Genomic DNA, 60948 nt, shown 5'->3' on the forward strand with positions numbered 1-60948 from the left:
TGGGGATTGAGCCCACAACTCAAGCATGTGCCTTGACCAGAATTGAACCATGACCTCCTGGATCATAGGTTGACGCTCAACCACTGAGCCACATCAGCTGGGCACACATTTTATTTGAATTGAGAAACAAGTCCAGACTTTTTAAAACAGAGTAGGAATGACTCTGCCAATTAGATTATATGGTGGGCATTTTCCATAAATTAAATAAACTTAAACCAGGAAGGTGGGGCCACTAGAAGCCCAGTTGGTGGGGCTAGTGGATCGCCTATGAGGGTGCAGTACTGGTCAGGTTCACAGGAAAGTGGGGGAAATGAACCCTGACCCTAAGCCACACAACTTAGTCACCAGTCACTGACACCTCACTGAGCCTGCCACCTGGGCCCAGGCAGCTGATTCCTAAGCAGGGTGGGATCTCCACAGTGTAAGGTGACAGGTATTCCAGAGGGTAGGACTATTGCATTCCTCCAGGATGATGCCTTAAGGAGGGGAGTTCTCCACCCAAGAAAGATGGCATCTGCGGTATGGGAGAAGTACTCAGCACAGGGATCCTGGTGATTGTCCCTTCAGCTCTCTTCCCAGAGCCACAAACCCCAGTCTCTCCTTACAGGTCTCTAGTCTGCTCCTCCCTCCCCCTGCCAGAGCCCGGGATGAATGGCTGTGAATGAAATTTTATGCATTGGCCTTTGAAGAGGGCTCATGTTTATCTTGCAGACTCTTGTCTCTCCCTGGTGGACAGAATCCCTGCTGGATCTGATGCTCTGAGCTGGGCAGCCCAGCATGGAGTTGACACCTCATGCTACTCAGGGGGAACCTTTGCAGCTGAGATATCCCACCAGAATCTCAGCCACTGTCTGTGGCTGTGGGGTCAGCCCTTTTTGTGTCTCTGCCCTTCCTAGCAGTCTCCATGTGGCTTCTTTTGTAAATCCTTGGTTATAAGACATTGTTCAGCTGGTCTTCAGTTGGTTATTCAGGTTGATTGTTGTATATGTTAGTTGTAATTCCAGTTCTGTCCTGGGAGGTGGTGAGTGTACCCTCCACCTACTTTGCCACTATCTTGGATACCCTGTATTCTTCATTTCTAACTGTGTTTTCTTTATGGTTTAGTTGAAGTTCTCACTAAATTCCTTGAGCATCCTTATAACCATTGTTTTGAACTTCCACCTACTCTACCACTATCTGAGATCCTCTTGTCCTCAGTTTTCTTATTCCTGGGGTTGCAAATGATTAAATGTGATCATCTGTGAAATGCATTTAACACAGTACGAACATTAAAACACTACTGGCCCCATGCATGAATTCATGCACATTAAAAGGATATTAATTAGAAGAAATATTTTAATATCACTATTCGCCCTTTCTCTATAATAGAGTGTCAACCAAATTCATGATCAACAAGGACAGATCGAAACACACGCGTGCGATTGGCACCAATGAGAGCTTTATATGTATCGTGCATGCACTAGTCAACTTAGCCTTTTATATATAGAGGATAAACTTGCTTAATTAGACCTGCTTTCTGATTTAGCCAAACTTTTTCCAGCCCAGTGAAGCACCCCAACTTCTCTTTCAGGTAATTGTCAGCAACACAGCAGTAAACATCAACATGAAGCAGATTATTATTGTAGATCACACAGGGAGGACAAAGGGTAAAATATTTAACTGCAGCAGTGTTTGACTATATTCTGCGCAGTGAGAAAACCTGAAGTCATTTTCAAGGTCCACCATTTCTTACTTCTCTTCAGTTGGGTCAAGTTTCTAAACTTTCTAATTCTCTGTTTTCTGGCTAATGAAGAGAAAATAGGATTCTACTGAGTCTCCCTTGTACCTGCTCCAGGACTTCTGTGAAGATCAAATGAGATGAGGCACGGGAAAACGCTTCACAGACATTTGGTTAAAGTGTAAAATGATTGCACCTGGCTATAAAGCAAGTTGTGTTCCTGGGCTGAAGAAACTCCAAGGAGGCTAATCATTAGGAAGAGGAAGCCAGGGGTTGCTATGTGATGTCATTACCCGGCGCCCACAGCAACCATTTCTGGGCTGGACTAGACTTTGGGCGGCATTTTGCGCCATGGGATCTCAGAAGCGTCAGCTGTAATTTGGTGGACTGTTTCTCCACGGTGGTGGCAGGGCCTGTGTCCCACTTGGGGGAAGCCAAGTGTTGCTTTGTGGGCGCTAGGTCCACGGTGCCATTTCTTTGTAAATGGCCAGTGTGCATCACGGCAGCTCCTACATTGAGCATCTGCCCCCTGGTGGTCAGTGCATGTCATAGAAGCTGGTTAGTCAGTTGGACACTTAGCATATCAGCCTTTTATATATATAGATTCAATAAATGTTAGCAGCTACACTCAGCCATAAGGCATTAACTTCCATTCCTCAAATGCATGCTGTTTTCTTTCACTTCCATGAATTAGCACATGATGACATGTCTGGTTAGAATGCCTTGCTCCTACTGCAACCACTTGCTTGGTTGTCCTTTAAGACTGAAGTCCTGCCCTAGCCAGTTTGACACAGTGGATAGAGCATTGGCCTTCAGACTGAAGGGTCCCAGGTTCAATTCCAGTCAAGGGCACTTACCTCAGTTGCAGGCTCCTCCCTGGGCCCTGGTCAGGATGCATGCAGGAGGCAACCAATCAATGAGTTTCTCTCACATTGATGTTTCTCTTTGTCTTTCCCCCTCTCTTCCACTCTCTCTAAAAATCAATGGAAAAACATCCTCGGGTGAGGATTTAAAAAAAAAAAAAGACTTCAAAAAATTAATTATCTATGAATAAAAAGTTTTAAAAAAAGACTGAAGTCCTGGTGGAACTCATTCTAATCCACCCCCTCCCAGTGGAGCCCTCTTCTGAGCTCCCATAGCACCCTGTGCTTGCCTCCACAAAATAAGAAGCCATTGCAGGGTTAGATCTGGCTTGAATAACTACCATATGCCAGGCACCATTCTAGATTCTGAGTCAAGTTAAAAATAAAATGAACACTTAGCTCATAGGGTTACTGAGAGGATTGTGAGAGATAAAGTGCCAAGCACTTAAGACAGTACAGTGTCTGGCATAGGATAAACAGTCAGTAAATGCTAACTATTATCAATCTATATTTAAGGCACTTCCTCACATCATTGACATCTATGGCTTTTGGTTCAGTCTTCCTCTCTAAACACAAATCCCACTACCATCCTTGGGATTGACCCCTCCAATGCTAGCCTCTCTCCTGGACCTCAACTCCAGTAGCTTTCACCTCCACTCTACTCCAGACACGCCATGACAACATCCTGACTTGACATTGTTGTTGGAGAGCTGGATTTTTGCAGACTGAATAGATTGTGTATAACCATACGAATGGATTAGATATAGAAAGCCCAGGTGAAATTTTCCATTAGCTTGAGACAAAAGTGAGCTCTTCTGTCTCCACACCAAACAAAAAAAAGTCTCTTCTGTATGCCTGGGTCCCTGGAAGATAAAGGCAGAGATAGGAAAGGGAGGGGCGGCTGGAGGTGCTAGTTTTGCCAGCACAGAATAAAGTCAGGCAACTTTTTGACTGCTTAAAGAGAGGAAATATAGTTTCAGTCTTTCTGGCAGCAAGGAGGTAGTGAGAGTTAGCAATCAAGGCACCCAAGTAAAAGTCAGGAGAGGGAGGGGCACGTGTGCCAATACACACTATTCAACATTAATGATCACAAAGGTTGTGCTCTGATGATAAGTCAAGAGTAATCCTATGCAGGTGTGCACCCCTTCCTGCCAGAAGGTACATAAAACTAATGGCTCCAAGGGCAAGGTCTGGAAGTCACCCCACCTTCCTTCACTGAAAGCAACTCTGCTCTTTATTTTATTTACTAGAGGCCCGTTGCAGGAAGATTCCTGCAAGAATAGGGCTTCCTGTGGCCGTCTCCACTGCCCCGCCTGCTTCCCTCCCTTCTCCACTGCCCCACTTGCTTCTCCGCAGCTTCACTCCCTTCTGCAGCACTTGGGTTCCTTCTACGCTGTCTTCAGTCTTCGCTCTGCGCCTAGATATACAAATTAATCGCCATCTTGGCTGGGTTAATTTGCATACTCACTCCTGATTGGTTGCTGGGTGTGGCTGGTGGGCATAGCGGAGGTATGGTCAATTTGCATGTTTCTCTTTTATTAGTGTAGATTTGTGCTTTTACTTATCACTGCTTTTGTAAAAAGTGTTCTAATGCTAAAACTTTGCTGTCTCCTCAGCAGATAACTACACAGTTTACTTTCTAAAGAATCCAGTTGCCATTGAGGTGTGGTGACCACCCTCAAAATTTCTACTTATCTACATTGCATGCCCTTTGGCCTCTGAGCCTTTTTTTTCTGTTCAAGGCTTGATCTCATTTCTTTCTCATTTCCTCTGAGTCTTTTTCTTAAGTATATTTTTATTGATTTCAGAGAGGAGGGAGAGGGAGAGAGAGAGAGAAACATCACTAGTGAGAGAGAATCATCGATCAGCACCTCCTGCAAGCCCCTCACTGGGCACTGGGGATCGAGCCGCCAACCCAGGCATGTGCCCCTGACTCGAATCGAACCTGGACCCTTCAGTCCACAGGCCAACACTCTATCCACTGAGCCAAACCAGCCAGGGCCCTCTGAGTCTTTATGTCATCAATTTTCCTTTCTCCTATTAGGTTGACCCACAGTAAATTGCTGCTGGGGCCTTAGCCAGGTTGACTCAGTGGATAGAGCCTCAGCCCGGTATCCTGGGTTCATTCCTGGTACCTGCTGTACCTTGGTTGCAGGCTGGATCCTGCACCCTGGGGCATGTGCAGGAAGCAACCAATTAATCTGTCTCTCTCACATAGATCTCTCTCTCTTTCTCTCTCTCTCTCTCTCTCTCTCTCTCTCTCTCTCTCTCTCCCACTCTCCCCCTCCCTTCTACTCTCTCTAAAAATCAATGGAAAAATATCCTCGGATGAGGATTAACAAATTTTTTTTTAAATATATTTTATTGATTTCTTACAGAGAGGAAGGGAGAGGCACAGAGAGTTAGAAACATCAATGAGAGAGAAACATCAATCAGCCGCCTCCTGCACACCCCCTACTGGGGATGTGCCTGCAACCAAGGTACATGCCCTTGACCAGAATCGAACCTGGCACCCTTCAGTCCATAGGCCATTGCTTATCCACTGAGCCAAACCAGTTAGGGCCAAAAAAAATTTTTTTTAAATAAATTGCTGCTTGGGACATTTGGCAATGATGGAATATTGGTATTTTCATCCGGTTCAAGCTAACATATCTCCGTTCTTTCCCTCTCCAGATGTTTCTTCTCAACCAAAAATAATTACCCCCCCCCCAAAAAAAAACACAATAAATCCTGGTAAAGGTAAGAGTAACCTCTCCATAGATTGTGTTCTTCTAGCTTTATGCCTCTATGTATTTCTACATATAAAACCTAGACACCACAGCCCAAGCAGCTTTGGCTCAGTGGATAGAGCGTCGGCCTGTGGACTAAAGGGTCCCAGGTTTGATTCCTGTCAAGGGCATGTACCTCAGTTGCAGGCTCCTCCCTGCCTGGGCCCTGGTCTGACTCATGCAGATGGCAACCAATCAATGTGTTCCTCTCACATCAATATTTCTCTCTGTCTTTCCCTCTCTTTTCCACTCTCTCTAAAAATCAATGGAAAAATATCCTCGAGTGAAAAATACTGGGCACATAAAACCTAGACACCACATCTGAAGTATACATGCCTTTGCTGTCCACATCTCCCAACTGACAATATACCCAACAAGTATTTACTGAGGGTCTGGCATGTTTATGTAATTTTTATTCACTCATTCAATAAATATCTTTTGAGGGCCTGCACTGTGCCAAATACTATTCTAAGCAGTTAGACTAGATCATTGAATAAAACAAAGATCCCTGCCCTCTTGGAGCTTATACTAGTATTCTGGCAGATGCGAGAGGGAGGAGATACAACAATAAATAAACATAACAAACAAGAAAACCATACAGTGTTTTAGAAAATGATAGATGCTAAGAGAAGAATGACTGGGAGTGACAGGAGGAGAAGTTATAATTTTAAATATGGTGATCATTGGCAGGCCTTGTTTAGAAGGTGACAATTTAGCAAAGATTTGAAGGAGGTTAAGGAGATATCTGGAGGAAGTGTTCCAGTCAAAGTAAACAGCAAGTAAAAAGGTCCTGAAGCAGGGAAGCTAAAGGAAAGAGGGGAAGGAGTAGTAGGAAATGACGATATAAAGGTAAGAAGGGCTCTGGCTCAGTGGTTGGAGCATTGGCCCACGCACTGAAGGGTCAAAGGTTCAATTCTTGATCAAGGGCATGTACCTAGGTTGCAGGTTCGATCCCCAGTCCCAGTCAGGGTGCATGTGGGAGGCAACCAATTGATGTTCCTCTCTCTCTCTCTCTCTCTCTCTCTCTCTCTCTTCCCTTCCCTCCCTTCCACTCTCTCTAAAAATCAACGGAAAAAATATCCTCAGGTAGGATTACCAAATAAATAAATAAATAAATAAATAAATAAAATAAAGGTAAGAAGGATGCCTATTATGTAGGATCTTTGTATCAGTTACCTACTTCTAGGTAACAAATTGCCCTGAAATTTAAAACAACAATACATAGGATTTAAAAGTGGCTTGGCTGGTTGGTTCCAGCTCTGAATTTCCAGAGGTTGCAGTTGTCTGAAGTCTGGGTCTGAAGAATTCTCTTCCAAGGTGGCTCACTCACATGGTTGGCAAGTTGGTGTTTGTTGTGGTTGGGGGAGAAGGAGAGGTGGAGAAGGAGAGGACCCAGTTTTTCCCTGTGTGGTCCTCTTCACATGCTGTTTGAGTATACTCATGACATGACATCTGGCTTTCCCCAGAGCAACCAATCCAAGAGAGAGCAAGGCAAAACCCACAATGCCTTTTATGACCTAGCATTTTAAGTCACATGCCATCACTTCCACTGCATTCTATTAGTTACACAGGTCAGCTCTGGTTTATTGTAGAAGAGAACTACCCAAGAGTATGAAAAGCAAGGATAAAGATTACTGAAGATCATCTTGGTGGCTGGCTATAACAGCCTTTGTAGGTGGTTATAAATCTGAGGCCTTTGAGTGAAATGGGGAGTCATTGAAGGAATTTGAGCAGATAATTGACAATAATCTAACTTGGGATAACTCTGGCTTCTGTATGAATAGACTGGAGAGGGGCAAAGATGTAAGCTAGGAATCTGATAAGGAAACTTTTACAGTGCAAGAGAGGGTAAACTAGGGGCGTAGTGGTGTTGATGAGAATTGGTGATATTCTGTCTATATTTTGAAAATTGAGATGACAGTATTTGCTTATGGATTGGATATGGGATAGGAGAGAGTGCAATTAAAGATGATTCCAGCCCTAGCCAGTTTTGCTTAGTGGTTAGAGTGTTGGCCTGCAGACTGAAGGGTCATGGGTTTGATTCTGGTCAAGGGCATGTACCTCCGTTGCAGGCTTGATCCCCAGCCTCAGTCGGGGCATGTGTAGGAGGCAACCAATCAATGTGTCTCTCTCACACCAATGTTTCTCTCTCTGTGTCTCTCCCCCTCCCTTCTACTCTCTCTAAAAATCAATGGGAAAATATCTTTGGGTGAGGATTAATTAAAAAAAAAAAAGATGATTCCAAGGGTTTTGGAGGAATTACCAAATTGAGTAGATATAGATCTTGCTACAAATTAACTTACAACATAGGTGAGATAAGGCATGTACACAGTAGCAACCCTGTAAGGCAGAAAGCACTGTGCTCCATAACAAAGGTACAAATTCAAGTGCCAAGTAAGATGTAAAAGTTCTAGAGATGGATGGGAATGTGTATAATGCCACAGAACTCCACACTTAAAAATGGTTAAAATGGCAAATTTTATGTTATATACATTTAACCAATTCTTAAAAGATGCTAACAAAACCAAAAACAAAAATTCAACTGCCACGAGAGTTCAAGGAGAGAGTGAACATGAAGCCAAGTAGTTTTACCATTATCCTAGAGGCCATACTGAATGTTTTAACTCAGATGGCCTTGTGCAGACTGGATTGTGAGGTACCAGTCTAGGGATAGAGACACCAGTTAGGAGACAGGGTATTGATCAGACAGGCCTGTAATCAAAGAGAACTAGGTTTGAATCACTGTTTCAGCTCCTACACATACTAGCAGGGTGACTTTTGCAGCTACCAAACCTCTCTTAACCTCAGTATCTTCATCGGTAAAATGAGAATGATAGTTACATATTTTATAAAGTTTCTGTGAGAATTAAATGAGACAAATATTTGCTTGCAATTACTATTATTATATAAGTCAAAGTGAGATTCCCAGAGCTGTGACAGTGGGAGAGGATCAGAGGTGATACTATCTAAGCAAATGCCTACGAACCAAAAATAAGTCTTTACTCCCTTCAAGTTCCCTTTTCAATGAAGGGCAGCATCATTTGAGGATGCAGGTGATACTTATAATCTTCCCCTTGAAATGAAACCTTCTCATTGAAAACCTCTCATCTTACTACACTAGCCTGTAGGCAGCCCAAGTTTCTGAAACAAAATTTTTGTTTGGTCTGACAATCCTACAGCATATTTGAAATAAATCTAAGATAGAATCAATATTTAATGTACACAGATTTCTTGTTTCCCTTCTTTCTGTGTTCTGTGCTCTCTATTCATTTTCCACTTCATCTTCCAATCCCTTCCTGCCCTACTAATTGTTTTCCTTTTTCATTTCATCCTTCCCTCCTTGAACACAGGTCATATTGTAATCTCAGTTCCCTCGTTTATTAGCTGAGTCCTATTGGGGGAGTTATCCTCTCTGGGCTCAATTTCCTATGTAAACTGGGTTTAATAAGAGAGTGCCTATCTCATAGAGTTGTCAAAATTACAACGAAGTACACGTTATATGGCTACCACAGCGCCTGGTCTATAGTTAGAATTCAACATGTTCCCTCTCTTCTGTTTTTATCCTTTAATCTCTATTTTCCTATACCTCAACCCTAGAACCCTGCAGGCAAAAACCGTGGGAAAAAAACACCTCGAAGCTAAAAGAGGAAATACTTGAGCTGGGGGCGGGGACTGCGCGGTGCGCACAGCGCATGCGCGCCTGCTCCCTTGGGGTCTGGTTTCCAACTTGGGGGGTGGGGGGAAGGGCTTCGTTTGTACCAGCAGCCCCCTTCCCGCCCGGAGAAGTGGCGGGACCTCCGCGGCGCCCCGGGTGGGCTCCGCGCTCCGCGAGGGACGCCCGGACCCTAGGGGTAAGTTCGAAAATGGCGAAGGGGGAAGAAGGCGGGGCTTTTTTAGGGCGGGAAGCTGGCTTCCAGGCGGGGGTGGCGGGAAGGAAACTGCGGGGGCCCAGTGGCCGGGGCGGGGTGGTGAGACAGATGGACTTCGCTCGGTGCCTCTTAGACGTCCTTTGAGGCCCTCGGTAATCCTCCGTGGGTTGGGCGGTCTGGTGGGTGCTAGTGAGGGAGACGAAGGGACTTCCGTTTCCTTTTAGGCCGGGCCGGCCGCCGAGTAGAGTTGGCAATTCCAGATTGGGGCTTGGGCCACCCCTCCTCCAGGACCCACCCCTCGGGACCGCGCCGGGCACCGCGGGTGATCCGGGCTGGCTCTCCTGGCGCAGTAGGTACAGCCCGCGCGGGCTTTCTCCTCGTTCTCCTCCCCTTTCTTTTCTCCCTCCCCTCCCCCCGCTCGGGCCCTGAGTTACGGGGGAAGGCGGGAAGGCCGCCCTTGCCAGGCGAGGGTGGCCAGGCCAGGGTTCTTGGCCCAGGTTTCCGGATCTGTCGAAGGAGGGCGTGGGCGGGTGGGTGCCAACCTGAACCCCATGACCTCTAAGGTAAATCGAGTCAAGGAACTTTTTTAGTGATCAAAGGGACCCTCCCATCCCCCCATCTGATGCCTGTGGCACGTTAGGAACTGAATGGAATGTGTGCGGTGAGGGCGTGTGAAACAGAAAGAATGGGAGCCAAAGAGCTTCCGGGAGAGGAAATTAGCTAATAATTCTTTCCAATCTTTGCTGCCTTAGTCACCTCCCCAGCATATTCTGTAAGTAAAACGAAAATCAGTCTTTCAGTTTCATGATTTTAATTCCAAAATACACTTAGTTCTTTTCTTTTCGGGCGGAGGGGGTGGTTATTACTGAAACTAAGCCACAGCCCTCCTCCAAAAAAAGGGAAGACGTCAATCAAAGCTTTGTAAAAAACCTATCCGATTTTTAAAATTTGCTACTTTGCTTTCAAATATAATTATGTCACTAGTTCTATCACAACTATACCTTGATTGTTAATGACGCATAGAAATTTACTTTGGTAAGACCGGAGGTCGCTATAGTATTTCTTCTCTTTTTACTTAATATTTGTTTCAACCAGTTCCGGAGAACACCGTTACAGACGGCCATCTTAGAATTATAAAATTTTAGAGTTGGAAGGGATCTTAGTCCAGCCGTTTACAAAAGCTGTAATTAAGGCACAGAAAGATTTCATGGCTTGCCTAAGGGTATACTCGACTACTCACATTAGAACCCAGGTTGTCTGGCTTCTTGCTAAAAGCTCTTTCTGCGCAACTGCTCCAAGCAAGAAAATTAAATGTATTCGGTTCAACGCACATTTCTGAAGCAGATACCACTTTGATCCATACAACTCTGGTACTACTTTCAGTGTTTTTAACATGCTTATGAAGCCTGTGCTTGAGACATTTTCTTTCATCATTCAAGAAGTGGCAAAATTTTAGGTTAAAAAAGATTTATATACATAAACATATGTAGACTTGAATATGCTTAGGTAACTAATTGAAGGATACATAAAAATATTAACAGTAGTTACTTATGGAGGATGGAGAGAGGTGGGACACTTTTTACTTTGCACTTCACATGTGGCCTAATATACCGTTTGAATTTCTTACAATGAACAAGTATTGATTTTATAATTAAAACAAGTTTTAAAGTTCACATAATTATATGTATATCAATATAAAAAAGTATATATCAATGGTGTGTATACATATTTATATACATATATGTATTTATGTATCAGTGGTTTGGGGGTCTTTTTTTGTTTATTTCTTATCAGTGGGTTGTATTGTGAAATCCAGTGTGGTTTATGTCTGCCCAACTGGCAAAACATGCTCGCATTTCTTCTTTGGTTTTCTTCTACTGTTCCTAATGTAAGATTGTAAAAATTATGTTACTAGTCTTAAAATATTTTTACAAAATGTGCTAAGGTGTTTTTTTTTGCTTTTTTATTGGGTAACATTGGTTAATAAAATTATATGAAAACTAGAGGCCCAGTGCATGAAATTCATGCACTTGGCTGGGGGATCCCTCAGCCTGGCCTGAGCCTTCTCGTTCCGGGAGCCCTCGGGGGATGTCTGACTGATGGCTTAGGCCTAAGCTGCAGTCGGACATCCTTAGTGCTGCTGAGGAGGTGGGAGAGGCTCCAGCCACCACCGCTGCACTCACCAGCATGAGCCCGCTTCTGGCTGAGCGGTGCTCCCCCTGTGGGAGTGCACTGACCACCAGGGGGGAGCTCCTGTGTTGTGTCTTCCCCCTGGTGGTCACTGCATGTCACAGCGACCAGTCGTTCTGCTGGTCATGCCGCTGTTCAGTCGATTTGCATATTAGCCTTTTATTCTATAGGATATGCTAAGCTTTTGATTATCGAATAATGTATCAAACTAACATTCAATATATCAGATTTGACACAATGAAAAAAATATGAATATAGAATCTTTATGAATAAGAATCATTTAAAAATTTAAGACTGGAAAGGTCCCTTGTGATTAGTAGTTCAGCTCTTTTGTTTTTATGAATAGATTAATTAAGACTCAAAGAAGAAAAAGTGAATTTTCCAAGATTATATATTTGATTATTAGCAGAGCTTGGTCCTAGTCCAGTGCCCCTTGTACTATACCTGTAATTCTATTGCTTGCTAGTACATTAGATGACTCCATCTAGGCAAAGTAATGGTGACTAAAGGTTAGTCAGACCCATTTCAGTAGATAAGAATTACTGTAATTGCCTGGCCAGTGTGGTTCAGTGGTTAAGTGTCGATCCAGGTACCAAGAGGTCACCAGTTCGATTCTGGTGAGGACATGGACCCTGGTTGCAGGCTTGATCTCCAGTAGGGGATGTGCAGGAGGCTGCTGATGTTCCTCTCTCTCTCAAAATCAATAAAAACTTAAATATTTTTTAAAATATATTTTTATTGATTTCAGAGAGGAAGGGAGAGGGAGAGAGAGATAGAAACATCAATGATGAGAGAGTCATTGATCGGCTGCCTCCTGCATGCCCCCTACTGGGGATCGAGCACAGACTTGAAGGGTCCTGGGTTCGATTCCAGTCAAGGGCACGTGCCTGGGTTGGAGGCTCGATCCCCAGTAGGGGGTGTGCAGGAGGCAGCCCATCAATGACTCTCTCATCATTGATGTTTCTATCTCCCTCTCCCTTCCTCTCTGAAATTAATTTAAAAAAACTAAAAAAAATTACTGAAATTAATGTAGACATTACTTTGTTTAGTGAATCATTGTTTATATTATAAATGCTTATATATCCCCAAATATGAAATGATATATTTCACTGTTTTTGTTTGGTCTTGTGTTTATGGTAGCTAGTGCTAACAGGAAAAAAAGCTTTGGTTTCTGTAAAAAAAATATATATGTGTGTATTGAGCACCTACTATGTGCCATTCATTGTACTGTGTGGTAGAGTTCTAAAGGTGAATATGGCAACATAGATGCCTTTGTTATTTTGAGGCTGGAAGAGTATCATGAGCAGTCAATTCTTAAACTAAATCTCTGATCTAATCTGGTAATCTATACTAATAAAAGCCTAGATGGTCCTCGCGCAACGCCCTCAGGTTATCACAAGATGGCCGGCCTTGCGTCATCACAAGATGGCTGGCAGGGGGAGGGCAGTTGGGAGCGATCAGGCCGGCAGGGGAAGGCAGTTGGGGGCCATCTGGCCGGCAGGGGAAGGCAGTTGGGGGCCATCTGGCCAGCAGGGGAGGGCAGTTGGGGGCCATCAGGCCGGCAGGGGAGGGCATTTGGGGGCCATCAGGCCTGCAGGGGTGGGCAGTTGGGGTGATCGGGCTGGCAGGGGAGGGCAGTTGGGGGCGATTGGGCTGGCAGGGGAGCGGTTAGGCGTCGATCAGGCTGGCAGGGGAGTGGTTAGGGGGTTATCAGACTGGCAGGCAGAAGTGGTTAGGGGCAATCAGGCAGGCAGGCAGGCAGGCGAGGGGTTAGGAGCCAGCAGTCCCAGATTGTGAGAGGGATGTCTGACATCCCCCAAGGGGTCCTAGATTGGAGAGGGTGCAGGCGGTTGTCCAGCTGAAGGATGCCCCCTTCCCCATGCATGGATTTCATGCACTGGGCCTCTAGTCTATATAGATAAAAAGCCAGTGACTGGAACGCTCTAACCACCAGAACAACCGGTCACTATGACGCCCACTGCAGCCAGTGAACCGGCCAATTGTGGGTGGGGCCGGCAGCCAACCTCCCACAGCCCTCCCCCTGGCTGGCCTTGCCCCCGATCGGCCCCCACCACCCCAATAGGCCTGTGGCCCCTCCCCCAGCCAGCTCCACCCCTCCATCAGTCCTCCCCACTCCAATCAGGGGCAGGGCTGGCCAGACAACCGCCTGCAGCCCCTCCCCCTGGCTGGCCTCACCCCAATCAGTCCCCCAACACCAATCGGGGGCGTGGCCAACCATGCATGGCCCCTCCCCCCAGCCACTGGCCCACGATTGGCCCTCCCACCTCATTTGGGGGCGGGGCCTGTCGGCCAATCACCCACAGCCCCTCTCCCCTGGCCAGCCCAGCCCTGATTGGGCCCCAATCAGGGCAGGCCAGCTGGCCAACCTCCTGCCATCTCCTCCTCCCTACAGGCCTGGCCCCAATCCACCCCGATCAGGGCCAGGCCAGCTGGACCCCACCCGTGCACGAATTTGTGCACTGGGCCTCTAGTGGTATTATAAAATGTAATCTGTAGCACTTTTTAAGGTCATTGTGTGAGTAGATTTGAGGAGACAAAAACAGTGGTAAAACAAGAAGGTGATATGGAATTGAACAAATGTTAGATTTGTATCATAGAGGCCATGTGATACAGTGGAAAGATCCCTGATTTGGATGCCTGGGTTCTTGCCTTGGCTTTGTTTCCAGTTAGCTGTGTAATTGTGAGCAAATCACTAAATCTCAGTGCCTCCATATTTCTTTTAATTTACTCCATTTAATTAAAAACATAAAAAGTATTTTATATTATAAAGGAAATATGTTTATTATAGAAAACTTAGGAAATTAAGAATAGGCCCTAACTGGTTTGGCTCAGTGGATAGAGCGTTGGCCTGCAGACTGAAGGGTCCCAGTTTCAATTCCGGTCAAGGGCACATTGTCTGGATTGTGGGCTCGATCCCCAGTAGGGGGCATGCAGGAAGCAGCCAATCAATGATTCTCTCTCATCATTAGTATTTCTATCTCTCCCTTTCCCTTCCTCTCTGAAATCAATAAAGAAATATATTTTTAAAAACTTGTTGGAGGTGTATGTGTATCACCTCCAACATGTATCATTACTATGTTAGAAGCTGACCTATTTAGTTTAATTTTGTAGGATGGGAATATAATAGCTTGAAGAGGGAGAAAATGGGCTTCTGAGTTTGATATTCTGGGATTATCCTAGCACAGAGGAGAGAAAATTTGTAGAAGCTCAGAAGAGTTCAATAACTTGCCCAAGATCCAAATAGCTATTAAGTTGCAGCAGTAGGATTTGAATCCAGATTCCTCTGATTCCAGTCAGTACTCAGGCTTTTCTTTCATTGCATGCTGTATTTCAAAAGATGAAGATCTCTTAAACCAGTGGTTGGCAAACTGTGGCTCATGAGCCACATGCGACTCGCGAGCCACGGTTTGCCGCTCTGTTGACTAATGAGTTTGCCGACCACTGTCTTAAACATACTTTTCTTTTCTTTTCTTTTCTTTTCTTTTCTTTTCTTTTCTTTTCTTTTCTTTTCTTTTCTTTTCTCTTTTTCTTTTCTTTTCTTTTCTTTCTTTTTTTATCCTCACCCGAGGATATGTTTTATTGGTTTTAGAGTGAGGGGAAGGGAGAGAGAGAAACATCGATCAGTTGCTGCCCGCATGTGCCCCCACTGGGGATCAAACCCGTAATCTAGGTATGTGCCCTGACCGGGAATCAAACCAGCAACTCTTTGGTGCACAGGAGAACGCTCCAGCAACTGAACCACACTGGCTAGGTCTCTTAAACATATTTCTTGATGGTATTGTGTTAATCAAAATTAACCGATTTGGTAGTTTTGAGTAAATTGAGAAGCTAAGGTGAGAAATGTTGAGATAGCACTTGAGGAAAATAGTTTTTAGGCTGAGATTACCAAACTAACATACCTTGAGCTGTATTGACTGACAGTGGCTGATGTAGAAAGTAGGTGCCTGGTGAAAAATTGTTGACTGAATGCTCCTACTTGTTACAAAGAAATGTATTAAAGGAAAAAGGGGAATTGTAAACTTCCAAGGTCCTCCAGATAATCTAAAAGAAAGGCCTTTCTATTGTTGTTGATTAGTTATTGTATCTACCATAACAATTTGAGGCCTGCCGTGACCGGTTTGGCTCAGTGGATAGAGCGTTGACCTGCGGACTGAAGGGTCCTGGGTTCGATTCCAGTCAAGGGCATGTACCTTGGTTGCCGGCACATCCCCAGTAGTGGGTGTGCGGGAGGCAGCTGATCGATGTTTCTCTCTCATCGATGTTTTTAACTCTCTATTCCTCTCCCTTCCTCTCTGTAAAAAGCAATAAAATATATTTTTAAAAAAAAGAATTTGAGGCCAGCCCTGACCAGTGTGGCTCAGTTGGTTGAGTGTCCTATGCACTGAGAAGTTGCTACTTGATTCCCAGTCAGGAGGCTCGATCCCAGGTAGGGGGCCCGCAGGAGGCAGCCAATCTATGTTTCGCTCTCATCTCTCTCTCTCTCATCTCTCTCCCCCACCCCTTCCTTTCTCTTAAAAAAATCAAAAAAAAAAAAAGAAGAATTGAAGGTCAAACTTAACAGTTACATCTTTTATGCCCTGGCTGTTGTGGCTCAGCTGGTTGAGCATCGTCCCATGTCCTGAGAGGTCCCCAGTTTGATTCCTGGTCAGGGCACATGCCCAGGTTGGCAGCTTTGATCCCCATTAGGGGCATGCAGTTGGCAGCTAATCGATGTTTCTTTCTCTCTCTCTCTCTCTCTCTCTCTCTCTCTCTCTCTCTCTCCCTCCCTCTCCCTCTCCCTCTCCCTCTCCCTCTCCCTCTCCCTCTCCCTCTCCCTCTCCCTCTCCCTCTCCCTCTCCCTCTCCCTCTCCCTCTCCCTCTCTCCCTCTCCCTCTCTCCCCCCCACCCCCCTTCTCTGTCTCTGTCTCTCTAAAAAATCAATAAAAACAAACATTTTTTTTAAAGAATCGCATGTTTTATCTTCTCTGTGTATAACTTAATAGTAGGTTGTCCTTTTTGTGATAAAAGCATATTTATGTCCATTTTGTAGGACTTGTCATGGACTTTGATTATTTTTAATTCTGATATAGTTGTAACTCTGCTATTTGATACCTTTTGGGATTTTTTTTGGTTGTTGTTAATCCTCACCAGAGGATATTCTTTGCATTGATTTTTAGAGAGAGTGGAAGGGAGAGGAAGAGACACAGAGAGAGAAACATTGATGTGAGAGAGACACATCATTGGTTGCCTCCCGCACATGCCCCAACAGGGGCCAGGGATCAAACCTGTGGCCCTTCAGTCTGCAGGCCGATGCTTTATCTGCTGAGCCAAAGCGGCTAGGCCTGGAATTTGACGTTGGTGTGATTGGTACCCAATCTTTGTTAAGAATACATGTGAGTCACTTAGCATGATCTGCTTTTATAATGGTTTTCCAAGGATATGGGTCATGGTGAAAAGTGTGATGTACCTGTGTGGAGGAGGAAAAATAATTTTCCTCTACCCTTCTGAGTTCTTCCGACTGGTTTAATAATCAAATTGACATGAGACAGATTAACAAGAGAAAATAACCAGATTTATTACCTGTGTACATATGGGGGCTCTGTGAGAATATGGGACCACAGGACAAATTGGGCAATTGAGGCTTATATGCCATTCTGGACTAAGGAGATGGAGGCAGGGGTCTGAGACTTCAAAGGGAAAGGAGGCAATTCACAGGTAAATGGGAAAGAACAAACATATAATAAATTCTTGCCATGCCACCCAGAAACAATGGGAAGTCCCCAGACTTTCCAAGTTTCTCTCTGTCACACTTAGATTATATTTTTTTTTTATTTTTTTTAAATAAATCTTTATTCAGATTATTACAATTATTTCTCCTTTTTTCCCCCATAGCTCCCCTCCACCCATTTCCCACCCCACCTTCTGCCCTTACCTACCCTCCACTGTCCTCATCCATAGGTGTATGATTTTTGTCCAGTCTCTTTATGAACCCCCCCATACCCCTTTCCCCCTGAGAATTATCAGTCCACTCCCTTTCTATGCCCCTGATTCTATTATATTCACCAGATTATTCTGTTCCTCAGGTTTTTAATTCACTTGATCTTTAGGTTCACTTGTTGATAGATATGTATTTGTTGTTCATAATTTTTATCTTTCCTTTTTTCTTCTTCCTCTTCTTTAAGAATACCTTTCAGCATTTCATATAATACTGGTTTGGTGGTGATGAACTCCTTTAGCTTTTTCTTGTCTGTGAAACTCTTTATCTGCCCTTCAATTCTGAATGATAGCTTTGCTGGGTAGAGTAATCTTGGTTGTAGGTTCTTGCTATTCATCACATTGAAAATTTCTTGCCACTCCCGTCTGGCCTGCATAGTTTCTATTGAAAAGTCAGCTGACAGTCGTATGGGTGCTCCCTTGTAGGTAACTAACTGTTTTTCTCTTGCTGCTTTTAATATTCTCTCTTTGTCTTTTGCTCTTGGCATTTTAATTATGATGTGTCTTGGTGTAGACCTCTTTGGATTCCTTTTGTTTGGGGTTCTGTGGGCTTCCTGGACTTGTAAGTCTATTTCTTTCACCAGGTGGGGGAAGTTTTCGGTCATTATTTCTTCAAATAGGTTTTCAGTATCTTGCTCTCTCTCTTCTTCTGGCACCCCCATAATTCTGATGTTGGTACGCTTGAAGTTGTCCCAGAGTCTTCTTACATTATCTTCAACTTTTTGGATTTTTTTTTTTGCTTTTTGCTTTTTCGGTTGAGTGTTTTTTGCTTCTTTGTATTTCAATTCTTTGACTTGATTTTTGTGTTCCTCTTGTCTGTTTTTGGGTCTCTGTATAATATTTTTTATTTCAGTCAGTGTATGTTTAATTTCTAGTTGGTCCTTTTTCATCTCTTCGAGGGTCTCGTTATATTTATCGGCCTTTTCTAGGATATTCTTAAAAAGCCTTATAACCGTGGTTTTGAATTCTATATCCAGTCGTTTGTTTTCCTCCATTTCTTTTGTTTGTGATCTGATTCTTAGACGCCGCATTTTCACTGCTTCCCTGAGTTGGTAGGTTTGTGTGCTAGGTTTCCAATTTGGCCCAGTGGGTCTGCCTCCCCAGTTAACCTGAGGTGGACACTCTTGGTGCACACCTTTGTGGACTGTGTGTACAGCCTTGTTGTAATTAAGTCTTTATTGTTGTTGGTATCACTGGGAAGAATTGACCTCCAGGCCAGTTGGCTGTAAGGATCAGCTGTGTCTATGCTGGGAGAAGTCCGGTGCTGGAGACAGCCTTATAGGATTAGACTTGCCAAATTGCAATAGCCTCTGTGCTCAGCTTGGATGGGGTGGGGTCTCAGTCTTGGCTTCCCGTCAGCGTTGCCCTTGCGCGCACGTGTGTGCCTTCAGTCCTCTGCCTTCCCGGCTCCCGATTCTCCGCCCGAGAGTCCAGACTCCCCCCACAAGAGTGTGGGTCCCCAGGGGCTCGCCTGGAACTGGGGTTCACTGCAGTCAGAACTGGGGCTCACTTCAGTCAGAACTGAGGTTCAGTGCTGTCAGGAGCCTCTCACTCCCTTCCGCTAGGGAAAGCCTGTGGCAGCCTCCGCAGCCTTTGTGCGCACTGGCGCGAGCGGACTTTCAGTCCTCCGCCGTCCCCGGCTCCTGAGTCTCCGCCCGAGAGTCCAGACTCCCCCCACAAGAGCGTGGGTCCCCAGGGGCTTGCCTGGAACTGGGGTTCACTGCAGTCAGAACTGGGGCTCACTTCAGTCAGAACTGAGGTTCAGTGCCGTCAGGAGCCTCTCACTCCCTTCCGCTAGGGAAAGCCTGTGGCAGCCTCCGCAGCCTTTGTGCGCACTGGCGCGAGAGGACTTTCAGTCCTCCGCCTTCCCCGGCTCCCGAGTGTCCGCCTGAGAGTCCAGACTCCCCCCACAAGAGCGTGGGTCCCCAGGGGCTCGCCCGGAACAGGGGTTCAGTGCAGTCAGAACTGGGGTTCAGTGTGGTCGGGGGCTTCCTTCCCCCTTCCGCCAGAGAAAGTCAGCCAGGCTCTCAGCCGCCCTTCCTCTCCGCGCGCACAAAGACCCTTTGCCGTACCTCCAATTCTCTGTGAGCTTTTCTCTATCCTTCTAGTTGTAGAATTTTCACTCAGGCAGCTTTCCTGTGGTTCTGGATGGTGTCCGTTCTGTCTTTTAGTTGTAGTTTTGAAATTGTTGTGCGAGGCAGCAGTTTAGGTGTTTACCTATGCCGCCATCTTGGTTTTCCTCACACTTAGATTATATTATGTTAAAGTGATAGCTCCTTTCCTTTAAGCAGGTTTTTCTATCTGAATTCCTTCAGGCCAATAAGGGGGAGGGTCAAAGGTTCTTTCTAAGTCTTTTGTTTCTTTTTTTTTAAATATATATACATATATATATCTTTATTGATTTCAGAGAAGGAAAGAAAGATGGAAACATCAATGATGAGAGAGAATCATTGATCAAGCTGCCTCCTGCTTGATTGGGGATCGAGCCTGCAATCCAGGCATGTGCCCTGATCAGGAATCAAACCATGACCTCGTGGTTCATATAGGTCGACGCTCAACCACTGAGCCACCATGGCCAGGCCATCCTTTGTCTCTTAAAAAAAAATAACCAGTTTAAAATAATGTTTTAAAAAGGCATATTTTGGAATGGCAAGCTCTGCTTCCCCTCTTTTCACCTGTATAGACTGGGAATAGCTTGAACTCAGATGGTTAGACGTAGGGTAAAACTGAGTGAAGGCTGATTTCCTAAACTGGGCAAAGCTGGTACCACTGCATTCCCTGGTATATCTAAATATTTATATGTTGTTTGAACTTTTAAAAAATATTTTTTATTGATTTTTAGAGAGAAAGGGAGAGGGAGAAACATCCATGTGAGAGCAGAACTTCGATCTGCTGCTTCCTGCACACCCCCTACTGGGGTTCAAGCCCGCAACCTGGGCATGTGCCCTGACAGGAATCTAACAGGCAACCTTGCGATGCACAGGATGACACTCAACAACCACACCGGCTTGTACTATACATACATTGTTTGAACTTTTATACTTAGTATTCCTGTAATAATTTTGTTGACCTCAAAACACAGTCCTCTCAGCATATATTGCTGTGCAATTTACCTTTCTGTGGTTCCAGCTAATTTTTCAACCCTTGTATGGTCAAGGAGCCTAATATTTCCTGTTACCTCACTGAACTATCCCTTCTGCCAATAATTCTTTTTTTAAAAAATATATTTCATTGATTTTTTACAGAGAGGAAGGGAGAGGGTAGAGAGTTAGAAACATTGATCAGCTGCCTCCTGCACACCTACTGGGGATGTGCCCACAACCAAGGTATATGCCCTTGACTGGAATCGAAACTGTGACCTTTCAGTCCGCAGGCCAACGCTCTATCCACTGAGCCAAACCGGTCAGGACCTGCCAATAATTCTTAGAGTAATTTCCTTAGACCTGTGTTGGTCATAATCACTGAGTTTGATTTTTTGACTGTTATTTCCTGGTTGTGTGATCTTTGATGAGTAACAAACAACCAGTCAGAAAACCAGTTTCCCCATATTTCAAATGGGAGTTATGATATGTTGTATAGGTTAAATTAGAGACCATATACGAAAACATTATAAATTGTAAAGTGCATTGCATATTTTAGCTATTATCAGATAACTAGAGGCCCGGTGCACGAAAATTTATGCACTTGTGGGGGTGGTCCCTCAGCCCGGCCTGTGCCCTCTAGCAGCCTGGGACTCCTTGGGGGATGTCCGACTGACGGCTGAGGGGGAGTGGGCCTAAGCCATTAGTTGGACATCCTTAGCACTGCTGCAGAGGCGGGAGAGGTTACCACCACCACCACTGCGCTGGCCAGCCATAAGCTGGCTTCTGGCTGAGCAGCGCTCCCCCTGGTGGTCAGTGCGTGTCATAGCGACCGGTCATTCCAGTCATCTGCCCTTAGGGTCAATTTGCATATTACCCTTTTATTATTAACTAAAATATGGTAAAAATAAAATATGGTGAAAAAGAAGGTGGGCTGTGGAATCACAAGTTCATGCTTAAATTTTGACCTTGTGCTAAAACAAATAGGATTAGAGATTTTTAGTTTAAATTCAGCATGTTTTAGTAGATTAGAGACTATATTTACATGTAGCTAAAATGATGGATAGAGGGAAATGAAAAATTGTAGATAAGTGTTTAGAACACGTAGGCACTCATTAGATATGTTGTACTGTTTTAATTTGTCCTGTAGTCACTTATTGTGGCAAAGTTTACTTTGTGTCATTTTTTTAAATTCAAACCCAGACAGAAGACAAAACTTAAATGTTTGCATATGAGCAGCAGAGTAATTTCCAGGTTGAAATAAATATTTTTACTGAGGAAAAAGGAAAAGATGTTGGCTTTTATCAAGAACTTATTTCAGTACTTGCTTGACATCCTAACATGATTAAGAGAATACTTAATTCTGAAAAGTATCTAGTATCACTATTTCCCATTCACCAAGTCATCCATTACACTTGTGGAACCATCTGACTTTTTTTTTTTTTTTCAAATTTTTATTAAGGCATTATATGTGTACATATCTTACCATTGCCCCCCCACCCCACTCCCATACCTGCCCTCACCCCCCAATGTTTTGCATCCGTTGGTTACTCTTATATGCATGCATATAAGTCCTTCGGTTGATCTCTTATTTCCCCCACCTCTCCCTAACCTTCCCGCTGTAATTTGACAGTCTGTTTGATGCTTTACTGCCTCTGTATCTATCTTTTTGTTCATCAGTTTATGTTTTTTATTATCCACAAATGAGTGAGATCATGTGGTATTTTTCTTTCATTGACTGGCTTATTTCACTTAGCATAATGTTCTCTAATTCCATCCAGGTGCCTACAAATGGTAATAATTCCTTCTTTTTATGGCAGCATAGTATTCCATTGTGTAGATGTACCATAGTTTTCTGATCCAGGCATCTGCTGACGGGCACCTAGGCTGTTTCCAAATCTTAGCTATTGTAAATTGTGCTGCTATGAACATAGGGGTGCATATATCCTTTCTGATTGGTGTTTCTAGTTTCTTAGGATATATTCCTAGGAGTGGGATTACTGGGTCAAATGGGAGTTCCATTTTCAGTTTTTTGAGGAACCTCCATACTGTTCTCCACAGTGGCTGCACCAGTCTGCATTCCCACCAGCAGTGCACGAGGGGAACCATCTGACTTTTAAGTACTACATCCTAATCATTCTGTCAGGATAAGTTATCTGGACAAATATCAAGTAGAGTTCCAGTTCTGTGCCACTAATCAGCTGTATGGCCTTAGTCAAATCACTTAACTTCCTTATGTTTTAGTTTCCTTATCTTTAAAATGAAAGAATGATTTCTTTTATTCTCTTCAGCATAAACATAGTTATGGTGAACAAGTTTTGCTTGTGGGTATCTATAAAATATAATGATTTTACTTTTCAGAGTACTTGATTTGAGCTGTCCTTTTGTAAAAATTATTTTTTAAAGTATACTTTTATTGATTTCAGAGAAGAAGGGAGAGGGGGAGAGAGAGAGAAACATCAGTGATGAGAGAGAATCATTGATGAGCTGCCTCCTGCACATCCCACACTGGAGATCGAGCCCACATCCTGGGCATGTGCCCTAACTGGGAACAGAACTGTGACCTCCTGGTTCATAGATCTATGCTTAACCATTGAGCCACGCCGGCCGGGCATGTAAAAATTACTTTAGGAAAACTTTTTGCCAAATATCAGGAGAGGCTCTTTTCTTCTTACTAGACCCCAAATTAATTATTTTTACAAGGCAGTGAGTGAACAGTTCAGAACTCCAGCAATAGACATCACTCAGAAACATTTTTCAACAAAGTCCTTTTATTTTCAATTCAAGGTAACAATAAGCCTCAATCAGGTATTACCTGTGTTTCTCAGCCCTCTCTGCTGGTGATATAATGCCACCCAAGCAGTGGCCCAAAAGACATTTGTTCATGGCCAACCACCGTAGATATGACCTAATTACTACTTTTATCTCTAAGAGTTGACTGTATCCCTCTTTTTTTTTTAACCTGATGATAAATTTATAATTTCTCTTTTTTCATCAGAGTTGCTCATAGGCAGTTATCTAACAGTAATATTACAAAGTAAGAAACTGGCAAAAATTCTTAATAGGCAAAAATAAGGACCAGGAACATATCCTTCCCTCTCCTTGTTGTAAGTTATAAAATTATCTTCTGTGAATAAAAAGGCAAATTTTTGCAATACCAGGCCCCGCTATTGATAGTTTACTGGGACAATGTTTTCACAGATGGAGGAAGCATTGTCACATGGAAAATAGCCAAATAACACCCCCAGTCTTCTGGACAGGATTGTGTAAGGGCCCTGACTAATCAAGAGCCCAACTGCTTTTTTCTTTTTTTAAATTTTCTTTATTGATTAAGGTATTACACATGTGTCCTTATCCCCCCCTTTGCCCCCCTCACCGCCCCACCGCTCATGCTCTCACCCTCCTGGTGTCTATGTTCACTGGTTATGCTTATATGCATGCATACAAGTCCTTTGATTGATCTCTCCCCCTTACCCCCACACTCCCCTGCCTTCCCTCTGAGGTTTGACGGTCTGTTCTATGCTTCTCTGTCTCTGGATCTGCTTTTGTTCATCAGTTTATGTTGCTCATTATATTCCACACATGCTTTTTCTTTTCATTAGCATCTAGTATATTTGCTGGATAAAATTTTGAAAATTAAGAAAAGTACCAAGAAGAAAATAAAAATTAATTTTCTCACTGACCAGAGAGAACCACAGTAGAATTTTTTTTAAGTCTTTTTTTTTTTTTTTTTTTAGAGAAGAAGGGATAGAGAGAAACATCAATGAGAGAGAATCATTGATTGGCTGCCTCTCGCACACCTCCTACTGGGATTGAACCTGCAACCCAGGCATGTGCCCTTGACCAGAATCGATCCTGGGACCCTTCAGTCCGCAGGCTGATGCTCTATCCACTGAGCCAAACCGGCTAGGGCACCACTGAGTTTTTACTGTTGGTAGTGATGGCAGTCTCTGTCAAACTGGACAAAAATAGTAGCTTTTAAAATGTTTATTTTTTAGCCCTAGCTGGTTTGTCTCTGTGGATAGAGTGTCGGCCTGCGGACCGAAGGGTCCCTGGTTTGATTCCAGTCAAGGGCATGTAGCTTGGTTGCAGGCTCCTCCCTGGCCCAGGCCATTGTTGAGGCGTGTGCACATGGCAACTAATTGACGTGTTTTTCTCACATCAGTATTTCTCTCTGTCTTCTCTCTTCCACTCTCTAAAAATCAATGGAAAAATATCCTCGGGTGAGGATTTAAAAATAAAATGTTTCTTTTTTTTTCTAATAAGATTTATTTTTTAAAATGTTTTTATTGACTTTAGAGAGAGGAAGGGAGGGGGGGGAAGAGAGAGAAACATTTATGTGAGAGAATAACATCGATCCGTTGCCCCACACACCACAACCGGGGATCCAGCCTGCAACCTGGGCATGTGCCCTGACTGGGAAGGGAACTAGTGACCTTTCAGTGCATGGAACAGTGCTCAACCAACTGACCCATACCAGTCAGGGTGAGATTTAATATTTTTCTATCTGTTTGGCCATTAGTATTCCCCATGTATAAGTTTGACTATTTCTATTGAGGTGTTCATCTTTTTCTTAACAGATTAAAAATGCTTTCAAGCTTTTTCTTGATTTAAAAGGTGGTGGTGATACGACACAATCCTGTTTGAGACAATTTAATATTAGTGTTAAAAAACAAATAATGACTTAAGCAGGTTTAGATAGGACATTCATGCCAACATTTTTTAAAAAATCCTCATCAGAGGACATTTTCATTGATTTGGGTGCGGGGAGAAAAAGAGAGAGAGACATCAATGTGAGAGAGAAACATCAGTCGGTTGCCTCTTGCATGAACCCAGAACCTAGGCATGTGCCCTGACTGGGAAATGAAGCTGGGACCTTTCTGTGTATGACACAACACTCCTACCAACTGAGCCACACCAGCCAAGGCAACATTTTTTATAATAGTAAAAAGTTACATAGTTTTTATACAATAATATACAGAGGTATAGTAGTGAAATAGTGCTAGCTTTCTAAATGTCTAGCAATGAAGTTGCATACCTGTCCATAGAATATGTTAACATCTTGTTTTTTAAAATGCTCACACGTGCATTTATATTCATAGACCATCTCTGGAGGAATACACAGAAAACTGGTAAGAGTGATTGCTTCTAGGAAGAGAACCAGAGATTTAAGGTACACGGGTAGAATGGATATAACTTTTGTGCCTCTTGAATTGTTTGATAATGTGGGTATTATCTCTTTGAAACAATATACATCTAAAATTAATGGTCAGAAATATGGATTTGGTGAGGTTAGGATACATTCATACATCCATTTAAAATAATGTTTCTAATCCAGATAAAAATGGATGTGGGAAGATGTTTATATTATTAAGTAAAAAAAAGCAAGTTATAAAACACCATGTACAATAAATCCCCTTTAGAAATATTTATAATGTGCATGTGTGCATGCACACAGGAAAGGTTCTTAAAGGGTAAATATTCTAAAGTGTTCACAGCCTGGGTAGTAGGATTTTTCTGACCCCTGTCTTTTAAAAAGGAAAACAGTTGTATTCAAGATTGGGTTGGTATCCATCTTGAGATTTTCTTTTCTGCCTGCTCTGATTTTAGCAAAGGTTTTCATCTGAGATCTGAATAAGCATAAATAGTATTTTTTTCATCTTTAATGTTGAAAGTATTACATATGTCTCCCTTTTTCCCCCATCAAACCCCTCCAGCCTACCCCTGCTCCCCGCCCCAGGCCCTCACCACCCCACTGTCTTTGTCCATAGGTTAAGGCATAAATAGTATTGATCTATGCCATGGATCTACTTGGTTTGTCTCTAACACGAACCCAAAGACTACTGATTAATGAGCACTATAAATTATCCTAAGTTCTGTACAATTTTCAGTGAAATGAAAGGGGAATAATAGTGGTCTTGAGCTTTTTTATGTTTGTGAAATGAAAGGGGAATAATAGTGGTCTTGAGCTTTTTTATACTCTTGAGGTAATTCTTGAGCCCAAAACCTGTGTATCTTCATGCAAAACATTCTTTCGGAGGAACACGGTTCTATAATTTGTTGAAGAATAGATGTGGGAATGCCTTACTATGTGTTTATTCTGAGGGAGCTATTCCTGAGGAGTTAATTATTATGAATAATTTGTCAAAGATTGGAGTTCTGTGCTCAAATTCACCTATTACTATGACTTTCTAAATTAAGTGTAGAACATGTAATTGATATTCTTTTTGTTGGTTCTCAGTATGCCCTTTCAAGTATTTACAGAAATAGACTTCATGATCAAGCATACATTGTATACAGCAGTGTTAGTAAGCTTATGTTATTGACTGAGCTTATAGGCTAAGTGCTCATTAGTGCCATTCAGTTATTTGAATGGCTCCAGTGGTTAAGTTTAGGGAAAGAACTTTTGATTTGATTGAATGTAATTAACCTCAAAAATGTTTTATCGGCCATTTAACTTAAAGTTAAAAGAAAATATGCTTGCCCTAGCCAGTTTGGCTCAGTGGCTAGAGCATCAGCCTGCGGACTGAAGGGTCCCAGGTTCAATTCCAGTCAAGGGCACATGCCCGGGTTGCAGGCTCGATCCCCAGTGGGGCATGCAGGAGGCAGCCGATCAATGATTCTCTCTCATCATTGATGTTTCTATCTCTCCCTTTCCCTTCCTCTCTGAAGTCAATAAAAATATTTTAAAAAAGAAAATATGCTTCACAATATGAATAATCTCAGTATACTATAAATGAACAATTTGCTTAAATGTTGAATTTTTATGTAAATGTATCATAGTATGAAAGCTGAATTTGAAAAATGATATTCCATATTTGTTTAGGGCATATCATTTTTAAAATTCAGCTTTTTTATGCTATGATACATTTACACCAATATATGTCCTAGGTGCTACAACATTGTAAATCATAATGCTATTTCTAAACAGAGAACTAACTGGCTAATATTTTAAGATAATTAAAAGAGGATTTGACCTACATTGGGTCAGGGAGAATGCTGCTCTATGCTGGGTCCTCTATAGAGGAAAAAGCTACTGATAAGAAAAACTTGTAATATTTGAGCAAAGAGAGAATCTTAAGATAAGTTTTATATTATTATGGTGTGGTTTTTTTTGGTTAGCACATTAAGTTTTTATAGTGTTACTATGAAAAGTTTTATGAATCCTGTATTTTTTTGAAATGTGATTTTAGTATGGGTGTTTTTTTTTATCACTGAAGAATTATCCTGTTTACATGGTATGCATATATTTCCTATTTTGGTCACATTTCCAAGGCACAATGGCATATTAACAATTTTTAGTACAGTGATTTCAAGAATCCAAGGGAGGTGGTGGTTGGGATGTGGAATAATAACGGCAGTAGCCTAATAGAGGTGGTTCAACAGTTATTCTTTTTTAAAAAAATATGTTTTTATTGATTTTCAGAGAGAGGGAGAGAGAAACATCAATGATGAGAGGCAATCATGGACCAGCTACCTCCCACATGCCCCCTACTGCTGGGGATCAAGCCTGCAACCCCGGGCATGTACCCCCACCAGAAATCAAACTGCTACCTCCTACTTCATGGGTCAGCGCTCAACCGCTGAGCCACACTGGCTGGACGCAACAGTTATTCTTTTGCCTAATATTTATTAAGCACTACTATGTGCCATGCATTGCATTAGACATTGGGAATACAATTGTGATAAAAGTCCTGTCATAAAGGACCTTCATTCTAACAACATACATACACACACACACACACACACACACACACACACACACACACACACGCAAACATGCATACCTCCAGAAATTATTAAATCCAGTATACTTGAGTCATCTGCAAATTATGTAGAGGATACATAGGGGGCACAAAGAATAGTCATTGTCCTGGGGTTTTGAGTGGGAGAACCAGCAAAAATGTAATAGATGAGCCGAAACCGGTTTGGCTCAGTGGATAGAGCGTCGGCCTGCGGACTCAAGGGTCCTGGGTTCGATTCCGGTCAAGGGCATGTACCTTGGTTGCGGGCACATCCCCAGTGGGAGGTGTGCAGGAGGCAGCTGATCGATGTTTCTCTCTCATCGATGTTTCTAGCTCTCTATCCCTCTCCCTTCCTCTCTGTAAAATATCAATAAAATATATTTTTTAAAAAAATGTAATAGATGAGATTCTAAAAATAACTGTTTTCTGAGTTTTAAACAGGTGCCTTTATTTAATTACATAATTAGATAATGTTTCAGTTAGCATGGTAGTACTATAGTGGTAGCTAATAGAGTTATATTTTATGCATAATTCTTTTCATATTTTTAACACTGTTATATTAGTTTCTTTGAGCTGCCATTACAAAGTATCATAAACTGAGTGGATTAAAACAACAGACATTTATTTTCTCACAGTTCTGGAGGCTAGAAGTCCAAAATCAAGATGTTGGCAGGGCCATGCTTTCTCTGAAGGCCCTGGGAAGAACCTGTTTCATTCCTTTTTCTTACTTCTGGGGTTGCCTTTGATCCTTGGTGTTCCTTGGCTTGTAGATGCATCATCACTGCAGCCCCTGCCTCCATCTTCACATGGCTGTCTCCCCTGCGTGTCTCTGTGTCTGTGTTTTTCTTCTCTTATAAGATTGTCAGTCATATTGGATGAAGGCCCAGTATAATGACCTCATCATAACTTGATCACATTTCCAAATATTCTCTTTTTAAATAAAATCACATTCTGAATTGGTGGTTAGGACTTCACATCTTTTGCCGGGGGGACATAATTCAACCCATAACAATTATTTCATTCCCTTTGTATAGTGCCTCATCCATATAGTTACTTAAATGTTTTGTTTTGTTTTGTTTTCATGATGAGAGGTTAACAAAGCCCTTGGTTGCAGAAATAATGGTATTTGTAGTTTATTAAGTGAGCCTGTAGTGATTGGAGGAATTTCTTCCAGAGATAAGAGGGTGTCTCTTTTATTCAAGAGGAAGACATACACATTTTTATATACACACATACTATAGTGCTCACGTACATTGTTGAGATCTATGAGCTTGATAGAAAAAAAAAGACTAAAGGGGAAAAAAAGGACTTAAAGGTTTTGCCACTTAGTTGTTAAGAACAGTGATTTGCTATTCAGGAGCTATTTTGACTTTAAAAGTTTTAATGGGTATTTGTAATTAATTTTCAGTCATCAGAGATAGTTTCCTAGTTAGCCACCTTAAATAAATTTGTATTAATCTTCAGAGTCAAAATTACTTTCTTCAGTATCTGGTACGCATATGAAACTGCTTGCTTATTTTTTTCTAAGATGCTATGATAACTGAATCTCCTGGTATTATGGAATAAATTGTTTTTTTTTTTTCATTGCTTAAGCCAGACATACAGCCAACATCATACTCAATGGGCAAAAACTAAAACCATTTTCCCTAAGAACAGGAACAAGACAGGGATGCCCACTGTCACAGCTCCTGTTTGACGTAGTACTGGAATTGCTAGCCATAGCGATCAGACAAGAAGAAATAAAAGGCATCCAAATTGGAAAAGAAAAAGTAAAACTGTCATTATTCGCAGATGACATAATATTGTACATAGACAACCCTAAAGACCATAAAATTGCTTGAGCCAGTAATAATTAAGTACCAAATAGCTTTTGTTTTTTAAATCTTCACCTGAGGATGTTTTTTATTGATTTTAGAGAGAGAGAAAGGGAGAGGGAAAGAAACATTGATGTGAGGGAAAAACATCGATTGGTTGCCTCCTGGATTTACTCCAATGTGGTGGGGCGGTGAAACCTGGGTATGTGCCCTAACCAGGAATTGAACCCGTGACCCTTTGGTGCACATGACGATGCTCCAACCAACCGAGCCACACTGGCCAGAGCAACATTAGAATTTTCTTCAAATAAGAGATTAATTATTTGTGTGTATTTTTTGGTGTTTTTTTTTTAACACTTAGAGAAGTTAATCCTTCAAAACCGTCATTTGATTCTGCATTGTTTTAATAACATACAACTGTTATAAAGGCATCCACACTACCCCTACCATAAAATTAATAACTTTGGAGGGAATTATCCATAAATCATAAGGAGTTAATGTGCTTTATAATACTCTGAATTTCTATATACACACATAGTGCTCACGTACATTTTACAATGATAAATATCAAAGAAATCAGGCCAGTAATGAATGTCGGCAGCCTTACTCTTACTTGTTGTAGGTAGATGTATGGGAAATAGCCTAATGAAAATAATATGTATAAACTCTTACCTGTCAATGGTCAATACATCTTTTTCCTAAAGTCTAGATGGTGTTCCTAGAATAATCCCACTGAAGAAAATCCAAAATCTTTGTATAAAAAAGTGCACATTTGTCATTGTGTGTAAAAATCTCTTAATCTAGGTTCATTTTATATATAAACAATTCACATTACTTGAATAATTAGAAGAGTTCAAAAGTACACCAACATATATATATGTATATGTATGTGTATGTGTGTGTGTGTGTGTGTGTGTGTGTGTGTGTGTGTGTGTGTGTATAAACATGCACCCAAAACAAAAGGAATGCTTTCCAATGAGATTGGGAATGAGGATAAGAATTAGTTAAAGAAGAGTCTCCTATATTACCAGGGTCAATGGAATTAACTGCATTTTGAAATCATAAATTATACACATTTGGAATTCGTTTATAAATATGTAAGCTACAGAATTTCCTAATTCAGGAACATAGCTTCAGTGCTTCATAATATGAAGAAACTTTAGGAATCCAGTTGAGCCCAGCCGATGTGGCTCAGTGGTTGACCTCAACCTATGAACCAAGAGGTCACGGTTTGCAGCTCGATATCCAGTAGGGGGCCTGCAGGAGGCAACTGATCAATGATTCTTGTCAGTGATGTTTCTCTCCCTTTCCTTTTCTCTCTGAAATCAATAAATATATATTTTTAAAGCCATTTAGTTTGATTCCTTAGAAGTTAAAAAATGCATTTCAGAAAATGATTTGTAACAACTAGCAACAGAAGAAAAACATTAAGAAATAAAAATTTTGGAAACACAAGAACTGAGATCCTCAGAGTACCAAAAGAGAGAATCAGATTTCACAGAATTTAAAGAATGTAGTTAAAGGAAAACTTAACTAGAATCTTTGCAACAGGTTAAATATTTAACCACTTTAAACAGAAATGATTTGGTAATCTTACATAGTTCTGAAAATGTACTGTAACATCTAGTTTTTCATATCAAAAGCACATAACTTCATTAGCAAAGATCTCTTTGTTTTAGATTTAAGATGACCTCTGCTCCATCAAAGTGTATACTAACAATTAGCAAACTATTAATTCATATGCCATAAAATTAATTTGAAAGTATACAGTTCAGTGGTTTTTAGTATATTCACGGAGTTGTGCAACCATCACTACAATCTAATTTAGAATATTTTCATTACTTTAAAAAGAAACTCAGTAACCATTTGCGGTTGCTCCCCATTTCCCATCTTCCCCCAGCCTTAGGCAACCACTAATCTACTTTCTGTTTCTATTTATTTTTATAACATTTTAACTTGCAACATTATTGTTTTCATGCCTATTCCAGGTCATTGGATAAGAGGTTTAAAAGCTCTTAAACCAGCCAAATGTACATGTCCTGTGACATCCTCACTCAGAAAACATTCAAAGGATGGTTTCCTGATGTGATGATTGTTCCATATTCTAAGGGTTTTTGATCTGCAACATGTGTTTCAAATTCTCTTCTGTTTGTGCCACTTGTTAGGGGTACTAAACTCACTTAATTAGAAGGAATAAAACTGTTCTGTCCAGACTCATAGCTGAGTTTGTTCTATTTGTGTTAACCATTCCAAGGCCTTCGGTAGAAAGAACAGCTTTAGGAATCTTCTGTGGCACACCATTATCTTCAATAATAATGTCATCTTTATCACTGTCTTCATCCTTTGGCTCAGTGTTTGGTTCAATCTGCTGTGTATAGCCTAGAAGACTATTATCAGTAGGTTGGGTGGAGCTGCCAGAAATCTTACTGTTCCTAACATTATTCTCCTGGTTTATCTTGCTGCTATGATGAGGTTGCCGCTGTTTGCAATCATCATGTCTATTACTTGATCAAAATTCTTCCTGTAACTTCTATATCATTAACTTCTGAAACTTCATCATTAATAGCCAATAGACTTGTGCCATGAACCAGACCCCCTGGAACAAGCAAGGATATAAAGAGATCCCTGGGACCTTCTCTAAGCCATGTGGTATCTCCCTTAGGCTGAAACCATCCCAGCTGTAGGGTCCTAGGGAGTGTTCAGTGTGATATTTAAAGGAGAACTTACCCTACAATGTGTTTCTGGGTGAATATCCACATCTGTAATTAAAGATAGGTGTGAAGTCTTGGGGCATACCAGTGATTGGCTGGATGTTGCTTTTTTCTGTGGTTGACAGGACACAGTGCATTGGTTAAAACATTTTACTTCTTCATTAGAGTGTTTGTATCAAAGGTACTGTTGTCTGTTTCTTCCTTCTTTTGTATTAAAATCATAAGCAGTGGGTTGGCTGTATTTATCAGCATTATTTATAGGTAGTAAGTTTCCCTGGAGGTCTGCATAGCCTAATAAAATGTCAACATTAGGTATCTTATGAACATGATGTAGTAATCCATAAAACTCCTCAAAATGTCTAAATTTTGCTCCTTCTAGCAAAAATGGATGAAATTCAGTGCCATACCTGCTCTTTCCTACCAGGATGCCCCTGCAGCAACGGTTATGCTGAGCGTGGGGCTATCCCTCATGAGCCCTATGTGGATGTAGCCCAGGAGCCTACAACTTACCAAATGCACCTGCACTGGTGACTTGGGTTTCAATGCTGAGCTCCCCTGAGCTTCACAGGGTTCATTGGTGGCAGGTGGAAACACAACTCCCTTTTGCCCTCCCTCCCTCTGCTTTGGTGGCTGCAGGGCTCCTGTGGAGAAGGATGAAGCAACTAGGCCATCCACCTCCTTGCTCATCCACCTCCCACACAGCTGGGCTTCTGGCCCAGGCCAGAGGTACCACCCTGAGAAACATTAAGTGAAAATATTATTAAAGTCACTTTAGAGAAAAAGATCACCTTTAATCCTGCCACCTTAACACATTCTACCCATTTATTAAAAACTAGAGGCCTGGTGCACGAAATTTGTGCACTCAGGAGGGTCTCTCAGCCCAGCCTGCACCCTTTCGCAATCCGGGAGCCCTCGGGAGATGTCCAACTGAAGGCTTCATGAGGAGTGGGCCTAAGCCGGCAGTCGGACATCCTTAGCACTGCCACAGAGGCAGGAGAGTCTCCCACCACCACCACTGCACTTGCCAGCCGTGAGCCCGGCTTCTGGCTGAGCAGCACTCCCCCTGTGGGAGCTCACTGACCACCGGGGGGCAGCTCCTGTGTTGAGCGACTGGTCTTTCTGCCATTCATTCGATTTGCATATTAGCCTTTTATTATATAGGATATTCTTTTTGTACTTAATCCTATTCATGAATACTTTTTCATGTTACTTAAAATTTTCACAAGCAACATTTTTAATGACTGCATATCTTCTTTAATCATGCCTGTACAGTTATTTAATTTGTTTCCACCTTTCACTATTATAAATAAAGCCATGACAAACATCTTCATGTATAATATCTCACATTTCAGGTCATTTCTTAAAGTAGATTCCTAGATATAGATTCTGATAAGCATTATAAGCATTGCCAAATTCCCTTCCCAAAAGGTTCTACTTGCTTACATTTTTTTCAGCATGAGTGAGCATGCCCATTTTCACCACACCCTTGATAGCTTGAAGGCATAATTGTTTTTAATTTTATAATTTAATTGCCTTCTAGGTCTTGTCTATGAGTATATATTTTCATACAGTATCAGTCTGATGTACCTCCTATTTTATATTCCTCTCCCCCATTAAAATAGCTTTTATTTTGTATATTTAATAATAAAAACCCAGGGAATAGAAACTTTTGTATTATATGCAGATACCAAGTAGGTGGGTCTTTTGTGTGCATTTTTCTCTCTCCAACAGTCCATATTCCCACATTATCACTAAATTAGCAGTCAGCCTCTTCTCCTCGGCACCTGCCGATGGCTATCTTTACCTAGTTGACTAGGCTATATATACATATACTGTGTGTGTATGTATATTTTAAACACATCTCACATCTTGAAGTCTTCCATACCCCCCATATAAACATGTACCTCTACTTGCTGATTCTTTTTTTGCCAGTGTTTGCTTCCATAGTGCCATATTCCCAAGCACTGTTCCCCTAAAGATTTTTTTCTGTGCCTTCTTACCTTTCTGCTTACCCAGTACAAAGACCGAATATGCTTTTACAAAGAAGCCTTAAATTATCTCAACATACTTTTTTTTTTAACTAGCAGTGAATCTTTTTTAAAATACGTTTTTATTGATTTTGTTTTTAGAGAGAGAGGAAAAGAAAGGGAGAGAAACATCAATGCATCAACACCAATCAACATGACTCCTGCTGGGGAATCTAGCCTGAAACCCAGGCACGTGCCCTGACCAGGAATCAAACCAGCAGACTTCTTGGTGCATGGTTCAACACTCAACCATTGAGCCGGGCTTAGCATACTTTATTGCATTCAGACCTTTTTATATTCAAAAAACATTTTATCACCCTTCTCCAATACCCATACCTATTTTATTCTGTATTTACAGTTCCTGTGCTCCGTGTATACTTATTTTCTAAATATCCTCTTCCACACCTTCATTTCACTTAAATGCTTTTTAAAAAAAAAAAAAAATTCTTCCTTTCTTTTGGAGTCTTCCTCCAAAGCCAAGGTTTCTGTCTTTTGTCAGTCATCGTTCTCCCTTTCACTTTTAACCTCTCTGGTAATTTCATTTTCTCCCCCTTCTCCAGAAGCTCTCACTCTGATACTGTATATGTAGTGTTGAGTGCTTCTGAATAAATATCTGCTTTTTAAAAATATTTTTATTGATTTCAGAGAGGGAGGGAGAGGGAGAGTTAGATAGAAACATCAATGAAGAGAGAGAATCATTAATCGGTTGTCTCCTGCATGCCCCCCACTGGGGATCGAGCTTGCAACCCGTATGTGCCCTTGACCAGAATCAAACCCGGGACCCTTGGGGTCCGCAGGCCAACGCTCTATCCACTGAGCCAAACCAGCCAGGGAAAAAATATCTGCTTTTTAAAACAGTGAAATCTAAACTATTAGCATAGAAATAACCCCTGGGGCGATGAGGTCTCCATTTGAAAGCTTCAAATAGAGATTCTCCTGCTAATAATATTGAATGGTGGAGTTCTATATAATATCTGAAATAAGGTGGCTGCTTAAACCACACAGAATGTACACTATTGTGAAATGACAATGAATCATTGATTTTACACTTATATTTTGATTGACCTGAGAAATAAAACATCTCAGAGAAGGTAATTTTTATATAGATTATATTGAGCATTAATTTTTCAGGGTAATTAGGACTTAGAAATGTTTAATACTCTCTCATAGTCAATGTTGAAGTACCTTCCAATGATGTAAGGAACTCATATTCCGCAAGGCATTCCAACCCATTTTGTACTGCTATTGATTATTGTAACCGCTCATCCTTGTATTGGGTTAAAATCTATAGTAGTTATGTTTCTTTTTAAAAATATTTTTATTGATTTCAGAGAGGAGAGTAGAGGGAGAGAAAGATAGAAACATCAATGATGAGAGAGAATCATTGATTGGCTGCCTCCTGCACGCACCCTGCTGGGGATCAAGCCCACAACCCAGGCATGTGCCCTTGACCAGAATTGAACCTGGGACCCTTCAGTTCACAGGCCGATACTCTATCCACAGAGCCAAACCGGCTAGGGTTAGTTATGTTTCTTGATTTTAATTCTGCCCTCACGCTTCACAGAATTTGGATCCCTTTTCTATTTGACAGCATCTTAGATATCTAAAGGCAGTTATTCTATCCTCCATATCCCTCTCCTCACAATTTTTTTCCCTTTGAGATAAACACTCTTAGCTCTTCCAACTATTTCTCATAAGACACCATTTTCATCATCCTGATTGCTCTTTAGGGACATTACACTTTGTTAATGTCCCTTCTAAAATTTGTTCAGAATTTAAAATAATATTCAAAGTATAGCTGAATTGGCTCTGGATGTTGCACATCTGGACATTAATGCAGCCTGAAGTCGCTTTAAGTTTTTTATCAGCCATGTAATGTTGTCTCATAATGAATTTGTAATTAACTAAATTCCCAAGATTTTATTCTGCTTTGCCTTAACATTACTTCTTTCCAAATCAAGTTTCCATCTTCCTTTAGTTGTACAGCATATTTTTCAAGTCAGATTGTAAATATCCTTGTTAATTTATCTCATTAGCCTATCAGCCAGCCTTGCTTTCTTTGAATCTTGATTTTTGACATCCAGTTTATGCTGATTGAACAAAGGACCTTGAAGCTAGTATCAGAATATTTTCAGATATCTGAGAAACAATCAGAAGTCATGGAGATTCTTCCAAAAATTGTATGCAGCTATGACTCAGCTTTTGAGGCATATATGAAGTAATACCATTGTAAACTGACATGGTCAAGAAGGACTGTTGGAAATTGCCAGCCCACAAGACAGAAGCCTTGTTGAACATTAAGAGGGATGATGTTCCAAGTCATACTGTGCCGACATAATGTCAAAAGAGCTGGTTATTCTTCCTAAGAAATCAATTAATGCACTTATGAAGTAGAGACAGAGTCATTGTGACTGTTCTTTTATTTTGCATTTGACATGCATATACAGAATACAGTGTTAGGAACTGTGTAAAATTCTGGAGAATCATGTTTGCCTGAGGCAACTCGGATTTCAGCCTATTGTCCCAGGGTAATTATTAGTAGCATCAGTTTTCACTTTCAAAAAGTGTCTAGGTTTTGAGGATAAGTAACTGACCATCCTTCTCATAATCCAACTAGTTCCTCTTAGGTTTTTTTTTTTAACCTGGGTTAAAGATTACACAGTTACGATTTGGCAGATGTAATGAGGCTGCAGTGGTACTTCTTATATTTGAACTTCCTTGACCATGGGAAGTTGACAGCAAAAGGAACTACACATACTGTACTTAGTATTCCTCCTGAGCCACCCTCTAGAGGGCAGTAGTATATACATCTAAAATGATCCAATTTCAGTGAAAAATGCCCTCTGTTTATGCATGAAAATCAGAAACTTTTGATGTTCTTAAAGAACCCATCGGAATCATTATTGTGAATACTTTCTCTTTTGTTAAGCAAAAAAATATTAAAATTAATTCATTAGCATTCTGAACATTCTTTTTTAAAAAATTGTAGAAACTGAACTTTGATGCCTCGAATATATAATAATCCATTATAACAATTATGCATAGACTTTAAGAACCTGCATATTTTATGCTTTCATGTTTTCCCTAATTAATGATTTCACATGGTTAATTTTAATATATTCTGCATCACAGTTTCTATATTTGTGTGAAAATAAGCACTTAAAAATGAATAGTTCTGTTCTACTTGCTTAAGTATTACTTTCCTCTAAAAGAGAAAACAAAAATGCTAGATTTTACTTTATGACTTGAAACATGTGGTAATGTAGAATTCTAATATTTAGAATTAGAATGGTTTTTAGAGATTGTGTAATTTTATAAGTGGGTAATTTGTTAGTTCGTAATATCAAAAGTGATTTCCTAATGTAATGTTCTCTTTTTAGAAAAGGTGGACAAGTCCTATTTTCAAGAGAAGATGACTTTTAACTGTTTTGGAGGATCTAAAACTTGTGTACCTGCAGCCATCGATAAGGATGAAGAATTTGTAGAAGAGTTTAATAGATTAAAAACTTTTGCTAATTTTCCAAGTAGTAGTCCTGTTTCAGCATCAACACTAGCACGAGCTGGTTTTCTATATACTGGTGAAGGAGACACCGTGCAGTGCTTTAGTTGTCACGCAGCAGTAGATAGATGGCAGTATGGAGACTCAGCAGTTGGAAGACACAGGAAAGTATCCCCAAATTGCAGATTTATCAATGGCTTTTATTTTGAAAATAATGCTGCGCAATCTACCAATTCTGGTATCCAGAATGGTCAATACAGAGCTGAAAACTACCTGGGAGACAGAAATCATTTTGCTTTAGACAGGTCATCTGAGACTCATGCAGACTATCTTTTGAGAACTGGACAGGTTGTAGATATGTCCGACACCATATACCCAAGGAACCCTGCCATGTGTAGTGAAGAAGCTCGATTAAAGTCATTTCAGAACTGGCCAGACTATGCCCACTTAACCCCAAGAGAGTTAGCTAGTGCTGGGCTCTACTATACAGGTGTTGATGATCAAGTGCAGTGCTTTTGTTGTGGTGGAAAACTGAAAAATTGGGAACCTTGTGATCGTGCATGGTCAGAACACAGGCGACACTTTCCCAATTGCTTCTTTGTTTTGGGACGGAATGTTAATATTCGAAATGAATCTGATGTCCTGGGTTCTGATAGGAATTTCCCAAATTCAACAAATTCTCCAAGAAACCCAGCCATGGCAGATTATGAAGCACGGATCATTACTTTTGGGACATGGATGTACTCTGTTAACGAGGAGCAGCTTGCAAGAGCTGGATTTTATGCTTTAGGTAAACTTTACTATAAAACCAGGCTAATAAATAACTTTCCAACTATCCCAGGGCTCCTAAAAAGTAAATAGATTCCTTTAGCCCCTTGAACTGGTAAATATTTAGGTATAGTCTGGCATGATTATAACACTATTCTGTTAACCCTTATGTTAAATATGTAATGTAACCACTGAATTTATGTGAAAGACTACTGTATTATGAGTCATGTTTATCTTCATGTAATTGTTTTTTGGAGAAGGATGACATGCAAAAGATTATAGGTATCCCTGATAAAACAATGGGTCTGATAGTAATACTAACTATAATTTATTGAATGCTTACTCTATGTTCTCAATATATATATTATATGCATTTTCTCTGCACCTCTCAAGAAGAGTTAATATTAGAGAGTTTAGTTTGGCTGATAGTAAAATTGATATTAAAATTGGTATCTGCCTTTTGTACAAAGATTATATTTGAAAGCTGCCCTGTATGATGCTTTATTGCTTCAAATGAGTGCATTTCAAATGGACTACCTTAGACATGTCAGGAAGAGCCATTAGTGTGATAGCTTCAAGGGATTTTCAGAAAAATTTACACCATTATATATCTGATCCATTTACTTTAGGATTAAATAATGCCAAAATACCAAGTATTTCAATATTTTATTTATATAGTCTCATATAGCAATCTTGCAGGTTATTGTCATGTAGCTACAACCTTAGAGAAACTTATCTTCTAACTTCATTATGCATTAAACTTTATTATTAAAGTTTCACAGTTTGAAAAGGTATAGTATTGATGGCCTCAAATGTCATGTTTAAAAAAGAATGTAATAGCCCTGGCTGGTGTTGCTCAATGATTAGAGCATCAGCCTACGCACCAGTGGATCAAGGTTTTGATTCCTTGTCAAAGGGCATGTACCTGGGTTGCAGGTCTGATCCCTGGCCCCATGTGGGAGGGAACCAATCAATGTGTCTCTTTCACATCAATGTTTCTGTCCTCTCTCTCCCTCCCTCCCTCCCTCCCTCTCTCTCCCCCTCCTTCTCCCCCTCCCTCTCTCTTTGACTCTGGAAATCAATGGAAAAAATATCTTCACTCCTCGAGTGAGGATTTAAAAAAAAGTAACAATTTTAATTTTCCATATAAAAATTGGGCTATTTTACTTTTGTATTCTGTAAAATACCTCAAGTTGAATTAGTGAATTTAATGTGTATTTCTTCTCAAATGGTCATATCTATTACTTAGATGTGAATTTGAATGTCTTCTTTTAAGCTGTGAGGTTTTTATGTAAATTTAGAAATGCGTAATTTCATGGTGTTAAAACAGGTTTTTTTATTTTTCATTTTAGAGAGAGAGAGAGAGAGAGAGAGAGAGAGAGAGAGAGAGAGAAATATCAATGTGTTGTTCCACTTATTTATGTATTCATTGGTTGATACCTGTATGTGCCCTGACCGGGGATCAAACCCTCAACCTTTGTGTATCGGGATGATGCTCTAACCAACTGAGCTACCCCGGCCAGGGCCAAAAAGGGTATTTTTGTGTAAGCTTCTGATTATACAAAATACATGTATTTTTACTTGTGTGTTTTCTTAGGTGACGGTGATAAAGTAAAGTGCTTTCAATGTGGAGGAGGGCTAACTAATTGGAAGCCCAATGAAGACCCTTGGGAAGAACATGCTAAGTGGTATCCAGGGTAAGATATTTCAATATTTATTCAGTAAAAGCCAAATTGGACAGTATGCAGTGGGAAGACTTGAATAACTTTTCACCTCAACTATTTTTGCCTTCCCGTGGCTTGAAATTTACACCTGGTTTCTAAAAAATGGGGTCACCTACTTTATAGGAGAAAAACACCTAAGCCTTCTCTGGTGATGAAAACATTATTGCTTGTATATTATATTTATGACATTCAGATGATTCCATTTCTAAACACATAAAGTGTGCATAGGAGGAATGTATACTTTAGCTGTTGGAAGTAGGCTCTTTTACAATGGGCACAAGGGAACCCATTGCCAAGGAGATTCGTAAAGAACCCATCACACCCTTTAGCAAACATTATTGTTTCTCACTGATTCTAAGACACAAAATTGTGTATATTTTCCAATTATTGAAATCAGGATACATCTGGTGGTGGCCATAAGTTAATTAGCAACAATGGTACATAAAGCAGTCATGCTTTGTACAGTCAATGGCATCTTAGAGTGATGATGACATACTCTAAATATCCCTGCCATTTTGCCTCTTTATTTTTTTAAATTAATTTATTTTTCCCCATTTTGCCTCTTTAAAATAAAGTAACATATACAGAAGTGGTATGCATTTTTGATCTACAAAATAGTACAACTTGAGAGTAATCATTTGAAAAGAAATCTTAACCTTAAACAGCTTTAACAGGAAATGTTGAAAGCCTAAAGAATTCTTTTTGAATGCACAATTGGTTAATCCTCTAAATAACATTTGTTAAGATTAACAATTTAAAACTTAGAAAAAATGTTAAAGTGATAATTTAATAATTTGCTTAAAAGTTGTAAGTTTTCAAGTTGATTTTTTAAAAATATTTTTTTATTGATTTCAAAGAGGAATGGGGAGGGAGAGAAAGAGATAGAAATGTCAGTGATGAGAGAGAATCATTGATCAGATGCCTCCTGCATGCCCCACACTGGGGATTGAGCCTACAACCCTGGCATATGTCCTGACTGCAAATCAAACTGTGACCTCCTGGTTCATTGGTCGATGCTCAACCACTGAGCCATGCCAGCAGGGCAAGTAACATTTTGTTTTGTGGCTCCTTAGAAATACTGAAAAGCAAGTTAATGGAATTAAGATGGTATATATTATATCATACACTTTACTAATTTTTCAGCTACTAAAGTTTAACCTTCTTGTTTAGGTGTAAATATCTGTTAGAAGAGAAGGGACAAGAATATATAAACAATATTCATTTAACTCATTCACATGAGGAGTCTGTGGTAAGTCAAATATTGTAGAATATATATTTTCAGGTATTATAAAATTTGTTTTGCAATGATTTCTTGGTGTAAAATTTACAGTGTAGTATTTTAAATTAATAATGTATGGTGAACTTTAAAGGGGAGATCTTGAAAAGTGTTTGTTATTCTTTTTGTTAAATATTTTTGTTGATTTCAGAGTGGAAGGGAGAGGGAGAGAGAGATAGAAGCATCAATGATCAGAGAGAATCATTGATCCGCTGCCTCCTGCACACCTGAGGATTGAGCCTGAAACCCAGGCATATGTCCTGACCAGGAATCGAACCATGACCTCTTGGTTCATAGGTTGACATTCAACTACTGAGCCACACTGGCCAGGCTGTTTGTTATTCTTAATCTGAAGCAAATTTGTGAAAAGGGGATTAGGATGAACTGATTTAATATCACTATAGGCAAAAATGGTCTTGAGGAACTAAAATACTTGCATCTCTCAATCTTTTGAAATTGCTTTGTACAGTGTGTTTTGTACTCATAGTTTTAAACTTTCCACAGACAATAATTAAAATCTCAAAAAGATACCTAAATTGATATTGTCACCTAGGGTGGCCAAGAGGCCTGGAGTAGAATGGAAGACCAGAATTGCCATTATTGTTCTGCCATGAACTATATTGCCTCAATCAAGTTGTTTAATCTTCCTGAGTGCCAGCTTCTTGTCATTAAAGTGAGTGGCTTGGGATGATCTTTTAACTTCCTTCTAGCTTCATCAGGCTATGCTTCTTGTGAATATTCATATGTTGAATTGGAATAAAGCCAATTTTTAAGTTCATGATTAATGTAACTTTTCAAATTGAGGTTATTGCCTTCTACCAAGAAGAATTTTAACTTATAATTCATATTTCTATTTTAGGGAAGAACTTCTGAAAAAACACCATCACTAACTAAAAGAATTGGTAAATATGCTTATTATAATAATACTTTTAATTTCATTGCCACCTTTATAGGGTAGAAAGGTAAACATAATCTTTCAGGTTCACCAAGGTGTATTTATTTGAGATGAGATTGCTATAAACTTAAGAAGTAGCAACGTACCTATAAATATCAGTAGGATATTTATATATTCATAACATTCCTGTGGAGGTTGGACAGTTACCTTTCCAAGTTTGGAAGGAGCAGCTAACTATAGGTTGTCCATCACCACTTCTGTTAAGATCACAAAAGGAAGGATTAGATGTATTTTTGTCCCTGGGGCTTTTTTAGTTAGCCAGGATCATGAATCCACTGCTTTACTAATGTGCCATCACCATAATTAACCCTAACCTACCTGTCTAATTATTCCATGCTATCTTTGTGCCTTGCCCATCTTCTTCGCAGAGGAGTATGGTTAAGTTTGTTCGTTTCCTATTACCTCACAGAGAGGTAGAAGTTTTTATCACAAAGATTATTTATCATAGACATCTTTAAAACCAGAAATGTAATATGTTAAGCAAGGAAAATGTTGTTATCCCCATATTTCAGATGAGGAGAAAGAGTCAGAAAGGTTAAGTGACCTGTCCACAGTTACATTACAAATCACTAGTGGAACTAGGGCTGTAAACAAGGTATTCTGAATTCTACATCACACTACAGATCTCATTCTCAACTGAGGCATCATGTTTCAAATATAGTAGAAAGTTTATTTTAGAATATGTCTCATGATTCCCCACTCCCTATACTCATAGCATCGCCTGTTTAGTATCTTAAGGATTTCAAGGCAAGAGAATATTTATATTTATAAATATGCTTGAGAAAGAGATCCACTTTAATGTGGATTTTGTAATGGGAATAAATAATACAGTTTAAGAAATCATTCATTCCAGCCTATATTTTTTAAATTATCCAGAAACAAACGTTCTGTAACATTTCTTGATAATCATCCTTACAATGCATACTATTCTTTATATGATTAACTAGAGGCCCAGTGACTGCAGGACTGACTTCTGCCACGTGGGCCCTGCACTGACTGCTAATGGGGCTGCGAGCAGACCCTGTTTTTCTCTCCCAGCCTCTGTCTGGGCCTGATCGCAGCCCCCTCAGCAGTCAGTGCTGAGTCGCCTCGGCTGAGGTGCCCGGCAGTCAGCGCTACGGCAACCCAGGGCTGACTGCAGGACTGACTTCTGGTTGGTCAAGCCTCCAGTCGTTGTGGATGTGACGGACCCAGGGTTTTTATATATTAGGATGAGATTGGTGTTTTGGTTTAGGATTAATGTTTTTAAATTGAGATATAATTTATTTAAAAATATTCACCATTATAAAGTATGTATTTTGGTGGTTTTTAGTGTATTTACAAGGCTGTGCAACCATCACTACTATTTAATTACTGAACATCACCATAACCCCAACAATAAACCCCATACCCATTAGCAATCACTTCCCCTTGCTGCCCTTCACACCCCAGCCCCAAACAACCACTAATCTACTTCTGTCTCTATGAATTTGCCTATTCTGGACATTTCATATTAAATGGAATTACAATGGCCTCAAGGTTCACCCATGTTGTATTCATATATGTGTGTTTATTATGGTGGAAAACTGTTTTTGTATGGATAATACATCTTATTTATTCATTTGTCACTTGGTAGACGTAGCTGATACTGCTATGAACATTTATGTACAAGTTTTTTTTTGTGTGTGTGGGCATGTTTTTAATTCTCTTGGGTATATATTTAGGGATAGAGTTGCTGGGTCATATGGTAACTCCTATGTTTAACATTTTCGGTAAACTGCCAGTATTCCAAAGTGGCTGCACCATTTCACATTCCCACCACCAATATATGAGGGTTCCAGTTTGTTTCTCCACATCCTTGTTAACACTTATTACTCTTTGTCTTTTTATTACAACCATCCTAGTAGGTGTGAAGTGTATCATCATGGTTTTTTTTAGGGGGGAACTTTTTAAAATGTTTTTATTGATTTTAGAGAGAGAGGAAGGGATTGGGAGAGAGAGAGAGAAACATAGATAGGCTGCCTATTGCACACCCCTACAGGGGGTCGAGCCTGCAACTCGGGCATGTGCCCTGACCAGGAATCAACCAACGATCTCTTGGTGAATTGGGTAAATACTCAACCACTGAGCCACACTGGCCAGGCCCTTATCCAGGTTTTGATTTGTATTTCCCTGATTGCTAATGATGTTGGGCAGTTTTCATGTGCTAATTGGCCATTTGTATGTCTTTGGGAAAAATGTCTGTTCATCTCCTTTGACAGTTTTTAGTTGGGTTATTTGTGTTCTTATTATTTAACTAGTGGCCCGGTGCATGAAATTCGTGCATGGGAGGGGGGGCCCCTCAGCCCGGGCTGCACCCTCTCCAATCTGGGACCCCTCAGGGGATGTCCAACTGCCGTTTTAGGCCCGATTCCACAGGGGTCGGACATCCCTCTCACAATCCGGGACCACCGCCTCCTAACCGCTCACCTGCCTGCCTTCCTGATCGCCCCTAACCACTCTGCATGCTGACCTGCTTGCCCCAACTGTCTCCCCACCGGCCTTCTCGCCCCAAACTGCCTCCCCTTGCAGGCCTGCTCACCCCCAACTGGTGCCCCCTGCAGGCCTGCTCGCCCCTAACTGCCCCCCCCCCCCCGCCAGCCTGATCACCCCCAACTGCCCTGCCCTCCTTGCCTGATCACCCCAACCACCTCTGCCTTGGCCCCGCCACCATGGCTTTGTCCGGAAGGTCTCCAGTCTAATTAGTATATTGCCCTTTTATTAGTATAGATAGGATATGACATACCACCATAAGTATAACATATCTACCAGTATTACTCTATGAGAATACGTACTTCATGCAATAGGAAGGCATCTAATACATTACATTGTATATGTTGTAAGTAGTAGGAAATACTGTATTCATAGCAATAGTATACACCCTGTGACTTCCTTCCTGATTTGGGAATGGTTCCCCAGTTCTTTGAACGTTTTCTGGCCCCGGATGTGTTTGGAAAGAAAATAGCTCTGAGTTTGGAGAAATTAAATTATAATAATGACTCTAATTCAACTGCCTCCTGTACTTCCAGCCAGATAACAGGAAAAACATCCCAGGGCCAGTGCCTCCTATGGCTGAGCTCCGGAGTGAGGGTCCGGAGCCCAGCGCTGGGCGGGTGACGGTGACTGGAGGCACCTCCGGTCCGTGCTGCTGTCAGCCTGGCAACCAGGGCCCTCTGCTTCCAGCCCCTCCTGAGCCCCAGTGCCTCCTAACAGGGTCCCGGGGCGCAGGCGTCCCATTTTCATTAAAATGTTCAAATTGTGCCCGCTACACCGGTGTCTGCAGGCAGTCCGGGGGCAGACAGTGATCCCGGAGGTGCTCGCCGCCCCCGCCAGAGCACAGCCACGATGGTCCGGAGTGAGACAGCTCCACCAGGCCCCATGGCTGCGACTTGGACCCGCTGCCTTAACCAGGGACCTGGTGCTGGGCAAGTGGCAGTGGTGCTTCCTCCCCAGCCCACGCTGGAAGTGGTCCCTGTGGTTTCAGAACCGAACTCCGCAGGCCTCCCCGGGTGGCAGCGGCCCTGAGCCTGCCGGCTCTCCCTCGATCCCGCCAAGGCTTGCTTCTCACCCTTGCTGAAAACCTTCTCAGTCCACTTGCCATAGTAATCTCCTGCAGGGCTGAGGGGACTGGGCACCACCATCTTTGTGGTGGTGCGACTGTTAATTTGCATATTCTGTCTTTATTGGATAGGTTTGTAAGAGTTCTTTTTTTAAAATAAATCTTTATTGTTCAGATTATTACAATTGTTCCTCTTTTTTCCCCCCATAGCTCCCCTCCACCCGCTTCCCACCCCACCCTCTGCCCTTACCCCCGCCCCACTGTCCTCATCCATAGGTGTACGATTTTTGTCCATTCTCTTCCCGCACCCCCCACACCCCTTTTCCCCCGAGAATTGTCAGTCCACTCCCTTTCTATGCCCCTGATTCTATTATATTCACCAGTTTATTCTGTTCCTCAGATTTTTTATTCACTTGATTTTTAGGTTCACTTGTTGATAGATATGTATTTGTTGTTCATAATTTTTATCTTTACCTTTTTCTTCTTCTTCCTCTTCTTAAAGAATACCTTTCTGCATTTCATATAATCCTGGTTTGGCAGTGATGAACTCCTTTAGCATTTTCTTATCTGTGAAGCTCTTTATCTGCCCTTCAATTCTGAATGGTAGCTTTGCTGGGTAGAGTAATCTTGGTTGTAGGTTCTTGCTATTCATCACTTTTTTTTTTTTTTTTTTTTTTTTTTTTTTTTTTTTTAATATATATATTTTTTTTTTATTGATTTTTTACAGAGAGGAAGGGAGAGGGATAGAGAGTTAGAAACATCGATGAGAGAGAAACATCGATCAGCTGCCTCCTGCACACCCCCTACTGGGGATGTGCCCGCAACCAAGGTACATGCCCTTGACCGGAATCGAACCCGGGACCTTTCAGTCCGCAGGCTGACGCTCTATCCACTGAGCCAAACCGGTTTTGGCTATTCATCACTTTGAATATTTCTTGCCACTCCTGTCTGGCCTGCATAGTTTCTGTTGAGAAATCAGCTGACATTAATATGGGTACTCCCTTGTAGGTAACTAACTGTTTTTTTCTTGCTACTTTTAATATACTCTGTCTTTTGCTCTTGGCATTTTAATTATGATGTGTCTTGGTGTGGTCCTCTTTGGATTCCTTTTGTTTGGGGTTCTGTGCGCTTCCTGGACTTGTAAGGCTATTTCTTTCACCAGGTAGGGGAAGTTTTCAGTCATTATTTCTTCAAATAGGTTTTCAATATCTTGCTCTCTGTCTTCTTCTGGCACCCCCATAATTCAGATGTTGGTACCCTTGAAGTTGTCCCAGAGGCTCCTTACACTATCTTCATATTTTTGTATTCTTTTTGCTTTTCCGGTTGGGTGTTTTTTGCTTCTTTGTATTTCAAATCTTTGACTTGATTCTTGCGATCCTCTAATCTGCTGTTGGATCTCTATATATTATTTTTTATTTCAGTCAGTGTATGCTTAATTTCTAGTTGGTCCTTTTTCATATCCTCGAGGGTCCCACTAAATTTATCGGCGGTTTCTAGAAAATTCTTGAAAGACCTTATAACCGTGGTTTTGAACTCTATATCCAGTCGTTTGCTTTCCTCCATTTCTTTCATTTGTGACCTGTTTCGTTGTCTCCGCATTTTGGCTGCTTCCCTGTGTTGATAGAGTGGCTTTGTGTGCTAGGTGTCCTATAGGGCCCAGTGGCTCAGCCTCCCTAGTTACCTGAGGTGGACACTCTTTGTGCACCCCTTTGTGGGCTGTGTGCACAGTCTTGTTGTAGTTAAGCCTTGATTGTTGTTATCACTGAGACAAATTGACCTCCAGGACAATTGGCTGTGAGGATCAGTTGTATCTATAATGGGAGAACTTCTGTGCTGGAGACACCCTTATGAGGCAAGACTTGCTTCAGTGGGGCTTTGGTGCTCACTGAGTCTGCCCCCTGAGTGTGTCCCTTATGGATCTGAGGAGTTGTAATCTGGATGGTCCCACTCTGACCCCTGGGTACACTGGCTCTTGGATCTCCAAGGAGGAGCTAATTTAGCCTCTGCCTGAGGCCACCCAGCAGGAGCTACAGAGAGATCTGCAGATTCCTCTTCTTTGTTTGAGTTTTGGAGGTGCCCGGATGAGGCCCAGCTGTGAAGCAATGCAAGCTGCTGTGGGGCCTTGGGCCTTCTTTTGGATTTTCTGGGTCTCACTGACTCAGCTGCAGTTTGTTAGGTAAGTTTAGAATTCAGAGGACCACGCCATTTCTATGCAAAAGCCTCTGCGCTCAGCTTGGATGGGGTGGAGTCTCAGGGCGGAGCAATCAGCAATGGCTTCATGGGGCGGGATCTCAGGGTTGAGCAGACAGCAATGGCTTCTTGTCAGCCCTTCCCTAAGAGGCCCCTGGGTCTCAGTGTCCCGTGGTAATCGCTGCAAGCACCTCTGAGAGAATGCCCCCCTCGAGTTTCTCCCACTGCCAGACAGTCCAGTTTCTCCCCGTATGAGTCTGGGTCCCCAGAGTCTCCTCCAGAACTGGAGTTCAGAGCAGTTGGGAGCTTTTGTCTCCCTCCTGCTTGAGAAAGCCAGCCACGTACTCAGTTGCCAGCCCTCTCCGCACACGCGCATCAGTACCTCTGCCTTCCGCAGCTCCTGTGAGTCTTAGTGTGCTTTTCTCTTTCCTTCTAGTTGTAGAATTTCCACTCAGCCAGCTTTCCTGTGGTTCTGGATGATATCCATTTTGTCTTTTAGTTGTAGTTTTGAAATTGTTGTGCAAGGCTGCAGTTTAGTTGTTTACCTATACCGCCATCTTGGTTTCAAGAGTTCTTGATATATTCTAGTTCTTTTTATATATAAGTTCCTTTTCAAATATACTAGTGGCCCGGTGCACGAAATTCGTGCACATTAAAAAGGGGATTAATTAGAGGAAACAATTTAATATTGCTATTTGCCCTTTCTCTATTAATAGAAGTGTCAGAGATGAAAGAAAATTAGTAAAATATATATGAAAACCTTCCTCCTGTCAGAGTCTGGAGCACACCATGGGACCCAGAGTCAAGTCCCTGCCCACCCACCCACATGTGCCTCAAAATCTTGTGAGACCCAGACCTGGCCAGCCGCCCCCCAATCATTGGGATAGATCCAGACCTGGCTAGTCCCACCCTTGTCAAGCCCCACCAGGCAGGGAACGTAGCCTCAGGTCCCCTGGCCCGGCGCCAGGACGGGGGGCATGGCCTGAGGTCCCCCAGCCCAGACCGAGGTGGGGGGGCATGCCTTGAGGTCCCCCGTCAAGCCCCACCAGGTGTGGGACATGGCCTGAGATCCCCTGTCAAGCCCCACTGGGTGGGGGGCATGGCCTGAGGTCCCCTGTCAAGGCCTGCCAGGCGGGAGGGGGGTGCACAGCCTCAGGTCCCCCAGCCCGGCACCGGGAAGGGGGAACAGCCTCAGGTCCCCTGTCAAGCCCCATCAGCAGGGAGTTGCAGCCTCAGGTCTCCCTTGTGCGGGGGGCACAGCCTGAGTTCCCCCGACCCAGCACTGGGGGTGAACCTTGAGGTCCCCCGTCAAGCCCCACTGGGTGGGGGGCGTCGCCTGAGGTCCTCTGTCAAGCCCTGCCAGGTGGGGGGCATGGCCTGAGGTCCCCCAGCCTGGTGCTGGGGCCGGGGGAGCAGCCTGAGGTCCCTTAGCCCAGCACCAGGATGGGAAGCGCACCTTGAGGTCCCCTATCAAACCCTGCCAGGTGTGGAAGGCGGCCTGAGGTCCCCTGTCGAGCCCCACCGTTTGGGGGGGGCGTGGCATGAGGTCCCCTGTCAAGCCCCACGGGGGCGGGGGAGGGCGTAGCCTCAGGTCCCTGCTGATTGCTTGTTAAGTCTCCTTATGGGAACTTGGCCTCAGCTGTGGGTACAGCCATCTTTGTGATGGAGTGATGGTTAATTAGCATATTCCCTCTTTATTAGATAGGATGATTTGCAAATATTTTCTCCTTTTCTGTAGATTGTCTTTTCATTCTTGTTGGTGTCCTTTAAAGCAAACATGTTTCTGATTTTGATGAAGTCCAATTTATCTATTTTTGGTTTTTGTTTTGTGTTTTTTTAATCCTCACCCAAGAATATTTTTCCATTGATATTTAGAGAGTGGAAGAGAGGGAAAGACAGAGAAAAATATTGATGTGGGAGAAACACATTGATTGGTTGCCTCCTGCACACGCCCCAACTAGGGCCTGGTTCTGGGAGGAGCCTGCAACCGAGGTACATGCCCTTGACCGTAATTGAACCCGGGACCCTTCGGTCCACAGGCCAATTCTCTATCCACTGAGCCAAACTGGCTAGGGCAGCCGTGGGCAAACTACGGCCCGCGGGCCGGATCCGGCCCGTTCGGCTGTTCTATCCGGCCCGCGGAGCCGAAAGAGCGGAGGGTTCTCTTGCTCTCCCCTCCGCTCCTTTACTTTGAATTTATATTAGTTCACACAAACACTCCATCCATGCTTTTGTTCCGGCCCTCCGGTCCAGTTTAAGAACCCATTGTGGCCCTCGAGTCAAAAAGTTTGCCCACCCCTGGGCTAGGGTGATCTGGGTTTTTTGTTGCTTTTGCTTTCTAAGAGTTTTTTGGTTTTATCTCTTACATTCAGGTCTTTGATCCATTTTGAGTTAATTTTTATATATAGTATGACGTTGTGGTACATTTAATTCTTTTTCATGTGGATATCCTCTTGTCCTTGCTTTTGGTTTTCAGCAAGGTGAGCTTCAGGTACCTGCAGAATATTCAACTTGGTGAATATTAAAACCTGGAACTCATAGAAATGAGGGTAAAATTGTGGTATTAGGAAAAGTGTCCAGAGACATTGTAAAAAAGGGAGGAGGGTCAATGAGACAGTGGAAGGGAATCATCAATATCTAATCAGGTGGGCAGAAGGGGCCAGCAAAGCAAACTGGGGAAAAAATAGTCAAGAGTTGGTAGAACCAGGAAAGAGTAGTGTCCAGCCCTAACCGGTTTGGCTCAGTGGATAGAGTGTCAGCCTGCGGACTCAAGGTTCCCAGTTTCGATTCCGGTCAAGGGCATGTACCTTGGTTGTGGGCACATAGCCAGTAGGGAGTGTGCAGGAGGCAGCTGATCGATGTTTCTTTCTCATCGGTGTTTCTAACTCTCTATCCCTCTCCCTTCCTCTCTGTAAAAAATCAATAAAAAATATATTTTTTTTTCAAAAAAAGAGTAGTGTGCAGCTGACCTGGACATCTCCACCTAGAAATCTCAAGAGCAGTTTAAATTCAGCATCTCAAAACCACTCACAAATTTAGCCCTGCTCTATTCCCTCCCTGTGTTAATAGTATCACAATTCACAGAGTCGCTTTGTAATTTGCGTCATTTTAAGCTCTTTGTTTTCCTTAATCTCTCTACATTTAATTAATCACTGGGTCTCATAAATTATACCTTTTTAATATTGTCTAAAATCTACTGGTTCTGCCCTGGTTCCTGCCCTTATTTTTTATCCAGGCTATTGTAGTAGTCTAACTGTTCTTTTATTTCCATTATAGCCTCCTGACAGAATTTTTATCAAACACAAATGTTAAGTTACTTTCCTACCTAGAAAATATCTTTTGTTACTTACCATGTAATGTTTCTTTCAATCAAACCCCTTTATGTCCCAATTAGTATCCACCCCCAAGTTATATTCTGACTTCTATTACCATAGATTAAATTAGAACCTCTTATAAATGTAATCATATGCTATGTAATCGCTTGTCTTTGGTTCATCATTAAGATGATGTTTTACTCCTGTCTATGAGATTCATCCATGTTGCCTATGGCAGTATGTCCTTTTTTGCTGTGTGGTATTTGAATATACCACAATGTACTTAGCCATTCTCACCTGATGATGGATATTTGAGTTGTTTCCAGTTTGGGGCTGTTATAAATAATGTTGCTATGAATATTCTTTTGTATGTCTTTGGTAGATATGTGCATCATTTTTAATACCCCAGAGTGGAATTGATGAATCAGAGGGTATTAATATTCTCTTTAGCACTTTCTTACATAACCGGTATTCCTATTCTGAGTACCATTAAAGTGAGTTTCTATTTGCTTCCTTGTTTTTACCTAGTTCACCCCCTTTAGCTATAGAAACTAAGTCTGAGAAATAGGAAACTCATACTTTCAAGGTCACAGACTTCCCCCTATTTCCCATTATTTTTTCAAAATAATTGCTAGGGACACAGTAAAAACATTCGTTCTTTAAGTGCCTTAACTTAGTTGTCAATGCGTACATCTGATTTGGAAAACGTTCAGATTTTTTAAGCACTTAGCCCTTACCTTGTTTTACTTTATCTTGCACTATTTCATCAAGTCTTTTTTTTAAATATATTTATTGACTTTTTACAGAGAGGAAGGGAGAGGGATAGAGAGTTAGAAACATCGATCAGCTGTCTCCTACACACCCCCCACTGGGGATGTGTTGCAACCAAGGTACATACATGCCCTTGACCAGAATCGAACCTAGGACCCTTCAGTCTGCAGGCCGACGCTCCATCCACTGAGCCAAACCTGTTAGGGCTCATCAAGTCTTTAAACAACCTAATCTCACTTCACAGTGATCCCAAATACTCACTGCATTTTCAGTTATTGTAAAATTTTGAAAGTGATCCATCAGTGCCTAAATATCTCAGAGTAGTTTGGGTTTGCTGGTTTGTTTTTGGTATTTTTTCTTCCTTAAATTTTTCTTTTTAGCTATACTTTGTGTTGATGAAAATAATTGTTTAAACTCTGTTCTTTTTGCTCACCAATTTTCATTTCAGATGATAACATCTTTCAGAGTCCTATGATACATGAAGCTATACGAATGGGATTCAGTTTCAGAGACATTAAGAAAAAAATGGAGGAAAAAATTCAGACATCTGGGAGCAACTATAAATCACTGGAAGTTCTGGTTGCAGATTTAGTGAGCGCTCAGAAAGACAGTACACAACATGAATCAAGTCAGACTTCATTGCAGAAAGGTATGCTTGGTTAGTTTTAAAAAACAAGTTACACCTAATAGTACTTCATTATGGGTAGCATTTTATATGGTTTTGTGACCCATTAATTTCCCTCCTCTCACATCCCCCTTAGAATAAACTATTTTTTGACTTTTTATTATGAACAATGTCAAGGAGCCCCGCTGATGTGGCTCAGGGGTTAAGCATCAACCTATGAACCAGGAGGTCACTGTTCGATTCTCGGTCAAGACAAATGCCCCAGTTTCAGGTTCAATCCCCAGTGTGGGGTATATAGGAGGCAGCCAATCAATGATTCTCTGTCATTGATATTTCTCTCCCTATCCCTTCCTCTCTGAAAGCAATAAATATATATATTTTTTAAATGTCAAACACACTCAAAAGTGGAGAGAACAATATAATGAACCCTGATGTACCCATCAACCAGCTTCAGTAATTTCTAACACTTTTCCAATCTTGTTTCATTACTTCTCCCAGTGTGGTTTTTTTGTTTGTTTGTTTTGTTGTTTGGGTGTTTTTGCTATAGTATTTCAAAGTAAATCCCAGACATCCTATATTTCATTCACCTATAAATACTTCAATAAGTATGTAACAGATAAGGATTTTTTTTATAATTAACCTTAATACTATGTGTTAGTCTGCTTGGACTGATATAACAGAATACCATAGGCAGACAACAGACATTTCTCACAGTTTTGGAGGGTGGGAAGTCCAAGATCTAGGTGCAGGCAGATATGGTTCCTGATGAGGACTTTTTCCAAACTTGCAAATGGCTGCCTTTTCTACACTTGATCTTAGTCAGAAGGCCGAGAAGTGATGCCTTTTCTCTGTGTCCTCACATGGCTGAGAGAGAACACTCTGGTTTCTATTCTTCTTTAATAAATATTTTTATTATAATAATAAATAATAATATTTTCCTCTTTAACATATTTTTGTTGATATCAGATAGAAGAGGAAGGGAGAGGGAGAGAAAGATGGAAACATCAATGATGTGCTACCTCCTGCACACCCCACATTGGGGATTGAGCCCATAACCCGGGCATGTGCCCTGACCGGGAATCCAACCGTGACCTCCTGGTTCATAGGTCGACACTCAACCAAAGAGCCACACTGGCCAGGCTATGCTCTATTTTAGATAAAGAACAACAAAAGCTAACTTTTATCATTGTGTGTAGAATAAGTTTATTTAGTTGAAACTGGATTTAGAGTGTTCTGCAACTTTTCATATCAGATAGACATATAAAGGGGTCATATTATGAAATAAAGCTTGAATGAATGGCACCTTAATACTGTGCATCATATTTAGAAAGTGTATTAAATAATGTAGAAGAGAAGCATATAACTCCTTTCAGGAAAAAAAAAAGATTAAAAAAATACAGGTTCCTCCTTTAAGGATGACAGCTACTCTAGTGCTTGCCAGCAGCACTGAAGGTTAAAGAAAAGGTATCAGACTGAATACATTTATTATAATCACTAGAGGCCTGGTACACGAAATTCGTGCATGGGTAGGATCCCTAGGCCTGGCCAGCAATCAGGGCCGATCTGTGGTGCGATCCGGGGCGGGGGGGTGGGGGGGTAGTCCCTGCTGGCACCCACCTTGGCCAGCCTGGGGCCTGCGGGCTGGGGGCAGCTCCTGTGTTGAGCATCTGCCCCCTGGTGGTCAGTGCACGTCATAGCAACCAATTGTTCCACTGGTAGTTCGGTCAATTTGCATATTAGGCTTCTATTATATAGGATTGTTCTCTAAGCTCTTGACCACTTCTCCCAAAAGACAAGAATTTTTGTAGTACTAAATAAACCTAAATATTTACTTAATTTTTTATGTTAAAGATCCTTGTGATCTTTAAGTCATTTTGGATGTCTTTGAAACATTACTCAAAGAATTACATGAGTCATAAAACAGTATAACATTAATGATTTTTAAATTACGTCAGTTGATGTAAAAGATCCAGCAGAAAGCCTAAGACTCTTCCTAAAGTTGCATTTATTTAAAATATGTAATAGCTCTACTTGCCTTAGCCATGGTAAAATAAATCATTTACTTTGTTATCTTTCTACTGCAGTAGAAATACAAGTGATTGTGTCATTTTTCTCTGTATCTTAACCACAACTCAAGCTATTTAAGTTTGAGAGTAAGGTTTTAGTTTTTATGCCTCAAGTTGTTGTCTGCAACAGAAGGATTTTATAGGTTGCAATAGGAAGAGAGTCAATGGGTTCTTATTATCACAGAGACTACAAGCTAGGATGGTGAGAGAAGGAAGGTCTAAGCCAGGGGTGGGCAAACTTTTTGACTCGAGGGCCACAATGGGTTCTTAAACTGGACCGGAGGGCCAGAACAAAAGCATGGATGGAGTGTTTGTGTGAACTACTATAAATTCAAAGTAAAGGAGCGGAGGGGAGAGCAAGAGAACCGGATAGAACAGCCGGATCCGGCCTGCGGGCCGTAGTTTGCCCACGGCTGGTCTAAGCAATGGCAGCTCTTAGGGGCAGGGATTGCAATTTATTGGTTGACCTCTCCTTAGTCTCACTAAATTGAGAGGCAGGTAATTGATACCGGCTATCTTCTCATGCTAGGGTTGCTGCTTATTTCTCCTCCCAAAGACTGATGAAGAAAAACTGGCACTAAGAATGTTTTCATTCTAGCCTGGCCAGTGTGACTCAGTTGTTGAGTGTCGACCCATGAACCAAGAGGTTTCTGGTTCAATTCCCGGTCAGGGCACATGTCTGGGTTGCAGGCTCAATCAGCTGCAGGGGGCGTGCAGGAGGCAGCCAATCAATGATGTTTCTCTCTCAATGTTTTCAGTCATTTAAAAATGAGTTTTTTAATTCTATACAAAATAGCAGGTGGGCCTAATTGAAGTAAAACAGAAGTTTTTTTAGAAAACTACAGTGTTACTGTTGCTTACTGAGAACTCCTAGATTGAATACTAGCTTTTATCCCCGTGGCTGTGTGACAGAAAAAGCCCTAGTAAGTAGTATTCTAAAAATAGCATCAGCCCTAGCTGGTTTGGCTCAGTGGATAGAGCATCGGCCTGAGGCCTGACGGGTCTTGGGCTCAATCCCCAGTAGAGGCATGCAGGGGGCTGCCGATCAATGATTCTCTCTCATCATTGATGTTTCTATCTCTCTCTTCTCCCTTCCCCTCTCTGAAATCAATAAAAATATATTTTTTAAGATTTTAAAAAATAAAAATAATTACATAGTATGATATAAAGTCCTTTACTTTGTCCCGGCCGCTGGTGCTCAGTGGTTAAGCATTGACCTATGAACCAGAAGGTCACAATTAGGTTTTAGGTCAGGGCACATGCCCAGATTGTGGGCTCAATCCCCAGAAGGGGGTGTGTGGGAGACAGACAATCAAATTATTCCCTCTCATCATTGATGTTTCTATCTTTCCCTCTCCCTTCCTCTCTGAAATGAATAAAAATGTAGTTTTTAAAAATTACCCTATGTTTGAGCCTATAGTTTTGATTATGCTCAGATAGTTGCCTTTGAAGAAAAAGTAGATTAAATAATCCTTTCTTACACCCCTAGGGCAGTGGTCGGCAAACTCATTAGTCAACGGAGCAGCAAACAGCAGCTCATGAGCCGCATGTGGCTCGCGAGCTGCAGTTTGCTGACCACTGCCCTAGGGAAACCTTTTTGAAGCATAAATCTCAACATATCTCTCTCCAAGTTAAAACCTTCACTGGCTCCCAGGGCCCTGAGGATCAAGTTCAAACTCCTTTACATGGGTTGCCAAATATTTCAGAATCAGGCTCCTCCTAACCTTGCCTTATTTCATGCTATTTCCTCTTCAAATTCTATTCCCAAGCCTTACCTGTGGACTTGTAGGCCCTGTTCTGTCTCTTCCTTGGAACCTACTTATGCCATTCTTCTACCTAGAACACCCTTCTTCCTCTGCCCCTGTCCCCCAAGGCCTCTCTCTCTCCCCAGTTTATTCCTACTCATCCTTTAGGACTCAGTTTAGGTATACTTTCCTCCAGGAGGCCTTCTCTTTATGTGTTCAAACATGTACCCACCCTTCCTATGTTCTTCATAACACATTGTAGCTACTTTTATCATCACACTGTACTATAATTTCATGCTTACTTGGGTTCCTTACTTGTCTGTGAATGATCGGAGGCCCGAGGTCTATATATATAATTGTTGTATCTCTAGTGCCTAGAACCTAACTAAGTGTTCATTATCTGTTGAATAAAATTAAACGACTATTTCCAAAACTTGTTTTCATAATAGTGTTCCCCATTATTGTTAAAAGGGATGCCATGAAAAAGGAGCTCTATAGTTAGGTAGGGAAATGCATTATGAATTTCTAAAAGGGGACAAAAACTATATTATACTTCTCTGAACTTGATAACAATGGTTTCCAAATGCCAGCAGGCTCAACCCCAAAAATTTTAGATTCAGTAAATGGAGCCTAGAAATCTATTGTTACAAATGCTTCAAGTGATCCTCATGTGAAACCAGATTTGGAAACCATGGTATACAGTGATTACAAAGATTGTTAAAGTATGTAATACATTTGGAATAGTGCCTAGCACATGATAATAACTGCTGTATTACTGTTAACTGCTATTGTTAATTATAGTTATATAAGACCACAAAACACATTTTTGTGGCATATGTGTTAATATTTTGCAAAACCTGGTTTGGGAAAGGCTGAATTAAGCAAAAACTTCAATACCACCCATATGCTGATGACACGCAAACTTCTATCTCTAATGCTGACTTTTGACCTCAAGATTTGACTCCCCATCGGCCTACTAGACATTTTTATATTTCCTATTGGCATCACCATCCTCTTGTCAGCCACACGAGAAGTCTTGAAATCAACTATATTTCTTCTTTCTTCCTCATCCCTCACCTCTAGGCATTCATCAAATCCTACTTGTCCCACTTCAGAAGTGCCCCTCAAATCCATCCCTCCATTTCCAGAATAAGCCATGCCCTTTCATTTAAATGTGTGTCTGTGTGTGTGTGTGGTTTTGTTGATCTCTGAGAGGGAGAAAGAGATAGAAACATCAATGATGAGAGAGGAGAACCGTGACCTCCTGGTTCATAGGTCGACACTCAACCACTGAGCCACGTGGGCCGGGCGCCATGCCCTTGCTATACACTACTTCTTTTGTGTAACCCTTGCTTCTCTGCCTGGCAATTGCTGGTCATGTTAAATGTCATTCCTCTACTTTCTACTCACCGCTCCCAGCAACTGCCAACCCGTGAAGCTTTCCCCAGTTAGTCTGAATAGAAGAACTTGTTCTCTCATCTTGTCCCCAAGCACTTTGTAGATAACTTTATTATAGCACTTATCACTTTGTCCTTTGTGCTTACTTTTATTGTCTCCGCTCATGTCCTTCTCTCCTACTAGCATTCGAGCTACTTAAGAGCAAGCAGATGCCATGTGTGAGTCATCCTATCTCCTAACACTTGATTAGTACCTGGCACATAGTAGGGGTTCAAATTGTCTCAATGAATTTAAACAACTAAGAAAGTCTATAATTAACTCATTTCTTTTCTTTTTGTGCAGAGATTAGTGCTGAAGAGCAGCTAAGGCTCCTGCAAGAGGAGAAACTTTGCAAAATCTGTATGGATAGAAATATTGCTGTGGCGTTTATTCCTTGTGGACATCTGGTCACTTGTAAACAATGTGCTGAAGCAGTTGATAAATGTCCTATGTGCTACACAGTCATTACTTTTAAGCAAAAAATTTTTATGTCTTAATCTAACTACAGTAGCTGTGTTATATTCTTATTACTCTGATTGAATGTGTGATGTGAACCAAATTTAAGTAATGAGCTTTGAACTCCATTTAGCATTTGCTACCAAGAAGAAAAATGTAAAACTGCAGTGTTGTAATTGGCAATCTAAAATTTGAATTTCTGGATTTTTCATAATATTAGCTGTATTATCTATTTTTTTCTATTAATTGAAACCCTAGACTAAGAGCCATCATATTGTAACTGATCACAATGTGTATTTGTAGTGCACTGACTTGGCTTCTAAGTGTAAGTGAATTTCAAATAGGCTTAACATTCTGTGTAAACGTGGAGATTAATCTCCCCAATCACATAATTTGTTTTGTGTGAAAAAGGAATGAACTGTTCCACACTGGTGGATAGAGGTTATTTTTAGATGTTAGTCTTTATATTGTAGATTTTGTCTATTTTAAAATTATACATACATACTTGGATGGATGATTTTTAAAAGATGATTTTGTCATTGTTAAAAGGGTATTTAATGATAGCATGCCATCTAGCCTACGTGTATTGACATGGAAAGATGTCAAAGCTATAAATGTAAAATGCAAGTGGCAAAACACTGTATATCAAATGAGCCAAATGAAGGTTGTGTGCGTTTTGTATATGTATAGAACAAAAGATTTGGAAAGATGCACCAAACTGTTAAATATGGTTTCTCTTAAGGGGGTGGGGGGTGGATCCAGAGGGGCTTTACCGGGGCCTTTCACTTTCTACTTTTTTTATTCTGTTCTGTTTGAATTTTTGTAAGTATATGTTACTTTTGTAATCAGAATTTTTAGAAAGTATTTTATGATTTAAAGGCTTAGGCATGTTCAAACGCCTGCAAAACTACTTATTGCTCAGCTTTAGTTTTTCTAATCCAAGAAGACAGGGCAGTTAACCTTTTTGGTACCAATGTGAAATTTAAATGTCTTTATGTTTGTCCTGCTTTGTGGATGAAAAATCTTTCTGAGTGGTAGTTTTCTGACAGGTAGACCATGTCTTCTTCTCTTGTTTCAAAATAAATATTCCTGATTTTGTAAAATGAAATATAAAATATGTGTCAGATCTTCCAATTAATTAGTAAGGATTCATCCTTAATCCTTGCTAGTTTAAGCCTGCCTAAGTCACTTTACTAAAAGATCTTTGTTAACCCAGTATTTTAAACATCTGTCAGCTTATGTAGGTAAAAGTAGAAGCATGTTTGTATACTGCTTATAGTTGTAGTGAAGGCTTTCCATGTTGAGATTCTCATATCATTTTTGTATTGTAAAGTTTCATGTGAGTTTTTACCGTTAGGATGATTAAGATGTATATAGGACAAAATGTCAGGTCTTTCCTCTACCTAACTTTTTATTTTCTTGACTAGTAATAGTAGTAGATAACTCTGAAATAAATGTTCTCTTAAGATCCTTAAAAACCTCTTGGAAATTATAAAATATTGACAAGGAAAGAAGAACAGTTGTTTAAATATTAAAGAGAAAATAAAACTTGAATAAGATTCCATATAGATTAAAAAAAAGTTTTAAAATGCTTCATAGAACACCCAGGCTTTATATTACAAGATTCTCACAACAACCTGTTGTAGAGGTGAATGAGGAATTTTACTACAGAGAAAAGTTGGAGAGTAAAACTGTTAAAAATTATAGTTGTATTTTCTAAGAGAAAGAGTATCGTCATTTTCTCCTAAACTCTGTTGATTACTACTT

The 60948-nt window shown here is 41.3% G+C and overlaps 1 protein-coding gene across 6 annotated transcripts; it reads left to right on the forward strand.

The window, feature by feature from the left end:
* Positions 1-9016: 9016 nt before the first annotated feature.
* XIAP (X-linked inhibitor of apoptosis) lies at positions 9017-60280 on the forward strand. Of its 6 annotated transcripts, XM_080653332.1 has the most exons (9): positions 9069-9199; positions 9442-9566; positions 38159-39067; positions 40643-40742; positions 41940-42018; positions 42599-42718; positions 42905-42947; positions 53301-53501; positions 59029-60280. In XM_080653332.1, the coding sequence occupies exons 3-9, from the start codon at positions 38191-38193 to the stop codon at positions 59220-59222; spliced, it is 1614 nt and encodes a 537-aa protein (XP_080509458.1). In that variant the 5' UTR covers positions 9069-9199; positions 9442-9566; positions 38159-38190; the 3' UTR covers positions 59223-60280. The 6 variants fall into 6 exon arrangements, with proteins under 6 accessions (XP_080509460.1, XP_080509458.1, XP_080509461.1 ...); XM_080653334.1 differs by lacking the exon at positions 42599-42718 and having other exon boundaries at positions 9017-9199; positions 59029-59357; XM_080653333.1 differs by lacking the exons at positions 9069-9199; positions 9442-9566 and adding an exon at positions 9306-9369 and having other exon boundaries at positions 59029-59357.
* Positions 60281-60948: the final 668 nt, after the last annotated feature.

Source organism: Plecotus auritus, assembly GCF_963455305.1.
Source record: "Plecotus auritus genome assembly, chromosome: X".
Taxonomy (NCBI): domain Eukaryota; kingdom Metazoa; phylum Chordata; class Mammalia; order Chiroptera; family Vespertilionidae; genus Plecotus; species Plecotus auritus.

Excerpts from the sequence above, each read along its gene's own strand:
- XIAP (XM_080653332.1), top strand. The coding sequence starts at position 38,191 with ATGACTTTTAACTGTTTTGGAGGATCTAAAACTTGTGTACCTGCAGCC. Across the intron at positions 42,019-42,598 it reads ATTCACATGAGGAGTCTGTG|GGTGGCCAAGAGGCCTGGAG; the intron begins GTAAGTCAAATA and ends ATTGTCACCTAG. Across the intron at positions 42,719-42,904 it reads GCCAGCTTCTTGTCATTAAA|GGAAGAACTTCTGAAAAAAC; the intron begins GTGAGTGGCTTG and ends TTTCTATTTTAG.